Source organism: Carassius gibelio, chromosome A18, assembly GCF_023724105.1.
Source record: "Carassius gibelio isolate Cgi1373 ecotype wild population from Czech Republic chromosome A18, carGib1.2-hapl.c, whole genome shotgun sequence".
In the NCBI taxonomy this organism is placed as follows: Eukaryota; Metazoa; Chordata; class Actinopteri; order Cypriniformes; family Cyprinidae; genus Carassius; species Carassius gibelio.
In genome coordinates this window covers 16,293,524-16,365,612 of record NC_068388.1, presented here as the reverse complement: position 1 = coordinate 16,365,612, position 72,089 = coordinate 16,293,524, and the positions used below count along the sequence as shown (strand labels likewise).

Here is a 72,089-nt window from a genome sequence, read left to right as displayed (position 1 = left end):
AGGAATTCGGATACATCAGGAAGATAACTTAAAAAGCAGTCTTTTGTGGTAGAAGTGATGGTTCTTCCATACTTGTAACAAGAAGTAGAATTTACAATTTTGGCTATATGAAGTTTACACAGAACTAAATAATGATCTGAGATATCATCACTTGGCTGAATAATTTCAACACTATCAACATCAATTCCATGTGACAGTATTAAATCTAGAGTATGATTTTGACAATGAGTAGGTCCTGAAACGTGTTGTCTAACACCAATAGAGTTCAGAATGTCTATAAATGCTGTTCCCAATACATCTTTTTCATTATCGACATGGATATTAAAATCACCAACTATTAAGACTTTATCTGCAGCCAGAACTAACTCGGATGTAAAATCACCAAACTCTTTATAATAATAACTCAATAATAATATAATATAGTAATAACTCAGTACTTTACTGAATAAAACTGCCAGAGAACAGCCGCATCAGAACACATACAGCTCAGCAGCTCACTTCCGAGCTTCCCGCTTTCACTGAGTCACGTGACCTTAAGAACCAATCACATCACAGCATTTAACAACATGAGAATCCCAACCATGAGAAACCCAGTCTACTACATTCCTCCCCCTTAATATTAAACCCAGTTACCAAAATATAAACAACCTTAACTCACTAGATCTTCTTGAACCAGGAACAGTACTACAAATGTTTTTTTTTTTTTTTTTTTTTTTTTTTTTTTTACATCTTACAAGTCCAGTCTCTTGGGAGCATTCCTGAGTCTCTCTGGATTTCTCCTTGGCTCCACTCCGGAAGATACAGCAGCGGTACTGCTATGGCTGCCCGGAGTAGATGTCACATTGCCTGACAATGCTGGACCCAGGCAGACACCCTTCTCTGAGGAGTCGGAGTCAGGCAGTTTCACTCCACAGGCCGATACTGGGTCAGGCTCTGGTGAAGCCTCTGAAGTAAAGTCTCGGCCCTCAACAAGTGCACATGACTCCCATTCCTTGAGGTCTCCTTTTCTTCCCAACATGTGGTCCACATGAACTGACCGCTGTCTGTTTCCTTCCCAGACACGGTATGTCACAGGACCTAAGCGCTTTATGACAGTCGTGGCAGTCCATTTCTCTTCTCCTCCCCTGAAATTTTTCACTCGAACTTGGTCGTTTTCCTGAAACTCTCTCAATTTCAGTCTCTCTTTGTCATGATACAGCTTTTGTTTTGCCTGCTGATGCTCCATAGTGCTCTACAGATCTGGTCTCAAAAGACTGAACCGGGTGCGAATCTCTCTCTTTAAAAACAGCTCAGCTGGAGAGCGACCTGTGACTGAGTGCGGTGTAGCCCTATACATGAGCAGAAAGTTTGACAGCCTGTGCTGCAGCGAGATGCTGGGCTGTCCACTGGCGTCTAGAACCTGCTTCACAAGAGCCCGCTTCAATATTTGCACCGATCTCTCAGCTGCTCCATTCGATGATGGGTGGTATGGTGGTACCAAAGTTTGTTTTACCCCATTTTTGTCAAGGAACTGTTTGAATTCTGCGGAGGCAAACTGGGGTCCATTATCCGACACGACCTCTTCCGGAAGACCATATGCAGCAAATAGGTTGCGCAACACCTCTATGGTTCGGCTTGACGTTGTGGAGGTCATGTGGAAAACCTCCAACCATTTAGAATGACTGTCCACTATCACCAGGTAGTACTGTCTATCCTTCTCCGCGAAGTCCAGATGGATTCTCTGCCACACTCTGGCAGGCCACCGCCAGGGATGGAGCGGTGCCACTGCAGGTACATTCTGCACGGCCTGACACACAGCACAGTTTTGGACCAAGTTCTCAATCTCGCCATCCAACCCTGGCCACCATACATAGCTGCGAGCTAGGGCCTTCATCTTACAGATGCCGGGGTGTTCATGGTGCAGATCTTTGAGAATCTGCAGCCGGTGCCTTTGAGGAACAATGACTCTGAGACCCCACAAAACACAACCTTGATCGGCTGACAGCTTATGCCTCCTGATAAAGTACGGTTTCAGGCTTTCATCATTCAGGTAGTTAGGCCATCCATTCATGGTGAAGCTCCAAACCTTGCTCAGCAACGGATCTCTACTGGTGCCTACTTTTATGTCCTGAGCTGTTACTGGCAACTCTTCCACGTGTGAGAAGTAGAAAATGTTGGATTCTTGTGCTGTGTTGTCCAACCCGGTCATGGGAAGTCTGGACATCGCATCAGCATTAAGGTGGTCCGATGACTTTTTGTATTCTAGCTCATAACTCTAAGCCATGAGAATCAACGCCCAGCGCTGCATGCGCAAAGCTGCCAATGTAGGCACAGCTGATTTTGGCCCCAAAATAGCCAGCAACGGTTTGTGATCAGTGATGAGAGTAAATTTGCGCCCATATAGATACTTGTGAAATTTCTTCACTCCATAAATGATTGCCAGCGCCTCTTTTTCTATTTGCGCATACTTTTGCTCAGCCTCCGTAAGAGTACGCGAGGCGAACGCAACTGGTCTCTCATCCGCATTGTCCATCACATGAGAAATGACTGCCCCCACCCCGTACGGGGATGCGTCACATGCCAATCTCAATGGCTTCTCTGTGTCATAATGTACCAGAACCGTGCTGCTCAGCAACATCTCTTTACCTTTCTTGAAGGCTTCCTCACATGCAGGTGTCCAGCTCCATTTTTCCTCTTTTTTTAGCAGAGTGTGCAATGGCTGTAGCACACTAGACAAGTTTCTCAGAAAACGGCCATAATAGTTCAACAGCCCCAAATAAGCACGCAACTCAGACACATTTGTGGGCTTTGGGGCATTTACAATAGCCTCCACTTTGTGCTGCGTGGGGTGCAGGCCTTCCTGATCTATCCGATGCCCCAAATACTCTACACTTGACTGTAGAAATCTGCACTTGGCCAACTTTGCTCTCAAACCATAGCGTGCAAGAGCGCTCAGCACTGCATCCAGCCTTTTTAAGTGCAAGGCTTTTGTGTCGGCTGTGATCAAGATGTCATCTAGAAAACAAGTCACACCTTCTTGTCCTTGTAGAATCTGGTCCATCACTGATTGAAAAATTGACGGTGCGCTGTCAACCCCATAGCTGAGACGATGGTAGCGGTACAGTCCTCTGTGAGTATTAATGGTTAAATACTCTTCAGAGTCTTTGTCCAATCTCAACTGCTGGTAAGCATGAGAAAGATCTAACTTTGAGAAACACTTTCCTCCTGCTAGAGTCGCAAATAAATCCTCATTATTGGGCAGGGGATAAGTCTCTACTTCCAGCTGGTTATTTATCGTGACCTTGTAATCCCCACAGATGCGGATGGATTTATCGGCCTTCGGTACCACTACGATCGGGGCCCCCCATTTGCTACGATCCACTTTGGAAACTATTCCCTCTTTTTCTAACCTATCCAGCTCTTTTTCCACCGCCTCTTTCAATGAATACGGCACCGGCCGGGCTTTGCAAAAGACTGGCTGCGCATCCGGCTGCATTCTTATTGTTGCTCTGAACTCCTCTATGGCACTGACCTTCTCCGAAAACACCACAGAGTGGCGCTGCAGTACTGCTTGTAAGTCCGGGTCAGCGTGTTTCATTTCTTTTTCGACTGTAAAAATATTCTTCCAGTCCAGCTTCAGCTTCTCCAACCAATTTCGGCCAAACAGAGCCGGCCTATTTCCTTTCACTATGATGAGAGGCAATGTAGCTTTCTGGTCCCCGTACTGTACTGGTGCCTGAACACAGCCAAGAAGGGGAATTATTTCTCCTGAGTACGCTTTTAATCTGATGTTGGACTTTTCAATGGGTAAATGTGGAAACTTATTTTGGTGCAACACTTCAGATGCAAGAGACACTGCCGCACCAGTATCCAACTGCATACTAATGTCCTGTTCACACACTTTCACATTAACTTTAATGCCTCCATCCCCACTGGATGCCATGTAAACTGTAAAAACCCCTAACGAGTCATCTTCACTGTCTACATTGTGATCCTCCCTTTCCACGTACTGGGCCTTGGCAGTCTGTCGTCTATTCCGACATGCTCTGGAAATATGCCCTGTCTTGGAGCACGCATGACATTTCTCATTTTTAAACCGGCATTCCTGAGGTGAGTGTCCCCCTCCCCCACAACGGTAGCATCTCTGTTCGCTGTCCCCTTCCTGATAATTTTTCAGTTTTGGATTCTCATTTCCATGTCTAAACTGGCGTTGTCCTTTGCTTCCAGGATATGATTTAAAAACTTGATTTACAGCTGCAGCCTGTACTTTTCCCAAGATTTCAAGATAATTCTTTGACGCCATCTCCATTGTCAACGCTATCTCACATGCACGGGCAAACGTCAGCTCTCTTTCCGCCAGTAATTTTCTCTGAATCGATTCAGCAGACAGTCCACTCACAAGGCGATCTCTCAATGCGTCATCTAAGTGAGTCCCATATTCACAATCCTTCGACAATTGTCTTATTGCCACTATGTACTCCGTCACTGACTCTCCTTCTTTTTGATCACGTTTTTGAAAACGGAATCTCTCCGCTATGACCAAAGGCTTCGGCTGATAATGTGATTTCAATGTGTCCGTTAACTCTTTATAAGTCATTTCGGCGGGCTTCTGCGGTATTACCAAGTTCTTCAGCAGTCCATAAGTTTCTGGTCCAATGCACGCTAAGAATACACTGACCTGTTTTTCTGTTTTTATTTTGTTTGCCAGTAGCCATAGTTCAAATCTCTCCAGGTAGGAAGCGAAATCCTCCCGCGACTCCTTGAACTCTTCCACTCGTCCTATTAGCGCCATCCTCGTCGCCAATGTAGTATCTTGGGGTCCGAGTAAAACACTGAAGACGGTGGTTGTAATAACTCAGTACTTTACTGAATAAAACTGCCAGAGAACAGCCGCATCAGAACACACACAGCTCAGCAGCTCACTTCCGAGCTTCCCGTTTTCACTGAGTCACGTGACCTTAAGAACCAATCACATCACAGCATTTAACAACATGAGAATCCCAACCATGAGAAACCCAGTCTACTACACCTTACACATTGAACTTGCAACACACAAGCATACAAAAATGGCCACTACCCTTACTTCACTTTCGACATCTGTGGAAACTTTGATGGATTTCATTAAAAAACAAGAGAACGCAATTTATGAACTTACCCAGGAGGTGAAAGCGACTTCTTCCAAGCACTGTCACCAAGTTTCCCACCTTGCTACCAACCTAAAGGCCAACCAGCAGCATGTTCTCACACTTTTGGCAACAAACAAAAAGCAACATGAGGCTGAAACGGATCAACTCACCAAAGCCATCAAACTCATGATTTCAAGTGAACTTCAAAGAGTGGAATCCACCTTTGTTGCTGAGGTGCGTTTCATGGTGGATCAGCTACAGCCAGAGTTGGGTATAACGCGTTACAAAGTACTTACTTTTCGTGATAACGCAGTAATGTAACTCATTTAAAATAAATGTAATTTGATTACAGTTACTGATGTCAATAAAATTAAGTTACTTGCGTCACAAATGTATTGGTAAGAAAAAATATTAAAGTAGGCTAAATAAATCAAAATGCATTTCTAATCACGTTTTGTGGTGCCTGCGTCAGTTATTGAGCATGCGCTTTAATGAATTACTGGAGAACTCGTGCTGTTAAAATGGACGGAGATTTTTGTTCAAGATTGGGAGCGAAGGTAACTTCTGGACAGGTGAAGAGCTAGCAGCGTATGTGGTGGAGGAAATGCGGTCCTTGTCGACTGTGGAATCTCAGTCATTTAAAGACAGGTTTCGGCCCGAGCCCGAGAAGTACATTTTGATTGACAGCTTTTTAAAAGCCCGAACCCGTTTGCAGCCCGAGATTCAGATGTGCGCATACACACACAGCTCTTTTGCATTTTGTCAACAATGAGTCATTTATACATGTTTTAACAATTTATTCATAACTAACGTAGACTAGGACACTTGGAAGTAGGAATAAAGAAATAAAATAAGTCCTCTGTAACATCGTAACATCTCAGCACTCTAGACATAGACTCATTTAGCCTATAAATAAACCAACTCATCAATAAAAACGATCTTTTTTAACAGATTAAATTAAGATTATTTTAAATTAAGATGGGTATTTGGCAATAACGAAATTAATATAAAAGCTCCGCCGGATTTGCTTCTCCACATATCAGCTGACATTTAATAAAAGAATAATGCAAACATTAGCGTAAATACTCAGTCCACATTATGCATTTCAGCCTTAATGGATATATAGTTATCATTTGAAAAATCTTTACTCACAGAGATTAGGCTAGGTCTACATGTTTTTGTGGAGGAAAATGAATGAATCCACTGTAGATGTCTTCAGTGCGTTCCTGCTCTCACTGATGGTGATTATTCACTCATTATTCTCATTATAAACACGGTCAAAACTTTTCCACACCTCAGAACTTTGCTTTAGCTGCTGGTGCAACCAAAACGTATTTTCGCCAGAGGCAAGCCTCCGTTGCATCTACTCAGCATCCATTTCTCATCTTTCTCGCGCTAATCGAAACACATCACATGACCGCTCATTTACCTCACAAACCGGAGCGCAAGCCCGAGCCCGCTAAAGATGATATAAATTAAGCCCCAACACGAGTTTTTTTACATCTGTATTTTTTTAATTGTTTAATTATTTTAAAATTAATAGTTTGGTCAAAACCGATTCCCTATTTTCATTTTTGAAACTTTTTTTGGTTGGTCCGATCGATTGTGCAATCGATTTTCGAACGAAAAGTGACAGCCCTATGCGGATATGGAGTATGAACTTAAAAACACATTCGAGCGTTTGGAATATGTCTCCACAACCGCAGACATCTGGAATAGAAGCTTCCATGGAATGACAGCCCATATGTAGTTAAGACATAATGTAGATACATTTAAAAAGACTACAGTTTTCATAGGCAAGTTTATGTTAAGAATGTTAAGTTATAGAAATGCATTGGATTTTTAATTCAAGTTGCTGTTTTCATATTTCTGTAATATTTTTCAGTCAATATTAAATTACAGAAAGAACTGAGTTTCACTTTGTTTGTAGTTTTTTTCCTTGTAGGTTTAATAGGTTTTCAAAGTAACTTGAAAGTAAAGTAATTAGTAATCTGATTACTTTTTACATGCAGTAATCAGTAATGTAATCAAATTACAATTTTAGAGCAGTAATTAGTAATTTGTAGTGGATTACTTTTTTTGAGTAACTTACACAACACTGGCTACAGCTGACCTTAAAATCATACAACAGAACTTTGAAAAAAGCCATGATCAGCTAACAAAAGAACTCCATCAATGTTATGTCCAAATGGCCAGTCTTTGCACAGACTTTAAAAAGTTCCAAACTGATATGTTGGACCAATGTAAAGTCCAAGAATTTAAATTAGTGGATCTGCTTGAGAAAAATGCCTCATCTGACACTACCTCCCTCTCCTTATTACTTCCCACTGCTTCAGTGACCATACCTGTCCTCTTCCTGCTACTGCAGTAGTAAAAAGTGACCATCTGAAGTTAACATTTCCCACCTTTGGACGTCCATCAAATGAGCCTTACCCTTTGTTATATTTGACCCGTTGTCAAGAATTTTTTTAGCATTACATCCACTGGTTGATACAGACCTGCTGGCCACTTTCCGAACTGTACTTTACGGAACAGACCGTGACTGGTGGAAGGTTGACAGATCTTCTATTTCCACATGGGAGGAGTTTGAATCTGCTTTTCTTTCTGCCTTCCTTTATGAAGATTATGAGGATGAGCTGGCTGATCGAGTCAGAACTGGAATTCAGGGAGAGAAAGAATCCATTAGGGATTTTGCGTACCACCTGCAAGAGGTGGAAGCCTGCCCTAACAGAAAATGTGACATGGTAAAAATGATTCTTAAAAAACATTAAACCATACCTTGCCAGCCAGCTACGTGTTCAAGTAAGTACTGTTGAGGAGTTGGTAAAGCTGGGTCATCAGCTGGAGAAAGATTACGCACAACAACTACAATATGAGGGACGTAAAGGTATTAAACCACCTGCCATGCAACCAAGACCTAACTCTGGCCAATTTGTAGAAATGCCTCAAGAACAATGCTGGCGGTGCAAAGGTTATCCCTCCCTTGGGAATTGTCCTCACTTTAGTCCTGCTCCTTCTAACCAGCCTTCTGTAACGCATCGACTCCCTAGTAACTAGCGGCCTTTCCAACCTTTGAAATCTGGTGGTCCACCACACACATCAACCACACCTTCCAGCAACACTGTGTCTGCAACAGGATCAGATTTGATCTTGGAAGAGAACACCACTACTGGTTCCTGTACCCCAAATCAGCTAACTGCTGTACCTCAACGATTGGTGGTACCCATTAGTATCGGAACCTGGAGAAGGAAGGCCATTATTGATACAGGCGCAAGTTACACCCTTCTCCATGAGAACCTATTGACAGAACTAAAACCGCAAGACAACCTTCAACCATGAACCCTTGGTCCTCTTTATTTAGCTAATGGTGAAGCAGAAGTACCATTATGATGGATAAATCTTCAGATTGTTCTCCACAGTAAGACTTTCACAGTACGAGTTGCTGTCCTTACTTCCAAAGCTCTTGCCTATGCACTGATTCTGGGTTTAGACTTCATCTTCCTCAGTGGACTGCAGATTAACGTGATGGACAGGAAGTATTCCTTCAAGGCTGCCCCTGATGAAGCCTACCCTTTCCAACCAGACCAGGCAAGTGTACCTGTTAAGTCACCACACCTGAAAAAGAGACCACATTTGAAGAGTGCTAATCAGAGCCTTTCTCTAATCAGTTCCATTCCTCCACCACAACTCCCCTTGCTATTACAACCTCTAGACAGTCTTGATAAACAAGAATAAATTTATATTGCTGTGGATGATGCTCACTTACCACTAGATGGAAAACAGCAACTAAGGCAGATCTTGGAGTCCCACTCTCAAGTGTGTGCTCTCCGTCCTGGATGGACTGATGTTCTCCAACACCGTCTTTATATAACACATCCAGTTCCCATTAAACAGCAACCTTATCATATGAGTCCTTCTAAACAAACTGTTGTGAGAGAACAGCTAGAAGAAATGTTAAAGGCAGGTATCGTGGAACCATCTCATTCGGCCTGGTCATCACCTGCTGTTCTAGTACCAAAAAAAGATGGTAAAATACGATTCTGTGTTGATAATTGGAAAATTAATGCTATAACAGAAAGTAATGCATACCCTCTCTCTAACATTCCCGAAATTTTTGAATCCCTCTCTGGTGCAGCTATCTTTTTTACCATCGAACTTAACAGTGGCTACCTATGACCGCCTTTATCACTCCATCAGGAGGACTATATCAGATTAAAGTCATGCCATTATGGTTAAAAAATGTCCCAGCAACTTTCCAAAGACTGATGGAGACTGTTTTAGGAGAACTACGAGGTACTACATTCTCCATCATTTGCAAACTGCAGGCTTGACTATCATCCTGAAAAAGAGCAAGTTTTGTCTTCAAGAGTGTAGTGAACATTCATAGAATTTCAGCAGACTCCAGAAAGGTTAAAGCTGTACTGGAATACCCTGTAGCTCGTAACCTCAAAGAGGTTCAGCGCTTCCTTGGAATCGCCGGATGCTACCACCGGTTTGTACCAAACTTCTCAAGGATCGCAGAGACCTTAAATTCCTTGAAGAAAAGTCGTGTATTTCATTGGTCTTCTCAATGTCAACATTCTTTTGAACAACTAAAAGCATGCCTCACCTTACCTCCCATTCTCGGACAACCCAACATTGACCTTCCATTTATTGTATATACGGCTGCAAGCAACACTGGACTAGGTGCTGTGTTGACTCAACAGAGGGACCAGGGGTCTGAGCAGGTGATTGCCTATGCTAGCCGAACCTTAACCCTCTGGAGTCGATTAACGCAGATACGAATTATGAGTCATTTTCTCCTGGTAACCCCGAAAAGAATTTAAATTACATTTTCAGTTTTAATCGTACAGATAAGAGCAATACATCAATTAAATCTGTAAAGGGTCTACTTTTTTGGATACAGACATAATAACAACAAAACTTTGTGCACTTATAAAATAAAGATAACAAACAAGGTGTGCTGTCTGCAGCCTTTGTCTGCAATGATCTTCATTTACAAACACGTCATTAAAATGAACTGTAACTCCGTGAATACTCAACAAAGAGACATGAGAGAGATATCTATAAAAAGCCTGATATGTCTACTTTTAAACGAAGTGCCGCCGAAAACAGATATTCTGTGATAAAGTAATCCATATGAAAACAGCGCAATGTCCGTTTTTCACGTCTCCCTTCATTATATCTAATGTTACCACGCCCCCGTGCTGAACTGAAGCGTGCTGCTTAAAATATGCCCACACAGAAGACAATGCAGCGAGACTGTTCTTCAAGTTCTTTAATTTTACTGTTTGCCATGCGATGAAAGGAATAAGACATAAATCACCCCAAAAAGATGTGATGTGGTTGAGGATTTGAGAGATGGATTTCCTCAGAAAAAAAAGAATGAAGCACTTTATTCAGCAGAGATCATAAACCTGAGTACGTCTCTTTTTATTTATTTATATACTTGTACTAGTTTTCTGTCACGGACGAGACAGGAGGCAGACAGGATGGTCAGTTTGAGAGTTTTATTTGCAGAATGCTCCGAACCAGACGGGAATATCAGAATGAGAGCGAGTATGGACCAATATCGATTTACTGAACGATCTCTAATCACAGGAAGTGGAAGTGGGATCACCGAAGGAGGACTGAAGGCAGAAGAAGACGGACCAATCTTTGAGGGTTCTCAGAAGATTCGCGGATTCTCAGGTGAGTGTTGAGACAGAGTCTGTAAGCCATGTAATGACGAGATCAGACGGAGACTGAAGGTTGAGGCGGGTATATAAGGGTGAGCAGTGATGAAGGATAGCAGGTGACGGTGATGAGGATGAAGAGATGCAGGTGATGACAATTAATATTCAGGGGATGACGAGCGAGTGGGTGGAGGGAGTGATGATGATGGTGGAATGTTGCGGACACGGTAGATAGGCTCCTCTTCTACTGGAACGGGAGGAGGAGGTAAGTCCCTAGGTCCTGGATCTGAGGGAGGAGAAGTGACAGGGTCAATGAAAGGCTTTAACAAGGAGACGTGGAATGAAGGTGAAAACTTGTAATGAGGTGGAAGGTTGAGCCTGTAAGTGACTTCATTCAGCTGCCTCTGCACGGTAAATGGTCCGATGTATCGGGGACTCAGCTTACGGCAGGGCAGGCGAAGGCGGATGTCACGGGTTGAAAGCCACACCTTCTGACCCGGTTGGTACTGGGGAGGGTCTGTCCGTTGACGATCGGCTTGGGTTTTGTGCCTTCGCACTGCCTGTTGGAGGTGAACGTGAGCTGAGTCCCATACCCTCTCGCTCTGATGGAACCAATAGTCAACGGCTGGAACCTCCGAGGGCTCCCCAGACCAAGGGAATAGAGGAGGTTGAAAACCCAGGATACATTGAAAAGGAGTGAGCCCGGTGGTGGATTGCCTGAGAGAATTCTGGGCGTATTCAGCCCAGGGGAGGTAGCGACTCCAGCTGTCCTGGTACTGGTGGCAATATGACCTGAGGTACCGTCCTATCTCCTGGATCTTCCGCTCAGTCTGGCCGTTCGTCTGAGGGTGGTATCCTGAGGAGAGACTAACAGTCACCCCAAGTAGTCGGAAGAAGGCTTGCCATACTCGAGATATGAACTGCGGACCCCTATCCGATACTATATCTTCGGGAATTCCAAAATTTCTGAAAACATGATGGAACAAAGCCTCCGCGGTCTCAAAGGCGGTAGGGAGTCTAGGTAAGGGGATCAGCTTGCAAGCCTTCGAGAACCGATCCACTGCAACTAGAATACAGGTGAAGTTGTTAGATTTAGGAAGGTCAGTCATGAAGTCTACACCAAGGTGAGACCATGGACGACGGGGAATAGGAAGAGGTACGAGTTTACCCTCCGGGAGTTTTCTGGGCGTGTTAGAGATGGCGCAGACTGAGCACCCTTGGACAAACCGGGAGACATCTTTGGAGATAGATGGCCACCAGTACCGTTGACTGACGAGCGAGAGGGTACGCCTGCTACCTGGATGTCCAGAGCCCGGAGCTGTATGAGCAGAGTCCAGAAGGGCGGTGCGGAATTGTTGAGGTACAAAGGTGAGCCCCTCTGGACCTCCCGGCGGAGCGGGATGGAGACGGTTTTCCTGGGATATTTGATCGTCTATGTCCCAGAGGATTGGACAGGCGAACACAGCTGGAGGGAGAATGGGTTCGGGGCGGTACTCCTCAGACGAGGAATGATGGAGGCGTGAGAGAGCGTCAGCTTTTCCATTCTTACAGCCGGGTCGGTAGGTAACAACGAAATCAAAACGGGTGAAGAAGAGAGCCCAGCGGGCCTGACGAGGATTGAGCCTCTTGGCTTCTTTGAGGTATTCCAGATTACGATGATCGGTGATTACTTGAAATTGGTGATTGGCTCCCTCCAGCCAATGCCTCCACTCTTCCAAGGCAAGCTTGATTGCAAGCAGTTCCCGATTTCCGATGTCATAGTTTCGCTCCGCCGGGGACAGCTTCTTGGAGAAGAAGGCACATGGATGGAGTCTGGAAGGTTCACCCTGCCGCTGGGAGAGGACTGCTCCTACTCCAGTAGAAGACGCATCAACCTCGACGACGAATGGCAGATCTGGGTTAGGATGGGCGAGGACGGGAGCGGTTGAAAAGGCGTCTTTTAGTTGTTGGAAGGCTTGGATGGCTTCGGAGGAGAAGGATAGAGACTTGGTCTGGCCCTTCAAAGAGGAGGTCAGAGGAGCACTGATAATGCTGTAGTTATGGATGAATCTTCTATAAAAGTTGGCAAATCCGAGGAATCTTTGAAGCTCTTTCCCAGTAGTGGGCTGCGGCCAGTTCCGGATGGTATCCACCTTCCTCTGGTCCATTTGCACTCCATGCCGATTTATGATATAGCCCAAAAACTGTACCGACGTGGTGTGAAATTCACATTTCTCCAATTTCAGGAACAACTGATGGGCTCTCAATTTCTGCAGGACCAGAGTGACATGGCGTCTGTGTTCAGGAAGTGATGATGAGTAGATGAGGATATCATCCAAGTAAACTACAACAAATCTATTGAGGTACTCTCGGAACACTTCATTCATGTAATTTTGAAAGATTGCAGGGGCGTTGGATAGGCCGAAAGGCATTACCCTGTATTCATAGTGGCCGGAAGGGGTGACGAAAGCAGTCTTCCACTCGTCACCCCGACGGATACGGATTAAGTTGTATGCACTGCGCAGATCCAACTTGGAGAATATACGGGCCCCACGTAGTTGTTCCAGGGCTGCTGGGACCAGAGGAAGGGGGTAACGAAATTTGACCGTTTGGGAGTTCAGATGGCGGTAATCAATACATGGTCTCAAGCCTCCATCCTTCTTAGCCACGAAAAAGAAGCTGGAAGCGGCGGGTGAAACCGATGGACGGATGAACTGCTGCTGAAGGGCTTCTTTCACATACTCCTCCATGGCCTTCTGTTCCGGGATGGAGAGAGGGTAGATACGGCCTTTAGGTAGAGTGGCTCCAGGTAGCAGGTCGACGGCGCAGTCCCATGGCCGATGAGGTGGTAACTTGGTCGCCAACTGCTTGCTGAACACATCCTGGAACCCCCTGTATTCAGCAGGAATCTCTACTTGATGCTGGACCTCTGGACTCTCAACTGAAGTCGAACAAACTGGAAGTTTGGGTTTGAGCACGGAGGACGAAGAAGAGGGGGAAGATAGGGCTTTCGGGTTCCTCTTGACTGGAGCTTACCGCAGAACGTTGAGGTCGAACAGGACAGGAGCAGATGAGATGATTGTCGCTCCCGCAGTACAGACAGAGGTGAAGCTGGATGCGACGCTGGCGCTCAGAAGGAGTGAGATGGGTGGAGTCCACTTGCATAGGTTCAGGTGCTGGAGGAGAAGCAATGGGAATTGAGGACGGAGGACTGACAGCGGTAGATGGATTGTCACAGGCAGATAAACGTTGAGAAACTCGAATGGTCTTTTGAATGAGGTTCTCAATCCCCATGGAGTCATCATAAACAACCAATAGCTGACGGATGTTCGGATTCAGGCCGTGGCGGAAAGCGGTAATCAGGGCCGACTCGTTCCAGCCACAGGATGCCGCCAGGGTGCGAAACTGGAGGGCATACGTGCTGACAGAGGAGTTTCCTTGACGGAGATTGTAAAGCTGATCATGGACTGAGAGATCTGAAACTGCCTGGCCAAAGACTTCCTTAAAATGAGATATGAAACCTGACAGGGACTTTAACACTGGGGAATCTGAATTCCAAAGGGATTGTGCCCACTGGAGAGCTCTGCCAGAGAGTAGGGAAATAATAAAGGCCACCCGGGCGGAATCGTCGGTAAACTGATGTGCTTGCATTTGGAAATATAGTGAAACCTGAAGCAAAAAACCACTGCAATCCTCCGCCTCACCACTGAACGGCGCTGGTCGGGCCATGGGACTCGCAGAGGCAGCCGGCGAAGTAGCGGGTGTTTGCGGAAGTTGGTGTCGGCGTGCAGAGTGAAGGATGGCTTCGGGGATGGCGGAAGGGTTGTCCGGTAAAGATGAGCGGATTGACTGGCACACTGCTCGCACTAGTTCGGCAAACGGGTCTTGAGATGGATTCCCTCCAGGCTCCGTAGGATTCTGCATCTTCGGTCTGATCTTCTGTCACGGACGAGACAGGAGGCAGACAGGATGGTCAGTTTGAGAGTTTTATTTGCAGAATGCTCCGAACCAGACGGGAATATCAGAATGAGAGCGAGTATGGACCAATATCGATTTACTGAACGATCTCTAATCACAGGAAGTGGAAGTGGGATCACCGAAGGAGGACTGAAGGCAGAAGAAGACGGACCAATCTTTGAGGGTTCTCAGAAGATTCGCGGATTCTCAGGTGAGTGTTGAGACAGAGTCTGTAAGCCATGTAATGACGAGATCAGACGGAGACTGAAGGTTGAGGCGGGTATATAAGGGTGAGCAGTGATGAAGGATAGCAGGTGACGGTGATGAGGATGAAGAGATGCAGGTGATGACAATTAATATTCAGGGGATGACGAGCGAGTGGGTGGAGGGAGTGATGATGATGGTGGAATCCTGACATTTTCACATAACGTGTAAACATTTTACTAGTTAGACTTTTTCCAAAGACTTTTTCCTAACTATAATTCCTGACTAAATGTATAATCAAGTGAAACATTATGAAGTTTCAATAACAATATACAATACTATACCATTCAAAAGCTTGATGTAAATAATATAAATGTAACAAATAGATAACTGTAACAAATTTAAAAACAATGCTGTTCTTTCAATTTATTCCCCTTAAAAATCCTGAAAAATATTTTCAGCTCTTTTCAACATTAATAATAATGATAATAATAATAACAATAAATGCTTTTTTAGTAGAAAATAAGATAGTGAAAATTATTTCTGAAGGATTATGTGACTTGAGTAAGGATGCCAAAAAATTTGTTTGAAAGTCAGCTTTGATTGTTCTAATAAACTGTTTAACTGCTCCCCCAAGTGAATATTAAATTACAGTCAGGTCCATAAATATTGGGACATCGACACAATTCTAATCTTTTTGGCTCTATACACCACCACAATGGATTTGAAATGAAACGAACAAGATGTGCTTTAACTGCAGACTTTCAGCTTTAATTTGAGGGTATTTACATCTAAATCAGGTGAACGGTGTAGAAATTACAACAGTTTGTAAATGTACATCCCACTTTTTAAGGGACCAAAAGTAATGGGACAGATTAACAATCATAAATCAAACTTTCATTTTTTAATACTTGGTTGCAAATCCTTTGCAGTCAATTACAGCCTGAAGTCTGGAGATCAATTAGACATCAGCGTACGCTGGGTTTCATCCCTAGTGATGCTTTGCCAGGCCTCTACTGCAACTGTCTTCAGTTCCTGCTTGTTCTTGGGGCATTTTCCCTTCAGTTTTGTCTTCAGCAAGTGAAATGTATGCTCAATCGGATTTAGGTCAGGTGATTGACTTGGCCATTGCATAACATTCCACTTCTTTCCCTTAAAAATCTCTTTGGTTGCTTTCGCAGTATGCTTCGGGTCATTGTCCATCTGCACTGTGAAGCGCTGACCAATGATTTCTGAAGCATTTGGCTGAATATGAGCAGATAATATTGCCCGAAACACTTCAGAATTCATCCTAATGCTTTTGTCAGCAGCCACATCATCAATAAATACAAGATAACCAGTTCCATTGACAGCCATACATGCCCACGCCATGACACTACCACCACCATGCTTCACTGATGAGGTGATCATGAGCAGTTCCTTTCCTTCTCCATACTCTTCTCTTTCCATCACTCTGGTACAAGTTGATCTTTGTCTCATCTGTCCATAGGATGTTGTTCCAGAACTGTGAAGGCTTATTTAGATGTTGTTTGGCAAACTCTAATCTGGCCTTCCTGTTTTAGAGACTCACCAATGGTTTACATCTTGTGGTGAACCCTCTGTATTCACATGGTGAAGTCTTCTCTTGATTGTTGACTTTGACACACACATACACCTACCTCTTGGAGAGTGTTCTTGATCTGGCCAACTGTTGTGAAGGGTTACTTCACCAGGGAAAGAGTTCTTCGATCATCCACCACAGTTGTTTTCCATGGTCTTCCGGGTAGTTTGGTGTTTGGAAAGCAACCAAAGAGATTTTTAAGGGAAAGAAGTGGAATGTTATGCAATGGCCAAGTCAATCACCTGACCTAAATCCGATTGAGCATGCATTTCACTTGCTGAAGACAAAACTGAAGGGAAAATGCCCCAAGAACAAGCAGGAACTGAAGACAGTTGCAGTAGAGGCCTGGCAAAGCATCACCAGGGATGAAACCCAGCGTACGCTGATGTCTAATTGATCTCCAGACTTCAGGCTGTAATTGACTGCAAAGGATTTGCAACCAAGTATTAAAAAATGAAAGTTTGATTTATGATTGTTAATCTGTCCCATTACTTTTGGTCCCTTAAAAAGTGGGATGTACATATACAAACTGTTGTAATTCCTACACCGTTCACCTGATTTAGATGTAAATACCCTCAAATTAAAGCTGAAAGTCTGCAGTTAAAGCACATCTTGTTCGTTTCATTTCAAATCCATTGTGGTGGTGTATAGAGCCAAAAAGATTAGAATTGTGTCGATGTCCCAATATTTATGGACCTGACTGTATGTTGTGGGATAATTAAATATATTCTTAATAAACTACAAACATAAAATTATATACATTTATTTTGTTCTCACATTTTTTCTTGTAAATCTTCGCTCTCAGTGACACAGATGACTGAAAGGCTCATTATGCAGCTCATTATACAGGCCTTTGTCTTCTCAGGTGTAAATCACAATGATATTCATGATAGTTGATGCCTACTCGCATATGACTTTTACCAACAAAAAGTGTCTTAGAAAATTTAAATCAATATTTTTTTCTGTAAGTGAGTAAACAAGATGGTTTTCACATAATTTAGAAAGAAAAATTCTAGGCTACAAGCTCCAGTTCTCAAAAATCCCGGAAACCATTGTTGTGTATGTGTTTTATAGCCTTATTAAAGTGTTTTAACATTTTTAGTTTTTCACTAACCACGCATAATATTTTTTTCTCAAAAATACAATCATGTACATACATGCTACTCACATATTATTATAGCCCAGTTTGTGCTGATTACAGTGAGATTAGACTTTACCCATTTAGATCTTTATAAGAAACTGAGAAAAGCACAAATGTCAGGGCATGACAAAACTTCTCCAGGCCCCAAAAATACCCTTAGACTCCAGAGGGTTAAACAAGGCCGAAGCAAATTACTCGGCGACTGAGAAGGAATGCCTTGCTGTCGTGTGGGCTCTGAAAAGTTGGCAGCATTATTTAGAGCCCAAATTGTTCACTGTTGTGACCGATCACTCAGCTCTGCAGTGGGTAATGACCTCTACAAGAACCACCAGCCGTCTCATTAGATGGGTGCTTCGGTTGCAAAAGTTTGATTTTGTAATTGAATATTGTAAAGATAAGTTGAATGTCGCACCTGATGCACTCTCTCGGATCCATGCCCAGCCCAGTTGCAATGTATATGCCAGTTGCACAGAGGAATCAGACCTTCCAATCACTGCTGCTGCTATATGGGAGGGACAACACAAGAACCCTGCAGTCATAAAGATATTCCAAACATTGGCAAAAATGAAGATCAACTAAGGAATCAGTATGAGATCGTTGATGATAAATTGTACCTGCGTGCTGAAGATTGGCCACCGCCATTATCGGGTATACATTCCCAGCACTGTGGTTTTGCCCCTCCTCCAACACTATAATTCAAATCCTTTGAGTGGTCACATGGATATTGTGAGAAGAGGAGCCAACGACAGACACAGTGGGCGTGGCGTCATGCCTCTGAGAGGCTTTTATTAACAGAAAATCAAATAGCAGGATAAAGGTGGCCAAAGGGGAATGAGTGTCCAAAATAAACAGGGGATCTGGTGTCCTCGTTGTGCTGCGGGGTTTGTGTAGGTCGGGCAATGTTCATGGAGGTAGAGTCCAGGAAGGGGCGTAGTCCTGCAGCCCCATCACTCTCGTTGGCCGCGGCGCTGGCAGGGGATGGACGGCCCGGCGGCCGTGTAAATGGGTGCGGTTCTCATCCGGATCGCGGGTCTGGCAGTTCACGTCTCTGGTGCCGCGGGAGTTCTTCAATGCACCCCTTCGTGGACCCACGAGGACACCAGTGCACATGCACGGGGAAGAGACCGGTCTCCAGAGGAGAGGCACGTTGGGCTTTTGAATAGCGGCGGTGATGAGGCTCCATTTCCTTCAGGTGTGCCCCATCACACGCCGACAGCCCTGACTTGTCCAGCACCCCTCTCACACACCCACTCCAGTCGGGAGCCTGGTGAAGGGCGGCGATTTAGGACGGGGTGCCGGTGACAATCAGGGAGGAGGCAGCTGACTCATCACAATATTTACAAAACTTACCAGAGGCTGCATGATGTTGCATTTTGGCCTGGGATGTGGACAGATGTGAAAAATCATGTTAAAATGTGTATCAAATGTCAAACGCTCAAAGGAGAAAATCGGAAACCTGCTGGAAAAATACAACAAGATAGTACATCACGTCCCAACGAAATACTAGGTGTTGATATCATGGGACCAATGTCCCGAAGTACCCACCAGAATGAGTACCTGCTTGTCTTTGAGGACTATTTTTCTTGCTGTGTGTAGCTATTTCCCATGCGGAATGCCAGTGCACAAACCATTGCAGCGATATTCCAGAGAGAGATTCTGACACAATGGGGTGTCCCTGACTTTATCCTGTCCGAATTAAGGAGGTGTGTGGTAAATGGTGTGTCACACAAAAACTGACGACTGCTTACCATCCACAAACAAATATGACTGAAAGAGTGAATCATACTCTAAAATGCAAGATCGCTGCTTACATAGAAGACAATCACAAAAAATGGGATCACTACTTACCTGAACTAAGATTTGCAGTCAATTCAGCGGCCCAGGAAACCATTGGCATGACACCAGTGGAACTCCACCTAGGAAGGAAATTGCAAGGTCCAATGGACAAACTGTTGCGAGGCAAAGAGCTCACTCCTGATTTACCTCCTTATGATGTTGTAAATCATTTATCTCAACTTCAATCAAAAGCAAAGGAGTGCTGTAAAAAAAGCTCAGAAAAGACAACTTCGGAGCTACAATAAAAACCGTTCTGAAGCTTCATTTAAAGGGGGGGTGAAATGCTCGTTTTCACTCAATATCCTTTTAATCTTGAGTACCTATAGAGTAGTACTGCATCCTTCATAACTCCAAAAAGTCTTTATTTTTATTATATTTATAAGAGAAAGATAGTCTGTACCGATTTTTCCCGGAAAAACACGACCTGCTGGAGGCGTGACGTGTGGGCGGAGCTAAAGAATCACGAGCGCCAGTAGGCTTTTGCGTTGAGCGCGTTTGGAAGCTGTGACACAGATCCAGAGGCTGAAATTTAACAAGAGCAGCATCAGCAAAGGCGTACATGTGGAAAGTACAGTTTGATGACAACATCGCATGTTGTTTACTTGATGTGCTTACTCGCTGATAGCTAAGTTAACAACACAGAGATATTTGAAGCAGTTTTACTCACCGCATGTGGTTCTAACACACGATCGTGACCCTTTTTCGTTGGGACTGCATTATCCTTAAGAAATAAACGATGTGCAATCCGAAATGCAGGGAACAAACAAAAACACTTGCACAACTCCGTTGATGCTCTGTAAAAATAAACTCCATCCACTGGTCCCTTAATGCTGTTTCTCTTTTGGTAATCTGTGCAGGGTTGTCTTGCCCTGGCAACCAAAAACACACTTCTTTTGTGACTTTTCGCAACGCTCTCGCTCTGATCAGGCTGTGCTCAGTCTCTCAGTGCTCTGCTATACGGGAGCGCGCACTCTTCCGGCAGAAGTGCCTTAGGACCCATATAAGGAAATTCCGCTCCATCTAACGTCACACAGAGCCATACTCGAAAAAAACTTTCCGAAACTTGTGACAAAACGGAAGAGGTTTTTTTGGAACAAAAATACTCCTTCAAACGTACAACTTAATTTTTGAAACTTTGTCCATGTTTAGCATGGGAATCCAACTCTTTAACAGTGTAAAAAACTCAGTATGCATGAAATAGCATTTCACCCCCCCTTTAATGAAAAAGACAGTGTCTGGCTAAAGAACTTTCCCCAATCCAGGACCCAATACCACTTCAGTGCAAAACTTGCACCAAGATGTAAAGGTCCTTACCGTATAATAAAGCAAGTGGGACCACTAAATAATCAGGTGGCGTTGGAGTCCAATGGGGAAGATGTTCGCACTGTACATGTCAGTATTCTGAAACCATGTTATCCCACCGCCGAAGAGTTGGAGATCCAGGAGAAGAAACAACTTCTAGAAATATTCCAAGATTTCTGTGAAGAGGATGAAGAATTCTTGGGATTTTAATAATTCAGTACAAAACCGTTTTACAACCTTGGGTTGTTTACTCAAGGCGGGGAGAGTGTGGCAGTATGAAAAAACAAACAGGGAATTTTAATGTGTTCTGGCCGAGCGATGGAGGGAAATCAATTATCTGGAATTAGGGAAATGTAATTAATTAGTATTTAAGTTGGAGCTGCAGGAGCGCGCAGCAGTAATTAGCAGATATATGCAGGTCACCTGAATCGAGTCTGAGGCTGTTGCTGCATTGTGGAGACCTCACTGTGTTTGGGCAGGGTGGATCATTGCAGGTTGCCGGGCGATTGTTTGAGTGTGCGTGCTGCACCTCTGAACACCAGCTGCAGAGTGAAGCAAGTCTCTTATACTGACAAGTACGAGCAGGATTTTAACCCTTTCGAGTCGATTAACGCATATATGCGTTTTGAGTCATTTTCACCTGATAACCCCGAAAAGAACTTAAATTACACTCTCAGTTTTAATCGTACAGATAAGAGCAATACATCAATCGAATCTGTAAAGGGTCTAGTTGATAGTTTTCTTGAATACGCCCACACAGAAGAAAAAGCAGCCAGACTATTCTTCAAGTTTTTATTTTATTTTACTGTTTGCTTCGCGATGAGAGGACTAAGACATAATTCACCCCAAAAAGATGTGATGTGGTTGAGGATTTGAGAAATGGATTTCCTCAGAAAAAAGAATGAAGCACTTTATTCAGCAGAGATCATAAACAGAGTAAGTCTCTCTTTATTTATTTGTACTAGTTTTCACATAACGTGTAAACATTTTACTAGTTAGACTTTTTCCAAATACTTTTTCCAAACTATAATTCCTGACTAAATGTATAATCAAGTGAAACATTATGAAGTTTCAATAACAATATACAATACTATACCATTCAAAAGCTTGATGTAAATAATATAAATGTGACAAATAGAGATAACTCTAACAAATGTAAAAACAATGCAGTTCTTTCGATTTATTCCCCCTAAAAAAAACCTGAAAAATATTATCAGCTCTTTTCAACATTAATAATAATAATAATAATAATAATAATGATGATGATAATAAATGGGGTTTATTTGGTAGAAAATAAGATTGTTAAAAGGATTTCTGAAGGAAATTGTGTGACTAGAGAAAGGATGCCAAAAAATTTGAAAGTCAGCTTTGATTGTTCCTAATAAACTGTTTAACTGCTCCCCCAAGTGGATATTAAATTATGTTGTGGGATAATTAAATATATTCTTAATAAACTACAAACATAAAATTATATACTTTTATTTTGTTCTCTTTCTTGTAAGTCCTCACTCACAGTAGCACAGTTGAATGAGAGGCTCATTATGCAGCTCATTATGCAGGCCTTTGTCTTCTCAGGTGTAAATCACAATGATATTCATGATAGTTGACGCCTACTCGCATATGACTTTTACCAACAAAAAGTGTTTTAGAAAATTTAAATCAATATATTGTTTTCTGTGAGTGAGTAAACAAGATGATTTTCACATCATTCAGAAAGAAAAATTCTAGGCTACAAGCTCCAGTTCTCAACTTTTCCGGCAACCAATTTTATGTATGTGTTTTATTCCCTTATTCAAGTGATTTAACATTTTTAGTTTTTCACTAACCATGCATAACATTTTTTTTCTCAAAAATACAATCATGTACATGCATGGGTTTCACATATTATTATAGCCCAGTTTGTGCTGATTACAGTGATATTAGACTTTACCCATTTAGATATTTATAAGAAACTGAAAAAAGCACAAATGTCAGAGCATGACAAAACTTCTCAAGGCCCCAAAAATACCCTTAGACTCCAGAGGGTTAAGGTGAATTGCTGTCGTTCATCTCTTAAATCCAAAGTAGTTTGAGTTCTGCAAAGAGGGACATCAGTGGTATCAAAAGCTCTTCTGTCCCTCTCTTCAGAAGAAGCTGAGAACACCGCCTCCTTCTCACACAGTCTGTCACACAAACAGCTTCTGTGTCTTTAAATCTCGACGCGGAAACGATGAAGACACGAGCACAACGAGTCTGAAATATTACATGCAAAACTTACTTTTAACAATTACCACTTCAACAGCCTCAAAATACTTATGTTATTCTTTACTACACAATGCCATTTCCTTTAGGAGACTAAAGTACATTCAGTTTAATTGCGAAAAATAAGTTTAAACATAAACATTACCATAACTGTCTATTAACACAAAAGTTCAGATATTGTAAAATATTATGTAAATACGACATAAGACATTCATGGACATTAAATTAAAAGTACCTCTTCCATTCAGTAACGTTAAAGGGGGCCGTTAAGACCATGTCCATGTCCATATTTCCATGTATTTTTCTATATAACGTTAACCTCTTTTGTTTCCGCCTTTCATACAACAGGGTAAACAATAATCGATAACTTTACATTTTTAATCTTTACATACCATAATGTCTTTCACTCGCTTCTCGCTTCTTTCACTCTGAAAAAATGGTGGCTGCTTGCACTGGAGACGTACGATCTTAACGTGACGTGTGCTCTCCTTCACGTCCGCATTCCCAACCCAGCGTCCTGCGTTATAATCCAGACCAATTTTCAACCCAAACTTGGGTTAAAACAACCCAATCAATGTCCCACGGAGCGGTCTCAACCCAACATTTGGGTTGACAAAACAACCCACCATTTTTTAGAGTGTACAAAAACAAAACAAAAAGTGTAGCAGTGGCGGAGCTAAGAATTTTTTCTATCAGATTAAGGAGATTAATGTTAAATCAGAAAAAAAAATCAATAATCTGATTGGATTAGTTTGGGCACCAGACAAGATCTGTCTTGCCAAATATAACACTTTTACCCAGAATAGCCCTTTAAGCCACCTGATACAAATTTAATTTAAATGAAATGTCCACACACAATAAATTCAGATTCATGGTGTCAAAGTTGTATTGAAGGAAAAATATACAATTAAACAAAATTTCCAGTTCAAATGTAACTTTAGTTTCACAGAGATACTTTTAACAATCAATATTAAATAAAAAAACAAACTTAATACTAATATTTTAACAATCCACCAACGTTCAAAAAAAAAAAAAAAAAAAAAAAAAAGCTTTGTAGTTAAGTTCCAATATAGTCTTTACATCGATTTTTGTAGTCCAATAATGACAAAAAAATACAAATTGAAAGAAAAAATGGAAGATGCCTCTAAGGTAGCAGCTTCACTGATGCATGTAAACCTCTGCAGATTCAACCCTCCTTGAGATACAATGTGTAAAATGTAGTAATGAGATAAAATATATATATATATATATATATATATATATATATATATATATATATATATATATATATATATATATAAAGAATTTAGATTACCTTAGACATTAGTAAACTCTTGATTATATTTTTGGATAATATAAATACCAAACAGAAGGGATTACTAATGTTAAGTGTTATGTGAAAGTGCTTACATTAATGTTTGCGATGTGTGTGGGTGACAAAAGAGTGTGTGTATTTGAGATATGAGTGAAGTGCTGGCCGCTAATGGGTGGGGGGGGGGGGGTATTCTTATACTTAAAAAACATTTGTCACTCAAATGACGAGAACACACAAACATACTTGAATACACTCTACTGCTGCCCCGGAAAAACAAACTGCATCCACTGTTCATGTAATAATTTCATGTTATCAGTTGCTGTTTTTTTCACTAAGAGTAAAATAATTTTGTTTTTTGTTTTTGTAGATGTTAAAAGCCAGAGGCATGGGAGAGCATCATTCTTTTGGGATTTATGTATGTTTTTATTAGAAAAATCAACATTTCTGTTGTCTCCTCCCTGTTTACTTTACATTTTGATGCAACAACAGTATGGTTACGTGCTCATTTTATTAAAACCATTGATGTCTGTGTTTTTCATTGCAGAACTCAAACCCACTTTGGAGTTGTCTTGTCTGATTTGGAGAGTCATCATTCTTGGTCTTTGCTCTTAAAGAATAGTTCACACAAAAAAGCATTTACTTTCCCTCATGTCATTCCAAACACTTTACAACACAAATGAATATATTTTTAATTTTCTCATAATATTTGTTCCATTTAGTCTAGATAATCAGTAGTTTCAAGCCTCATAAATACAAAGTTATTGTAGAAGTAATCCATTCCTATATATATATATATATATATATATATATATATATATATATATATACACTGTAAACCCTAATAAGTTCACAGAACTCAAAAAATATTTTGTAACAGATTACACAAAAACATTTAAGTGATGTTTTTAAATGTTTTAGGTTTACATAAAATAAAAATTACATTTCCAGTTGCCTTAAATTCTCTCAGTGTTTACTTATAAATATTTATATTTCTCAACTTATAATTAGGGAGTAATTCACTCAAATTTTTCAATATTTTTCAACTCATATAATGTGTGAAATACACTCAAATTTTTCAATATTTTTCAACTCATATAATGTGTGAAATACACTCAAATTTTTCAATATTTTTCAACTCATATAATGTGGGAAATACACTCAAATTTTTCAATATTTTTCAACTCATATAATGTGTGAAATACACTCAAATTTTTCAATATTTTTCAACTCATATAATGTGTGAAATACACTCAAATTTTTCGACTCATATAATGTGGGAAATACACTCAATTTTCAATATTTTCCAACTCATATAATTTGGGAAATACATTCAAAATTTTCAATAAATTTTAACTCTTAATGTGGGTGATGCACTCAAAATTAATTCTAAACTGAAATACTGATGTCGGCCCACTACACAATCAGCTAATAATGTTAGAAACCATGAAAGTGACACCACAGTGGCAATTTAACAACTTTTTTTATTTAATACAATGCACTTTTTAAAAAGCATAATTCAAAGGTGCAGGAGTCAAAAAGTGCTTGTGAAAAAAAAAAAAAATGACCGCATAAAAACAAAATGTTTTTTAAAGTACAATATGTGTCAATAATAAAACATTCAAATAAAGTACTGGTTGTACTTCAACTGGCAACATCAAGTTCAATGTCCTAATCAATGTATTAAATCTGAGGTAGAACAGGCAAACAGTGTCAGATCTTAAATCTGAGGTAGAACAGGCAAACAGTGTCAGATCTTAAATCTGAGGTAGAAGAGGCAAACTGTCAGATCTTAAATCTGAGGTAGAAGAGGCAAACTGTCAGATCTTAAATCTGAGGTAGAAGAGGCAAACTGTCAGATCTTAAATCTGAGGTAGAACTGGCAAATTATTTACATTTGTAAAAAGACTTTCTCAATACTCAACTCAAATAATCCATCCTGAGTGATTCACTCATTAAACAAATCATTCTTCAGCGTCAGTAGACGCCCTTTCAGTGGTTTGTTGTCCTCAAGACACATCACAACTTTTTGGATAAATGTGAATGTAAGTTCAAGATTCTTTGGGTACTGTAGGTCTAGTGCATAGACATACCCAAAGAGCAGGAGAAATGAGTCAGCCAGAGTCGTGGGACCACTCACAAGCATTTCATCCTCCACGACGATACAGATGCTCTCAGGGCTGAAGAGGGCCGCATCAATAGTGTCATCCGTGACGACTGTCAGGAGAGCCACCGGAGTGTCAGTGAGGTCTGGACAATCTGCTGACTATAAAACACAAATAATACATGAATGAGTTCAGCTCCTCAAGGATACAAATCATGGTAATGATGTCTAGACATTACTGTCACTTTGCACTTAGACTGCAACTAAGCTACATGTTTAAACTATTTTCTTTACATAGGCTTATATCTTATGTTAGTTTCACACCTATCTGTTAGCATACTTTTTGTTTAGTGGAATGATTTACACTTACCTTTTCATTTACGTAATTTCTACACATCAGTTTGCAGAATAACAACTCAAGTAAAACAGGTCCTGGGGGATATTCCAGAAAGGACGTTCAACAAACTGAGCCTAACCCTGAACTCTTGACTCATCATCAATGGAGCTCCCGTACGGTGACATTTTCTGACTGCGGCCATAATAAAAATCACTGACAGAGTTTTAGATGCGCTCTTCTTTATATTTTGAATTTAACATCACTTAATTTTATATTAGCCTTTGAGGAAGTGGTTGAATGTTGTTCAATGTTTTATTTAAGGCTATTTTATTTAATTCAAATCAGTTGAAAATGAAATATAAAAACAGTCTCACAATGGCTCCTCACTTTGTTTTTATTTCACATATTAAAGTAAAAGTTTATTTAGTGGATAATTTAACTTGTAGCTTTTACCACCAACAGATGCTGTTTAACACATCTGTGTCCTAACATCCTCCTGAGTAGATGAACATGAAGTGGTGCTCACCTCCACCACATGGAACAGAGGCAGAGCAGCTGTTCCTGGGTTAGGGTTTCTCTCTGGAATGGATAACTCTGTTTCCCTCATCTCAGAGTTCACTCTGAGTTTTCACTTGCTTTCTGGAATACCCCCCTGGTACCCTGGAATACCCTCCTAGAGTTCTTTGAGTGATGTCATGTGTTTAAGCTTCAATATGTATATATGTTTAGTGCTTCAGTTCAAGCTGATTGAATAGCTAAGCAAAGGGATTGATAGTTAAGCCATTACACTTACATTACAGGTCCTGAAGAACTTGAAGGCATCTTCACGCAGGTACACAGGAAGAGCACGGAGGACGAGTGCCCGTCTTATATTTACATTACGTTGTTCCTAGATGTACAAAAAATATCCATTACAATAGTAATTACACAAATGCAGAGCAAACACTTTATCAAAGTGTTAAATAGCTCCATATTCTGGTGGTGGTCATTGTTATAGATGGTAGATTTAGTATTTGAGTCATCATTTCTTCAGTAAAACATTTTTAAAATTAAAACTTTATATTGTAAATACTTAAACTCAAAGGAAAAAACGTCAAATTGTAAATCAAATTTCACATAAACAGTAGTTATTTGGACTTCTTCAAATTGAAGCTGAAAAGGTATCTTTTTAAGGTTCCTCTTTCTGATAGAAAACATCTTGTCAAGACGTCTATCTCCTATGAGATGACAATGTTGTGTTCATGGCATAATCACTTAACCTCACAATTCGAGTCGGGGCAATTAACACGATGGCTTCTTACAGTTGTCTGCAAACAATCTGTTAATAATCTGTTTCTGAATCATGCAAAGTTAAAAATTCACCTGAAGGTCATAAATCATCATGAGCCTGGCTAGCTCCTCCGCTATCTTGCCAGTCTTGGTGGCCTTGTCTCTGAACAAGGTAATGAGTTTAGGCGTGTGTCTGTCCAGCTCCTTGTAGAATTGATTGCACAGGTTAACATTGTTGATTCGGTGGAACTCTGCAAACACCTGTACACGGACAGAATTACACAGAAATGCACAAAGATAAATTAGGAACAGAATTGTGAATGTATTTTAAAGAAGTTTTCTGTTGACAGGTAGCAAAACCAAGGGCAATTCTATTAGAGATGAGTCAGAACCAAGGTCAAAATAGAAAGTTAACTGTCATTCATTTAAAACAGGCTGTACAATGTTATCTAAAGGAAATTAATCTAATAAACCTCTGTATACTTGGTTTACTGTGAATGGCAAAAATTTGTCACAGCGTGATGTGTTGTCAACTTTTACATCTGCCATTTGCTTTTTGGGGAATTTATTGAAAATTTAGATTTTTAAAAACAGTCATTTAAATATTGGAAAAATCAATCATGTTCAAAGTGGACATGCTAAAGAGTCATGTTGATTAATTGCTCTCAACAGGGAGAACCGTAAAATGATGTAGAAAGAATCTTTTTTTTTTTTTTTTACCTGTGACTCCATAAGTAGGGCTGGCCATCTATCCACGACGTCTCTCACCCGTGGAGCTACAAGAGCTCCAACGATTTCTTGGCGACGAAGGGCATAGGTTGTGTTCATGAGCTTGCCTATGACTAAATGGTTTCTCTCAGTCTTTTCGACTTCATGTATGATTTCTTCTCTCATTGTTTCCAGAGTGGCTGGGGTTTGATCCTTTGGTAGGTTGATGATGTAGTTGACCTCAGCTTTTCGAGCTTTCTTTATATTTTGATGGGGGTGATCATTGTTGGGGTTGTTTCGGCTCCGCCTCCCTGTGTTGATGGCTACTTCTGCAACCCCAACTTTGGCCAGATTGTTACGGTAAGACGCAACCTTGTACCCTATGTGACGTTTCCATCCCAACTCTGCGTCTTCACCAGCCGTCATTCTGAGACATGGATGAGCTGTAATCAAAGCTTTAGCAGCAATTGCCAATTCCTTTTCATGTGGGTATGGTTTAAAACTGTAGATCATTTCTGCCATTCTTTTAAGGATTTCACTCTTCTGTGACCTCTTTAACTTCAGCAATTTTCCTGATTCTTCATAAACACGATTTCCTTCTTCTAGTATATGCTCCATTCCATAATCAAAACCAGGAACAACAAAGTGATCAGGCCAACTCTTTTGGCGCTGTAACGCAGATACACATGGGAGTAAGTCTGTGTCAGAAGATGCAGTAGATGAGGTGTCACCTTCAGGCCTGATGACTCTCAATGTGCCCTTCTCTGGTAACTCCTGGATGTCCACAAGAAGACAAAGATCACCATCAAAGTCCGGATCCTCATAGTGCAGGCTAAAGTCCCCATCCAGTCTCGGCTTGAACCTCTCTTGCATTATTTCTTTCAGCTCCTCCACTGACTTTGGTCGCTCGAGTAGAGTAAGCTTCAGGGCGGTGTCTCGTGCAACATACACACGCAGCACATGCTTCTGGGCAGCAGCCATCTTTTGGTTCCTAAGACAAAAACACTGAAATTTTCATGGAGAGTGAAGGTGACATACACATGTCCACATACTCATCTGGTCAACACAAATACAGGGACACCACTTGAACGAAGGGATGTATGGAAGCCCAGCTGCTGTAGTGGGGCAGTTAATACATGGAGCCACTGGTCCGCACAGCTCCAAGAGAATGTTGTAGTTTACCTGCTTCAACCAATCTTCAGTTCAATAATATGAAACGTTTGGGTGTCAGGAGCAATCGTCCATCAATGTTGTAAGCACAGAGAGGTGTTTTGTCATTTAGCTCTGATGGGGAGTGAACAGCCATATTGTTTGGGAAAAGTTCATAAGATCTCAGGTGTTCAATGTAGTGTGATGTGTGCTCTTGGCAAAGAAAGACAACACTACTATTAACCAGGAGAACCTGTTCAATTCTACAGTAATTAGGCAGTCCTCCCTCTTGTCCCACAGACAAAAACATTCCTACACCATAATCAGTTCCATCAATGCAGACCTTTGATGTGCTGTAAATAACATTGCTTGCTGTTATTTGTTCAATGTATGTCTTGGCATAATTTGGAAGAATTGATACCAGTACAGAAGAGACATTTGATGTCTGCTGGTGAGGTTTGAAGAATCCTGAGGCACTGAGATGGTATGCAACCATGTATTGATGCCTGTCTGCAAGTGTTTTCAACACATTTTTAAAGTTTTGTGTGTCGTGTACAACTCTCTTGAAAAAACGGTGTTTACCCTCAAACCTCATTTTCCACAGGTTTACAAGGGGCCCAAAATGGCGTATAAGGTCAGGATAGTGTTCAATGTAGTGATGCTTAGGACGGAGTTTGAAATCAGGAAAGGCTTCTTTCAGCATCTCTCTATGATCCTGTATCTTGGACTGTAAATACTGGATGGACTCCTCTGTGAATTCTGAGCACAGCAATAACTCTACTACCTCTTTTAAGTCCATTAGCACAGTCCATGCTCCATCCTCTTAAGGAACTGCATTCCCAATAATCAAAGGGAGCAGTCTAAGCAATGTCGCATTTTCATGGCTATTACCACCTATGCTTTTCTTTACAGAGAAGTTCTGTGGTATTTTATGAGGTTTGTCAAGCTTGTCTGTGTGCTGGTATGGAAACGATAGAATTCTCTCATTCAAATATTCAAGGGTAAAGTATTTACGATGGATCATCTCACCGATACACAGGGCGAGCTCTACGGGCACAATGCCCTCAAAAAGATCGTGGAGGACATCAGGTGGAAAGCCAGTGACAGTATGAAAATGCTCAAGATACTGGCTCAGGACACAATCTGCCTGAACACCATTCTGACTCTGACTATCCCCATGCATTACAGCATGCACATCACTATTATGGCTGTCTTTTGTCCTAAGACTGAACTCGCCACTTGCAACTTCATGAGTCTGAAGTTTAGCTTGTGTTGCTGTGCAGAATCTGCAAAAATATTCTGCTCTAAAAGACTTTGAAAAGCCTGCCAAATCATGGGCTGCAAGATTGTCAGACACCACACACATGACTGTTCCTTGAAGTACCTTACCAATAGACTCAATGAATACCCCATCTTGTTCAAGGGTACGGAGGTCTCTCAACAAAGGACCATGTGCTTTTTCATAGCCAAATTTCTTTATGTCATCCACTTTACATAAAGCTGCAAGCTGTATTACATGCATGGCTGATCGGTATTTTATGGGAAGATCAGCAAGCGTCCAGTATACTGAACAGATTTTGTGTATTTTGCGTGATGTTCCAAGTGGATTGGCGATTTCCAAATCATCAATGTACAAAATGAGTGTTATCTTTAACTCATCTGAAGACAAGAATGTGTTCTCTTTGAAGTACAAACCATCTTGGTGGCTTTCATAATGACTGTTTAGTGCCACTTTTGTTTCTTTAATTTTGTCCAGAATATCTGTATGATTGAAGATTTTTTGTATCATCTCAAGAATGGGAACATACACTGCGGTGTGTCCTGGCTGTAGCAGATACTGTACAGGCTTTACCACAGGGTAATTATGTTCGATGAAGGTTTTCCTTCTCTTAGTTGAGGATAACTGCTTCCCCTTAGCTGTGGCACTGACAATAACATTACTGTCCATAACAGTACTGACAACCTCATTTAGAAGTGTTTCACTGACAGTGATGTCATGATTCTGTAAGACCTCTCTAATGTCATGTTTGAGTATCGGTTGGGACAAGGAAAATATTTGAGTCAATTGTTCCACTATTTCCTGAGATGCCATGTCAGACACATGAAGAATAGATTGCATCTTCAAGAATAATGATGCCAAATTATGGTTCAACTGAGCTCTTAAAGTGTCTGTGTCACACTGACTGTTTACCTCATCGAGATCAAATGTGTCCACAGACCCTGCACTGTGACTTTCAGCAGGTTCCCCAAGACTTTCTGCTGCAACTACAACTAAGGCACTAGCACTGTCTGCCAATACAACACATTCACCAAAGTCTGAATCACCACCATGTTTTCTACTTTTGTGTGCATTAAACGCCGAGTAACTATTCGTTCTGTAATTACAGTTCTTGAATGGGCATGCTACCATCTCATGACTTCGTAAATGACTTCTCAAGTGACCAAATAGAATTTCCTCAATAAAGGGCTGCTTGAAGTTACACAAAGGACACGTAAAAAAACCACACACTCCTTCAGTTGCATCTACTCTACATGAATCCTTATGAGATCTTGACAGATGAGCTTTCATCGCTTCAAATGATGGAAAAGTACAAATGCAACTGTCATAGAGACATGGCAGGGGGGACACTCTTGAATATTGGCTATGCAGTAAAGTATAGTGCCAAAATAATTGTCCCCGGGTATTTGCAGTTGCAGAACACAACTTGCACTTCCACTCCATTGGGCCAACTTCAGCCTGCAATTTCAATATTTTCAATTAAAGTCCAAACCATTTCAGCCCTGGTTTGCACTTTTGGCTATTCCATTTTTTTTAAGTTAAAATGTGTGTAAAATTGTGAACAAGGGGGGAAATGATTATGCCAACCAGCCGACAACACATCAGTAATTAAATTCTGTTCTGCTGAAAAAAATCTAAACCTTGCGAATAATTTAAAATTTAAAATTAGTACACAATTTACAAAACTCACCTATTGGCACCTGTCTGATAGTGAAACACTGACTCTCTGTAGCACTCTTTGTAGTCCGATATCTGTACACAACATGCGCACAAAGATGATTTGTTAATGTTCAAAAACTTTTTTTTAAATAATACATAATGATAAATGAAATTTAAAAAAGTGAATATACAGATAAAAAAGTCTCCAAATCTATCAAATACATTTATTGTACACTAATTATAGTAAAAATGAAAATGTTAAAAGATGAGCAAGTTAGTTATTAACAAAAAAATAAAGTTGCTTATAGATCTGCTATTTATGTTGTTGTTTTTAACAAAGTATTGATAAAGGGTTCAAGTGATCAAATAAAAAGATTGAAATAAATAGCAAAATAATAACTGTGGAAACACAAAATAAACCAATTGTTAATAACACTCTTTGATAATGCATCCTACCTGAACTGTTAAAATTATTTCGAGAAGATCTCACAACCACACACTTGAGCCTACGAAATACAAACACAGGGCTGGTTAGCATCATGATAACACACTCACATTATGTTGTTTAGTTACACGCGATCACACACAGCTCGACCTAACCCAACGTTAAATATTTACTGCATAACGCAGACATTTATTTAAATATGTATACTCAAAGTACGCACATGCATTAACGACGAACAGCGAAAACGGCGGGAATCAGGGATAACGTTATGCTTTCGGACTCCGCCAGAGAATTCAAAACTCATGGACCTTCCTCAACCGTCAATGTCCCGGGCAAACATGCATTATGGGTAATGTAGTTCATCCAGGAAACCCGCTGATAACGTTACACTGCTGTAAGATGAACTAAGTAATGTGTTTGCTGTTACAAGCTTTCGGAATCTATAATGTTTATTTCCACTAGATGGCACTTGTGTACTTCAACACTCATTTATTTATAACTTTTTGATCAGTCTAATCTGTATATTTTTATATTTCGACTATTTTATAATGCTTATTGTGATTTATATACTCAACTGTTGTATATTTGAGGAATATTTATTCTTTCTAAGAGTTTTCTTTGGTTATATTTTATTTTGCTCCCATCGTGCCTTTGTATGTCACTTCCTGTTTTGTCACGGAGAACGAGTCAGAACTGCGGTCCGAGTTTCACAGAGCAATTCTGCTGATCATATGGAATGATGTAATCATTGCAAAGTTTAAAGTATTTCTATTTAGAAGTCATCCGATAAAGAAGCTTCAAGATAACCCCCTCTCTTAGCTCATAAGCAGGCAAAAGTGGTATGTGGATGTATTTTCTGTTTATGTACGAGTTTAAAGTCATGTGTGTTTTACATGTAACTGAATGTATGACATGTTTGTTGTATATTCACCCTTTTTTACTCAGTTCTACGGTGTTGATGTTGGAGTCTAAGTCCAGAACACATTAAACATCAGTTAAAGAACCTCAGCCTTCGCGTCATGACTAAGGGCGGGCATAGTAGAACACTTTCTGCGTCGGTGAAGGCCAACTGCATCAGATCGTAAAGCTGCACGAGGAAATCGGCCATCAAGAGGCGCCACATGTTGAATGAGGGGAGTACAATATGAAAAGATTGCAATTGACTTGACTGAAGCAAGCAAAGGCTGAACAAGCAAGCACTTTTGAAGTTAGTGACTTGGAAGCAGCGCAAGGTCTTGTGAACTGTCACTGAAGTTTCAATTGCTCTGGTATTTCCATCATTCCCATTCTAAGATAAAGTTGGACATTTTTCTATTATCATTTGACTTATTAAGAAACTAAAAGGGACTAAACAGATAAACAATTTTGCTACTATTAAATAAGACTAAAGTTTGAATTTTCTGTTGTATTCAAGTATTTGTGTATACTTCATCATTTAAGCGTGTTGATATTCACATTTTTTCTTTACAAGTTGAATTCATAGACTACTTCTTGACAGTTCTGTAGCTTGTTATCATTTACATGATTGGATCACATAAGTGTAGCTGAGATAACCGCTTTACACTCAACTTTAGATTGCTCTTTGAATATTCACATTATAGTGCAACACAGGTTTAGCATGTCAAACACAAGTGAAAATACATTGCTGGCTACTAAAGAAGTTAGCTATACAACCCCTACTGCACAAGACGTAGACAATGCAGAGCAGGTCATTCCATCAGAGCAGGCTGATATAACTGAACAAGTTGAAGTGGCTGCACAAGTACAACAACCTCAGGTGGACATAGATAATACACAGCTCTCAGATATTAGAAGAAGCCAGCGAGCACGCACGCTTACCGAGAAGGGTAAAACGCTGCAAGACGCTAGACTAAATGATCTGAAAAGAAGCTTTGAGCAGAAGTATAGAAGGTGGAAGTATCACATCAATGGTTTGAAAAGAGCCATTAAGAACAATGATGATGCAGAATTGATTTGTGAAGTTGTGAGCACCATTAATGCCACTCAGTCTGAGGTCGACCATATTTATGGTGATATAAGAAGCATCACAAGCCCTGAACCTGAAATTCGGAGGAAAAATGACACTTGCCTTGCCATTACTAGCACTGCAAATGAGAAGTCTCAAAGATTCCTCAACGGTGATCCTAAGGACATTCCCTGGCCTGATTCAGATTCAGTGTTTGAAGCCACTGTGTCCAGCATCATCTCAGCAACCTCCAGTAAGTCAAAGTCTGTTTCCAAGATGTCCAGTCAATCTTACAGTGATTCTCTGCAGAAAAGACAAGAAGCAGCGGCTGAAGTAGCGGCTACACAAGAAGTGATTAAAATAATGAAGACACAACATCAGCATGAAGAGGAAATTAGGAAACTGGAGGCAGAGGATGAAAGGTTAGCAGCAGAAAGAGAAGCTCAAGAAAGGGAAACCGAAGCGGAGAATGCAAGGAAAAGGGCTCAATTTATTTCAGAAAGCACTGTTAGAAAAATAAAGCTGGAAGAAAAGAAAAAAGAAGTGGAACGGTTGGAGGAACTAAAAAGACATAACGCAGCACAAGCAAGGCTGCAAGTTTATGCTGAAAGCATCAAAGGTGATGAGGGAGAACAGCGTTCTGCTCCTCTTCTTCAACAAAGGCAAGAACATTATGTTTTTCAACCAAGCGTTCCTTTTTCTCTCTCTCAGCCATTTACGCTCGCTCAAGACACTGCTCCTTTCAACCAACCCTCTTGTTCTTCTCAAAGGTTACCCCAAGCTCATATCTCTCAGTCACCTACATGGCCTGCTCCCAACGAAGCTTCTAATGATCTTGTGAAGGCACTGGCTGAAGCGATTACAGCCAATAGGATTCCAATTACAGAACCTGTTGTTTTTTCTGGAGATCCCCTGAAGTATAATGACTGGAAGCTGTCCTTCCAGACGTTAATTGATCGCAAGAACTTGCCATCACAAGAAAAGCTATTCTTTCTACGCAAGTATGTAGGTGGTCCGGCCAAGAGAGCGATTGAAGGACATTTTGTGGCTGGAACAGAAATGGCTTACACGGCAGCCTGGAACATCCTTGATGACCGGTTCGGCAATCCGTTCGTAGTTGGCAAATCTTACCGTGACAAAATACAGTCTTGGCACAAGATTGCTGCCAAAGACAGCAAAGACCTCCAGGAATTTGTAGATTTCCTAAGCAGTGTTGAATCAGCAATGCCTTATGTACAAGGTTTACAAGCTCTGAATGACTGTGTTGAAAATCAAAGAATATTAGCCAAATTGCCAGACTGGTTGAGTTCACGTTGGAATAGAGCAGTCACCAAGTTTCAAGACGAATACAAAGGATTCCCAGATTTCAAATACTTTGTTGAATTTCTTAACAAGGAAGCTAGAATCGCATGCAATCCTATCACCTCACTGCAAGCGATAAAGCCAGCAGAGCAAGAAAGGTTCAAGCAATCAGATCAAGATCATTATAAGTTTCAGAGGAATCGCAACTCAAGTGCAAAGACATTCACCACTAGTTCCAGTGAAAGGACTAGCCTTATGTGTGTCTTTTGTAAGAGATTAGGCCACACTCTTCATAAGTGTCGCAAAATTATGGAAAGACCAATTGAGGAAAGATTGAAGTTTGTACAGTCTGAGAAGTTGTGCTTTGGCTGTCTTAAGACTGGTCATAACTCCAGAAGCTGCACCTCTAGGAGTGTGTGTGAAAAATGTGAGAAGTGTCACCCAACAAGCCTACACCAGGACCGTGTAAATAAATACCCAGGACAAAGCTCTAGAACCAGTCAAGATCAGTTCAAGGTCAATCACGGATCTGCAGATAGAACAGCCGAATCACAGAAGGTACAAGAGTCTAAGCCTGTGACTTCAAACAGAGTAGTTCAAGAAAGGAACGGCACTCATACGTCATCAATCATTCCAGTATATGTCTCAACAACAGATGAACCAAGGAAGGAGATTTTAGTGTATGCCTTGCTTGATACTCAGAGCGACACTACTTTCATTTTAAAGGACACAGCTGAGACACTTGATATCAAGAAAGAGCCTGTCAAACTCAAGATTTCCACCATAACATCCAAAACGAAGGTTGTGTCCAGTCACAAATTGAATGGTCTACAAGTAAGAGGCATTCAGTCTGAAGTTAAAATCAAACTTCCAACAACTTATACTAGAGACTACATACCTGCAAATAGATCTCATATACCCACATGTGAAACCGCAAAGAATTGGCCTCATCTAGAACATCTGGCAGATGAAATGGCTCCTGCACTTGACTGTGAAGTAGGTTTGTTAATAGGCTACAACTGCCCTCAAGCCTTACTTCCCAGGGATGTTCTCAGTGGCAATGAAGATCAGCCATTTGCACAAAGATCCGTGTTGGGTTGGAGTATCGTTGGATACAACCATGACGACAGTTATTATGAAGATGAAATCGGTGTGAGTCACAGGATTATCATGAAGCAAGTTCTACCAGCTCGTGATCCATCTCACAAACTCAAGTCTGAAGTCTGCTTTGTACAGAGGAACAAGGTTAAATAGATGATCACTCCGGCAGAGATATTGAAGGTTTTTGAGTCAGACTTTGTAGAACGGGATAATGAGGAAGTCTCAACGTCGCAAGAAGACTTAAGGTTTTTGGCAAAATTGAATGAAGGCATTAAGCAAGTGCAAGATGGACACTATGAGATGCCATTGCCTTTTAAGGGTGAGAGGCCAGATTTGCCAAACAACAAAGCGTGTGCAGAGCATCGACTCAAATCCCTAGAGAAGCGTTTAAAGAGAGATGAACAGTACCAAAAGGACTACATGGCTTTCATGAAGGACATAATAGCAAGAGGCGATGCTGAAAGGGTCCCAGAGATGGAGTTAAGTAGTCAACCAGCATGGTATATACCTCACCATGGAGTATATAACCCACAGAAGCCAGGCAAGATTCGTATCGTCTTTGATTGCTCTGCAAGATTTCAGAATACTTCTCTGAATGAGCATCTACTGACTGGGCCTGACCTCACAAATACCCTTGTTGGAGTCTTGTGTCGTTTCCGGAAAGGGCAAGTAGCCATCATGTGTGATGTGGAGCGTATGTTCCACCAGTTCCACGTTGCTCCAAAGGATCGGGACTACCTCAGGTTCCTATGGTGGGAAGATGGAAACATGGAAGCCTCACCTTCAGTTTTTCGAATGAAGGTCCATTTGTTCGGAGCGGCCTCCTCGCCTGGATGTGCAAACTTCGGCCTCAAATACCTTGCCGTACAAGGTCAAGGCAAGTTTAATCAAGCCACAGTGAAGTTCATACAACGTAATTTTTATGTTGACGATGGCTTAGCGAGTGTGGACACTGAAGCAGAGGCAATCCAGCTTGTAAAGGAAGCCAGGGGTCTCTGCAATACCGGAAAGCTTCGCTTGCATAAATTCATCACCAACAGCAAGACGGTGATTGCCACAATTCCAAAGGAGGAATGTACTGAAGGGGCAACTGACTTTGACTTGACCCTAGGAGAACCTAAAGTAGAGAGGGCGCTCGGCATCCAATGGTGCGTGGATTCAGACAAGTTCCATTTCAGAGTGTTAGTAAAGGAAAATCCTTTTACTAGAAGAGGTGTGCTGTCTACAGTTGCTTCCATTTTTGATCCTCTTGGATTTGTCGCTCCCTTCATTTTAGTTGGGAAAAGGACTCTACAAAAGATGTGTCAAGACAAGTTAGGCTGGGACGAACCACTTCCTGATGACCTCAAGCCGCATTGGGAAGCTTGGTTGCGAGACCTCCATAACCTGTCTTTGGTGAAGATACCACGTTGTTATGTGCCATCAACATTCAAGGATGTTCAACAATATGAGCTACACCATTTCTCAGACGCCAGTGTGTCAGGCTATGGAGTATGTTCATACCTCAGAGCTGTAACCAAGTCTGGAGAAGTCTACTGCACTCTTGTTATGAGTAAAGCTAGGGTTGCTCCAACAAAGGTAACAACAATTCCCAGACTGGAGCTCTCAGCTGCAGTGGTTGCCACAAGAACTGGTGATCTGCTCAAAAGAGAACTAGAATTGGATGGCATTCGTGAATACTACTGGACCGACTCCAAAGTTGTCCTTGGCTATATTAACAACGATGCACGACGTTTCCATGTATTTGTAGCCAACCGAGTTCAGCAGATCAGAACAAGCACTGAGACTAGTCAATGGAGATATGTGGCTTCAGAACAAAATCCAGCTGACCATGCCTCTCGTGGGCTCACCGTAAAGGAACTCATGGGATCGAACTGGTTTACTGGTCCAAGTTTCCTATGGCAAAGTGAACTCCCTAAGGATGACATTAAGGTGGGAGAAGTTAATGATGGAGACCCGGAACTCAAAAGGGCACAGGTTCTAATGACCAAGGCAAGGGAAGAGTGGTGTCTGTCAGATCGCTTGCAAAGGTTTTCAGATTGGAAGAGGGCAGTGAAAGCCATAGCAAGGCTCAAACGTTGTGCAAGGAGTGCGAAAGGTTTGGTAGAAAGATCCAACAATTCCACAACACTTGAAGAAAGGAAGGATGCTGAACAATTCATAATTCACATTGTTCAAGAAGAAGTGTTCAGTGACGAGATCAAGCATCTAAGACAAGGCAAGGAAGTTAATTCAAGTCTTTTCAACAAGCTGTACAAGTTAAGTCCGTTTATCGATGACCATGATGTCTTACGAGTGGGAGGACGATTGACACAGGCAGAGCTTCACTCTCATGTCAAGCATCCAGCCATTCTTCCTAAAGGACATCATATATCTCGTTTACTCATAAAACACTTCCATGAAAAGGTGCAACATCAAGGTCGTGGCATGACCATCAATGAAATCCGCTCCAATGGTATTTGGATTCTGGGATGCAGTAGCGAAGTTTCATCTCTCATCTACAAATGCATTAAGTGTAGGAAGCTGAGGAAATGCAATCAGGAGCAAAGGATGGCTGACCTGCCACCAGAAAGGATGGAAGCTACCCCTCCGTTCACCTATAGTGGCATGGACTGCTTCGGTCCGTTCTATGTTAAAGAGGGAAGGAAAGAGTTGAAGAGATACGGACTACTTTTCACCTGCATGTGTTCGCGAGCTGTTCATCTTGAGGTGCTGGATGATCTTAGTACTGATGCCTTTCTTAATGCACTGCGTTGTCTTATTGCTATACGTGGCAATGTAAGTCAGCTTTATAGTGATCAAGGTACCAACTTCGTGGGTGCAAAGGGAGAGTTCCTGAAGTTGATGAAGGGAATGGATCAAGAACGTGTGAAAGAGTTAGGCTGTACCTTTATCATGAACCCGCCTGCTTCCAGTCACATGGGTGGTGTCTGGGAGAGACAGATCCGGACTGTAAGGAGTGTACTAACGTCCATCCTAGACAAGTCTGCAGCAAGACTGGACAGTTCTTCCTTAAGAACATTCATGTATGAAGTAATGGCGATCGTAAATAGTCGACCATTGACCTCAGAGCACCTCAATGATCCTGTGGGACCAGAACCATTGACGCCGAATCATATACTAACAATGAAGTCCACCATCATTGCACCACCTCCTGGAGAGTTTGTGAGGGAAGATCTTTATCTTCAGAAAAGATGGAAAAGAGTTCAGTTTCTGGCAAATGAGTTTTGGACCAGGTGGAGGAAGGAATATCTGTTGAATCTGCAGCAGAGAAGTAAGTGGAATAAGAGCAGGAGAAACACCAAAATAAATGATATCGTTCTGCTTCAAGATGATTTGGCATCACGAAATCAGTGGAAGCTAGCTAAAGTGGTAGAAGTTTTCCCAGGATCTGATGGAATGGTGAGAAGACTTAAACTTCTTGTTAGTGATGCAACACTAGATAGCAAGGGTGCATGCACAAATAAGTCAGTCTACTTAGAAAGACCCATACACAAAACAGTGTTACTACTTGAAGCTGATTAAAAGGGTTAAGTTTGAAAGGTGTTTAACTGTGTATGTTAAACGTGTACAAATACTTATCCACTGAATGTTTATTAGTTCATGTTGAGTTACTGAGTATTTATAAAGTAAATTCTTTTAAGAATCACACATTGCGTGATGGTGGGAGTGTGTTTGCTGTTACAAGCTTTCGGAATCTATAATGTTTATTTCCACTAGATGGCACTTGTGTACTTCAACACTCATTTATTTATAACTTTTTGATCAGTCTAATCTGTATATTTTTATATTTCGACTATTTTATAATGCTTATTGTGATTTATATACTCAACTGTTGTATATTTGAGGAATATTTATTCTTTCTAAGAGTTTTCTTTGGTTATATTTTATTTTGCTCCCATCGTGCCTTTGTATGTCACTTCCTGTTTTGTCACGGAGAACGAGTCAGAACTGCGGTCCGAGTTTCACAGAGCAATTCTGCTGATCATATGGAATGATGTAATCATTGCAAAGTTTAAAGTATTTCTATTTAGAAGTCATCCGATAAAGAAGCTTCAAGATAACCCCCTCTCTTAGCTCATAAGCAGGCAAAAGTGGTATGTGGATGTATTTTCTGTTTATGTACGAGTTTAAAGTCATGTGTGTTTTACATGTAACTGAATGTATGACATGTTTGTTGTATATTCACCCTTTTTTACTCAGTTCTACGGTGTTGATGTTGGAGTCTAAGTCCAGAACACATTAAACATCAGTTAAAGAACCTCAGCCTTCGCGTCATGACTAAGGGCGGGCATAAAGTAAGGTAACTTAACGTTAACGCGTTTGTCACATTCAACAACTTCTAAAATTACAATTACTTGGATTTGTAATTATTTTATATATAATATATATGAAAAAAAAAGTTAGAGTTACTTACCAAATCAGGGCTGATGATAAGACAGCGCTTAAGAAAATGAGAGCAATAAGACTAATGAAAATAACTGAGGTGGTGGTGGTTTGAAGCGGGGGGATAAAAGTACGCATTCCAAACAGATATAAACAATTAAAAACAAATTAAAATGTGTTCCACATCCACATGGGCTTGCCAAAACTTCACCCGCATCAAGGCAAATTCAAGATGGCTGACTCAGCTTTCCTGAGGGAGCGATAAGACCCACCCACCAATACGTCATGACGTCGATAACGTCATGACGCTACTACATGGTTCCTAAACTTTTTGAGCGTTCCACACAAATTAACTCTAAAATACTGAGCCCTATTCAATTAAAGTGACACAAATCTCAACAGAGCTCAAAACTTTATAGTTTGGTCAACTGCATAACGACATTTGACTGTTATGACCTTATTAGTTATGAGCTAGTACAACTGTTTGGGATTACAGTGTATATATATATATATATATATATATATATATATATATATATATATATATATATATATATATATTAGTGGTGGGCTGTTATCTGCATTAACGTGCGTTAACATGAGACTCTTATCGGGCGATAAAAAAAATATCGCAGTTAATCTATTATCAAAGTTGGGTTGGGAGCTGGGTCTATACTATGCAAGCTATGATGACTTTCATCTTGATATTTTATATAACCGACTGGCTGAGGCCAGCCTAAAAAGATGCTCAAGAAAGCTTATCTTTTTCATGTGTTTTTAAGCCTTACCGCTTGTCGATTTAAACATTAAAGCATCCAAACACAAGACGCACAAAAGCTGAACAGAGTAGCTGGTTACTCGTGCGCTGTTCGGTGCGCACAAGAGAGAAAGCTGCATATTACGGACAGCGTTACTGAACCGAGCTCTCTTCTGCGAAGTTCTCCTCAAAGTCCCTCCTGCACCTGAACGAACAAATACAAATCGCAGTTTGGACAAACAAAAACATGTGAAAGAGCCCAATTCAGTACTCGCAGTGTTCTGGTGTTCAGGGCTCATGCAGAGAGAGGCGTCTAAAAACGCTTGAACACTGAATTTGCTTATTTTTGCTCTTGTGCCGACAAATACAAACAAAATGTCAAAATATCCACCTTGGATATTATTTTCAAAAAAACTGTCAGTTATTTTTTTAAGTGAAAGTAAACAGTTGAGGAAAAAATGGAATGTGTATTATATTGGATGCGTTCATCCTCTCTTAAAGTGACCGCACCTAATTTAGCTACTGGCTGCTGTAATGTTAATCCAAGGAAATGAAAATGAAAATCACTCACTGCTCTTGACTGAATTACTCTGTAGTTTTAACAGTCAAACCAAAAATTATTCAGACACCAGATATAATTTTTGATATATATAGCAAAACTGTAATAATGTGAGAAATGTTGAAGGTGTCTGAATAAATGTAGGTTTGATTGTATATTTCATTTTTACATTGAAGAACATCCAGTGCTATTTTACATATAATTATTTGGTTTCTTTACCTTGATCTACAAACTTGAAAAAAACGTAAACATTGTGTAAATAGCACAAATAAATAAAAATAAACGAACATACAAATTAAACAATTTCAAACAGGGTCCACTGGTACAACCTAACCGGGTCCCCGCTGACCCCAGCTACGGCCCTGCTTATGCCTGTTTCACACATACTCCGTCTGCAGTCCGTGTGCGTTAAGTATGTGGTGCAACACAGACTTGATGTCCTTTCACACAGGACACGTTTGCAGTTCACTACTTTGTACATAAACGATCGCTGCACTGCTGCAGACGCAATGCTCCTGGAACGCAACTGGAATCCGTTAACATGGGTGCATAAAAAAATATGCAATGCAATACGCACTGCAGACGGAGTATGTGTGAAACAGGCATAAGTTTGTTTGCACCTTGTGCAATGTGGAATTAGTTTACAGCTTTTTCAAGCACTTTGTGATGCATTTTGGAAACAGTAGATGAGCCCCTTTTCTAATGCTCCACCTATCTTGATAAACCCATTCTCAAAGAATTAATGTTTGTCAATTTTATTAGGTTAACACACATATTCTGAATGCCGTTGGCAGAATTCGTATGAGCCATTTTAATCTAGATTAATCTAGATTAATTTCAAGATCACAGTGAGATTAATCTAGATTAAAAAAATAATTTATGCCCACCACTAATATATATATATATATATATATATATATATATATATATACACACACACACACACACAGGCCCTTCTAAAAAAATTAGCATATTGTGATAAAAGTTCATTATTTTCCATAATGTAAATGTAATGGTGAGACAGAGACGTTCAGATCCAAGTGCAGAACTTTAATGATGAGAATGGTCAGACAGGCAACGATCAGAGACGGCGTCAGGTATGTAGGGATAACCAGAATCGATTACAGGAACAAGCAGATGTTGGGGGCAGGCAGCAGAGAATCATAGTCGGTATAAACAATCCAAAAGTTCAGGTACAGGAGAAACAAACACAAGGAAAAGCTCGGAAATGTCAGACTGGCTAAACAAGACTTCGCAGAGAGTGGGAGTGAGTGTGCTGCTTTTATGTGTGTGTAAATGAGGTGCAGGTGTGGCAAGGAAATTGGCTGAGGAATGATGTGCAGGTGTGGCAGGGTGATTGTGATGCAGTGACTCATGGGGAATGTAGTTCGGGTGTGGTGCAACAGATGAGAGGTGCTAGAGTCCGAGCGACATCTGGTGGTTGATGTGGAATAGTCCTGATTGGAGTGCCCTCTACTGAAGTTCATGGACACTCAATCTAATGATCGTGACATAGCCCCCCCAACCCCCCACCCCCACCCCCCAAAGGAGTGGCTTCCAGGCTTGCAGTGGTCGAGGACCGGGGCAGAGCAGGCAGAACTGGGCATAACATGGAGATCAGGAGCCTCGCCTGGACCTGGCATGGGAAACAAGGACCCTTCCTGGGCCTGACAGGGGAAACAGAAACCTGCCATGGGCTTAACTCGGGAACAGGGGCCAGGGGCCCGCCATGGGCCTAACTCGGGAACAGGGGTCCACCAAGGCAGAGCAGGTGGCGTGGGAGCCCACCAGGGTGGATCAGACGACCACCACAGCTGCGAAGAGGGAACAAAAGCCCTCCAGGGCGGAGCAGACGACCACCACAGCTGAGAAGAGGGGACAGAAGCCCACCAGGGCGGAGCGTAAGACCACCACAGCCGAGATGATGGGACAGAAGCCCACCAGGGCAGAGCAGAAGACCACCACAGCCGAGATGATGGGACAGAAGCCCACCAGGGCGGACCAGACGACCACCATAGTTGAGCAGACATGACAGAGGCCCACCAGGGTGGAGCAGAGGACCACCACAGTGGAGTTGATGGCACAGGAAAGCAAGTCTGGTCAGGTGGGACTGAAACAGGGAACATAAACAGGTTAATAGCGGCCTCCATGGCCGTGATGAGATGGTAGCTGGCCTCCATGGCCGTGAGTTCATGGAGGACCTCCTTAGCCGTGACCGGAACGAATGAGAGCTCATAGACGGCCTCCATGGCCGTGACAGAATAGGACGAGAGCTCTGGAAGTTCGGCTGAGATGTGACGAGGCTCTGGTAGATCCGTGGTGATTTGACTGGATTCATGAAGATCGACTGTGACTTGACTTGGTTCCTGAAGATCGACTGTGACTTGACTTGGTTCATGAAGATCAACTGTGATTTGACTTGGTTCTTGAAGATCACCGGTGACTTGACTCTGTCCTTGAAGATCACCGGTGACGTGACTCTGTCCTTGAAAATCACCAGTGACTTGACTCTGTCCTTGAGGATCACCGGTGACGTGACTCTGTCCTTGAGGATCACCGGTGACGTGACTCTGTCCTTGAAGATCACCGGTGACTTGACTCTGTCCTTGAAGATCACCGGTGACTTGACTTGTCTCTGAAAGGTCATCGGTGACTAGCCCTGACTCTGGAGGGTCATCGGTGACTAGCCCTGACTCTGAAGGGTCCATGAACACCTGACTCGACTCTGGAGAATTCACTGGAACCTGACTCGACTCTGGGGGGTCAACAGGAACCTGACTCGACTCTGGGGGGTCAACAGGAACCTGACTCGACTCTGGAGAGTTCACTGGAACCTGACTCGACTCTGGAGAGTTCACTGGAACCTGACTCGACTCTGGAGGGTCCACTGGAACCTGACTCGAATCTGGAGGGTCCACTGGAACCTGACTCGACTCTGGAGGGTCCACTGTAACCTGACTCGACTCTGGAGGGTCCACTGGAACTTGATCAATGGTGACCTGACTAGATTCTGGGAAATAAACAGGGACCTGATCAACGGTGACCTGACTAGAATCAAGAAGTGTAACTGTTGTTTCACTTGACTCTTGGGTGTTAGTGGGGACCTGACTTGACTCTGGAAAGTCGACTGAGGCTGCCATCTTGTGCTGCGGCGCTGGACTGGCGGCCATCTTGTGCAGCGGCCATCTTGTGCAGCGGCTCAGGTACAGGGACCACCGAACAGATAGGAGCTGGATACCTTGGAGAAGTGACCTCCTCAACTGTAAAGGGAGAGCCACAAAACTGCAATACAAAGTCAATTAACTGTCCCAGGGTCCAGCTAGGCTCTTCCTCTGGTAAACTCAAGCTTATCTTAGTATCAAGACCACTCCAGAAACAGTCCTTTACCAGATTCTCATCCCCAGGCAAAAGGTGACTATACTGAAGGAATTCCTCCACAAAGAGCTCAATTGGTCTGCCATCTTGAAAAATGGAGCATAGCACATCTACAGGGTTGCATGAACTTTTAGTTGGCTCCGTACCTGGTCTGGGGTTCAATAAAGCTGCTGGATCCTGGTTTGGCGAAGTCTTCTGTAATGGTGAGACAGAGACGTTCAGATCCAAGTGCAGAACTTTAATGATGAGAATGGTCAGGCAACGATCAGTGATGGCGTCAGGTATGTAGGGATAATCAGAATTGATTACAGGAACAAGCAGATGTCTGGGGCAGGCAGCAGAGAATCAGAGTCGGTATAAACAATCCAAAGGTCCGGGGGCAGGCAGCAGAGAATCAGAGTCGGTATAAACAATCCAAAGGTCCGGGGGCAGGCAGCAGAGAATCAGAGTCGGTATAAACAATCCAAAGGTCAGGTACAGGAGAAACAAACACAAGGAAAACGCTCGGAAATGTCAGACTGGCTAAATAAGACTTCGCAGAGAGTGGGAGTGAGTGTGCTGCTTTTATGTGTGTGTAAATGAGGTGCAGGTGTGGCAAGGAAATTGGCTGAGGAATGATGTGCAGGTGTGGCAGGGTGATTGTGATGCAGTGACTCATGGGGAATGTAGTTCGGGTGTGGTGCAACAGATGAGAGGTGCTAGAGTCCGAGTGACTAGCTGCATTGACCCTGCCCTTGATAAAACACAGTGGACCAACACCAGCAGCTGACATGGCACCCCAGACCATCACTGACTGTAGGTACTTGAAACTGGACTTCAGGCATTTTGGCATTTCCTTCTCCCCAGTCTTCCTGCAGACTCTGGCACCTTGATTTCCGAATGACATGCAAAATTTGCTATCCGAAAAAAAGTACTTTGGACCACTGAGCAACAGTCCAGTGCTGCTTCTCTGTAGCCCATTTCCTGCACACGCCTGTGCACGGTGGCTCTGGATGTTTCTACTCCAGACACAGTCCACTGCTTCCGCAGGTCCCCCAAGGTCTGGAATCGGTCCTTCTCCACAATCTTCCTCAGGGTCCGGTCACCTCTTCTTGTTGTGCAGCATTTTTTGACACACTTTTTCCTTTCCACAGACTTCCCACTGAGGTGCCTTGATACAGCACTCTGGGAACAGCCTATTCGTTCAGAAATTTATTTCTGTGTTTTACCCTCTCACTTGAGGGTGTCAATGATGGCCTTCTGGACAGCAGTCAGGTCGGCAGTCTTACCCATGATTGCGGTTTTGAGTAATGAAAGAGGCTGGGAGTTTTAAAAAGCCTCAGGAATCTTTTGCAGGTGTTTAGAGTTAATTAGTTGATTCAGATGAATAGGTTAATAGCTCGTTTAGAGAACCTTTTCATGATATGCTATTTTTTTGAGATAGGAATTTTCTGTATGCCAAAATCATCAGTATTAAAACAATCAAAGACCTGCAATATTTCAGTTGGTGTGCAATGAATCTAAAATATATGAAAGTTAAGTTTTTATCATTACATTATGGAAAATAATGAACTTTTATCACAATATGCTAATTTTTTGAGAAGGACCTATATATATATATATATATATATATATATATATATATATATATATATATATATATATATTAGGGGTGTAACGATACGCGTATTCGTATTGAACCGTTCGGTACGACGCTTTCGGTTCGGTACGCGGTACGCATTATGTATACCGAACGGTTCGTTGGAGTAATTAATTATATTTGAAAAAAAAAAAAAAAGAGAGAGAAAGAAATATAATGATATGCGTTCAACAAGGTAGCCCAATAACCCAAACAACGTAACAGGCAACGCCCCTGACACTCCCGAAGAAGAAAAAAACACCATCTTATATGTTTATGTTAGGCTACTCAGCAGGCGCTCGCTCACTCAGTACGCGCTGAAGGCTCGTTGCAAAATAGCCAATGCGTTTAACAGACTAGAAATGAGAAGATCCTCCAATAACCAACAGGTCTGGTGTTTGGGTGCACTTTGGATTCCCTTTAAGCTATAATGGTGATGGCAAGAGAGTGGTGGATAAAAAAACAACGGTATGTCGCATCTGCAACATGACAGGGTACACCAGCGGGATTACAAAAAAAAAAAAAAAAAAAAAAAAAACAGCGGGAATATCTGGGATATATGCGTCAGTACTATCTGGGAAAAGACGAAAAAAAGGAGAAACATGCACGCAGCAAACTATCCCTGCAGCATTTAGACACTATAGCTTACAGGGAATCCAACCCAAACACCAGACCTGTTGGTTATTTTAGGATCTTATATTTCTGGTCTGTTAAATGCATTAGACATTTTGCAACGAGCCTTCAGCGCGTGCTGAGTGAGCGAGCGCCTTAGGGGCCGTTCACATATCGTGCCTAAAAACGCATGGAAAACGCTAAGCGCGTCTTTCTCCTGAGGCGTCTGTCTTTGCTAAGCAACAATGACGTGCTCTCTCCATGAGACGCGGAAATTTCAGCGAAGGATAAATGGATTTGCAGCTCTAAAAATCGCTTGCAGTAGCTCTGCTACTGAATTTATTTCAAAATTGCAATCCATATACAACTATGATCAGCTGTTCCTTCATCTTGGCTGAGCTCTCAACGTTGTTACGGGAAAGGATGAAGCTGATTGGTTGGTTCTTGTCACATGACCCGCGGTGCGCTTGCGGCATTCTGAAAAGTTGAGATGTTTTTACATTTTGCTGTATCTAAAACGTATCGAACCGAACCGTGACATCAGTGTATCGTATCGAACCGAACCGTGAATTTTGTGAACCGTTACACCCCTAATATATATATATATATATATATATATATATATAGAATAAAGCTTAAGTTATTTGATAGCAAACAAGCATGCTCAAAATAAAATATTGGTAAAATATTTACCTTTTATCACAGTCTTGGGCATGTCAAAGATTAGTAGCAAAATTGACTTTGATGCATTGTTCGTTTTTGTGCAGCATTAGATTTTAATTTTTTCCCCCTCATTTGTATTTGGTGGCTGTTTTTGCCCCATTGACTTCCATTATAACGACATTTTTTGATTGCAAAGCCATGACACCATATAATCATGCATCATGTACTTTGCATAAAATTTATGAACATAATATATTATGAACCAAAATGCAATACCAACTTCAAATAAGTTGCAGCTCGTTGGAGGGTTCAAGCTGCATAATCATTTCCAAAACTTCAGTACAAGTCAAGCCCTTTCTGGTTTTGCTTGCTGCTCTTCTCACCATTAAATGACCAGCACGATGGCATGCAAGTGTTTAAATCCCTATACTTTGCTTTTATTTAGTCTATACTTATCACCACCATCAAAAGGCAGCAGGTGCATAAATACATAAATCTGTTTACTCCATGTAGTTCTGAGAGCTGAGGTGTACATTTTGATTTTCTCAAATACATCAAGGTAAGTGCGCAAAGGTCTCTCTCACACACTCTCTCTCTTTCTCTTTCTCTCTCTCTCACACACACACACAATATAATATGCTGTTATACTGTATATAGCTTCATATACATGTCAGAAACTAAGCTTTTTTTGCACAGGCCTATCTAAAGGGTTAATGGACCCACTAGTGATCAACTGTAAAAATAACAAATGTTACCTCTTCCCAACAGGGAAAACGTTCAACAATCAAGAATGTAAAAAAACGTTGAAAAAAGTGCCTACTGCGCCTGCCTGGAGTTGAGTCTTTTGGCAGTTCTAATATATTCCAAGTTCTTGGGATCGGTCCAGATAATGAATGGTACCCCCGACCCCTCCAACCAGTGACACCACTCCTCCAATGCTAATTTGCGGCCAACAACTCTCTGTTACCAATGTCATAATTACATTCGGCAGGAAAAGAAAAGAACACGCATGGATGCACCTTGTTGTCTGAGGCAGCGCGTTGGGAAAGAACTGCACCTACTCCCACCTCTTATGTGTCGACCTCCACCATGAACTGATTTGTGGGATCAGAGGCTACTAAGATGGGAGATGAAACAAAGCGGCTATTGAGGTTGGAAAATACAGTTTTGGCTGTATTAGACCACCTGAACATAGTACTGGGGAGGTCAAGGCGGTCAGAGGCGAGACTAGTTGGCTGAAATTGCGAATAAACCACCAATAAAAATTGGCAAACCCCAGAAACCGCTGTAGGGCCTTACAGGAATCTGGACTTGGCCAATCTATCACAGCCTTAACCTTGTCAGGATCCATACATATTCCCTCAGACGAGACGATGTAACCTAGGAAGAGAACTGACTGTGCATGAAGTACGCATTTCTCCACTTGGACAAAAAGCCCATTTTCTAGTAATCTCTGGAGCACTTGTCTGACGTGTTGTACGTGCTCCTGGAGAGAAAAAATCATTATGTCATCCAGGTAAACGTATGAACTGATCTACCATGTCTCTCAACACGTCATTAACGAGTGCTCGGAAAACCCCTGGCCAGTTGGAGAGCCCAAACGGCATCACCAAGTATTCAAAGTGACCTCTAGGGGTGTTAAAAGCGTAAATCCAGTTTTGTGAAGATGGATGCCCCCTGTAACTTCTCGAATGCTGAGGACATCAATGGCAAAGGATAAGTATTGTTTACCGTGATGTTGTTCAGCTCTCGGAAATCAATACAAGGTCGCAGAGAACCATCCTTCTTACCAACAAAAAAGAATCCTGTTCCCGCTGGAGAAGAGAAAGGGCAGATGAACCACGATGCTAGAGAATCAGAAATATATTTCTTCATGGCCTCCCTCTCCGGAATGGAAAGAGAGTAAAGCTTGCCTTTAGGCGGGGACTTACATGGAACTAACTCTATGGCACAGTCATAGGGACGATGTGGAGGGAGAGAAGCAGCGCAGGACTTACTGAACACTTCCTTCAGGTCCAGGCACTCCGCGGGCACTTTAGACAGAACCGTAGCCTCCTCCTGAAAAACAGAAACAGACACAGCAGGATAAGCAGAAACCAGACAAGACTCATGACAAAATTCACTCCACAAGGTGATGGTGTTGGAACCCCAATCCACTCATGGGTTGTGTTTGACTATTCACGATGGTTGCCACAGGAGAGTCCATGAGGAGGAAGGGAAGGGTTTCAGTGTGGTTGATGGAGGTGAGGAGAGTTATGGGTCCTGTGGTGTGGGTGATGTAGGGCAATGACGGTGATCTGGTGTGAAAGGGGAGTGATATGGAGTCAGGTGTTGTGCAAGGGGGGTGTCCATGAAGTTACCCTCTGCTCCAGAGTCCAGAAGGGCGTGACAGGTGTGCGTGTTTGTTGGCCCATCTCAGTTTCATTGGAAGGAGGGTGGATGATGTTGAGGATCCCACCTGATAGTAGCCTCGAGTTTACTACTGGGCTGGCTCCTCTTACCGGACAGGAGAGTAAGATGACCGCCAGCTCAGCGACAACGCCCAAGATGGCCACTGAGACGTTTTTGGATTATTTCTCCATGCTGTCAAAGATCCTAGAGATTCCCAGGAGTGTTTACGTCACATCTGTCGATCCAGAGACTGTTCACGTCATGTCTGCTGAGCCAGCACCACAGTACAAGATGGCCACCAACCCAGCACCACTGCACAAGGCGGCCGCCAGCCCGAAGCCACTGCAGAGGATGGCAGCTACAGAGGGTTTTCTGGAGTTGAGTCAGGTTCCGGTTGACCCCCAAGAGTTGAGTCATATTCCTGTTGACCCTCCAGAGTTGAATCAGGTTCCTGTTGACCCTCCAGAGTTGAGTCAGGTTCCGGTTGACCTTCCAGAGTCAAGTCATATTCCCGTTGACCCTCCAGAGTTGAGTCAGATTCCTGTTGACCTTCCAGAGTCGAGTCAGGTGTTCATGGACCCTCCAGAGTCAGGGTTAGTCACCGTCGACCTTCCAGAGTCAGGGTTAGTCACCGTCGACCTTCCAGAGTCATGGTTAGTCACTGTTGACCTTCCAGAGTCAGGGCTAGTTCCTGTTGACCTTCCAGAGTTGAGTCAGGTGCCCGTTGAATTTTCAGAGTTGAGTCAGGTTCTGGTTGACCCTCCAGAGTCGAGTCAGGTGCTCACGGACCCTCCAGAGTCGAGTCAGGTGCTCATGGACCCTCCAGAGTCGAGTCAGGTGCTCATGGACCCTCCAGAGTCAGGGTTAGTCACCGTTGACCTTCCAAAATCAGGGCTAGTCACCGTTGACCTTCCAGAGTCAGGGCTAGTCACTGTTGACCTTCCAGAGTCAGGACTAGTCACTGTTGACATTCCAGAGTCAAGGCTAGTTACCATGGACTTTCCAGAGTCAAGGCTAGTCACTGTTGACCTTCCAGAGTCAAGTCAAGTCACTGGTGATCTTCAAGGACAGACTCAAGTCACTGGTGATCTTCAAGGACAGACTCAAGTCACTGGTGATCTTCCAGGACAGAGTCAAGTCACTGGTGATCTTCAAGGACAGAGTCAAGTCACTGGTGATCTTCAAGGACAGAGTCAAGTCACCGGTGATCTTCATGAACAAAGGCAAGTCACCAATGATCTTCATGAACAAAGGCAAGTCACCATTGATCTTCATGAACAAATGCAAGTAACCAATAAACTTCATGAGCAGACTCAAGTCAGCACCGATCTTCTGGAATTCAGTATAAACACCATGGGATTACCCTGGTGGGCGTCACGTGATGTCCTTAATGGACTTAAGTTTTAGTGGGGTTTTTTGTTTGTTTGTTTTTTCTGTCTGTTTCCTCCTATGGACCTGGCCTTCCATCCCTCCCCCTGATCCTCCGCCGGTCCACCTCTCTCCTGAGTTTCTTGTCTGTGTCTTTCGTTCTGTTTCCCTCTAAGGACCTGGCCCTCTGTCTCTCCCCCTGATCCTCCGCCGGTCCACCACCCTCCTGGACTCCTTGTTTTGTGTTGCACTTCTCTTGTCTCTGTTTCCCCATTTTACCTGGTTGTCTTGTCTCTGTTTCTCCATTTTACCTGGTTGTCTTGTCTCTGTTTCCCCATTTTCCCCCTGTCTTCTTGTCCATGTTTTCCCCATTTTACCTGGCCCTTCCGTCCCTCCCCCTAGTCCTCCGCCGCTCCACCTCCCTCCTGGTCTCTTTGTCTGTTTGGGTTTCCCTTGATTTTGGGTGGAGCATCTGGCAGTTGCTCCGTGGGGTGGGGGGGTAATGTCACGCTGTCTAGTCTCGGTTTCCCTGGGTGTCCACTAGTGGGCTCACTACTCCTAAGGCACTTCATCATAGGCACTAGAATTCATCTAGTCCTGGTCCTGTCTTCACAGTAATTGGACTCCAGTTAATTGCACCAGGTGCAGGAAATCTATTGTCACTAGCCTCCTTATAAATACCTGTCTTTCCCTGTTGTTTGTGTGACCGGGGAATTTAATTTACCACCAGAAACACTTTTAGCGGGTTCACTTACTTTGTAGTGTATTCATGAAGTATTTTCAAAAGAATGATATGTTCTGAAATGTTCAACAAGAGTGTACAAGAAACCGTTCCGGCTCACCGCTTTCACAAAATAGACCGGAAACAAAGAAAAATAGTTAAATATTTATTTTTGAAAATAGACGGAACAAAAACAGAGAAGGATACAAAGAGCTGGTAATACAATTCAAATCTCACAGCTCTATATTTCTCAGTGCATAATTATTCCTGATGTTCTACAGCTTGTTTCACAGTCCAACTGCTATAAGCAGAAACCAACTCTTAACCATCGCAAACACGGCCCAACAAAAATACAGCCGCCACACAAAAATACAAAAGGGAAATAATGAAATACAAAAGGAATTCCACAACAACAAAATGTTGTGAGACGCTACAGAGAAACTACCACACTAAAATCACATGCGGTATTACACGGTACAATACGGCAGTGGGAATACTATACAAAAGAAACAAAGCATAATAAGAACATGGAAATATTACCCACTTACATATCATTTGTGAAAAATAAAAAGATAACACTCACAACATGATGAGCTCCTATTTTACCCCTCACATTCACTTTATGAGGGCTGCAATCCTCAACAAAATGCTGTACCGCAATAAGGAACTCACTGAATCATTGATTCAACTGGTGGCAGTCAGGCCCTAAAAAAAGTGAACAATTTGTTTACTTTTTGTGAAACTAAAGTATCAGAACAATTTGAGAATTAAACTAGCATTAAAAAGCATGCATGTGAAAAACACCATCAACACCAATAATGAAATGATGACAGAATTTACAAGCCTTCCACTTGAGGGAGAAAAGGTTAATCCCACATACACTGAACATGATTCCGGCAGCCTCGATAATTAACGTTAAACTTCATACAGCGGTTTATATAAGTTCACAACATGGCTAGCATGAGCATAATTAAGCTCGAGTGGCAGGCATTCAAACAAACAAACTAATTAACGTTACTACGGTTAAAAATTTAAGAATTAGAAAGTGAATACTGTATAGTTTATCATGTTAAATTTCAAATAAGTTTAAACAGGTAAGGCTATATTAGATTTTAACAGTTAATGTTACCCTAGACCACCTCTGACACTGCTTTTGAGCTAATTAACCAAACAGAGCATTTATTTATTAAAGGGAATGAGAAAACCTACAAAAATACAAAACACTACACCTCTATGATGGCATTTAATGTTATATCATTTAAAATCTATTAATAAAAGTAGATTTATAGCGTTTACCTTCTCGTCCGTGTCCGTCCGCTGGAAGTTGACCATTACAAAATAACAGGCTATCTTTTAACAGGCTATCCCATGCTATCTTTTAACATGCTTGATGACTTTTTTTATATTATAAAAAAAATAGGCTGTTCAAATGGTGTCTTAATTATAATAATACATGTAGTGCAATAATATTAAAAAGTTATCTGAAGACCAACTGACCATGTTCCTACAACGTCCCCAATGGGACTAACTAGCGACGTCTTTTGAGGACGTGCCCACGATGTCACGGAAAAGAAGACTGGATGCAAATGTAAGTTAATATCTCTTTAATGAGAGCTTTCCACAGATAATCAGATGTTCAGGGATAGACAAGACAAACAAGCAGCAGGAGAGATGGCAACACAGGGACCTTGATGGGCGTTGGTGTTCGTGGTGAGTGGAGTCCGTGAAGTGACTGTGGCTGAAGTGATGAACGAGGTAATCCAGAACGAATATCCACAGGAAACAGCGACGAGAAATCCAGAGCAGGAACACTACACGAGAGACACAACAACACAAGGACTCCAAACAACGATCTGACAAACATGAGACAAGGCGTTAATATAGGGAAGATGTAATAAGCCGCAGCTGATCAGCGGCGACGCCCACACAGAACAATCAGGTGATACACCCCGCAACCTACACACAGACAACAAGATGACACTATGTATCAATGAACCGTGACACATGACGTTTTTGGGAAGTTAGCCAAGATTAAAAAAAAATAATTTTAACCACGAGGCCCTCACAACGTCGCCATAAAGTAATGTCGCGCTGACCAAATGACGACGAACTGGCGACGTCCTCACAAATGTACTGTGTTGGCTAGGTTATTATTACAGTCTCAAATAAGGGTGCTTATGCTTTCATTTCATCTACCACTACCATAGAACCTGTCTGACCCACCGAGCACTGTGTCTCGGTGAGTACTTTAACACTATCTGCTCAGCTTAACAAAAGATGACAATCTCAGTAATAACATGCAGTCCAGACAAAACACAGGTGGCAGTGGATTTCACTAATGTTCTCAAAATAAAATAAAAAAAAATTATACAACAGAAAACCCATAAAACCATTAACAAAAATCTACCACACACTCCTTTGAAACCGCACTCAGACACCAACTTTGCCCATCCACTCCCATCATGCACTCAAGGGAGAGAGAGCACAAGAGAGTGACTCTATCATGTCATTTGTTATGTTCTCAATCAAACACACATATTAAGTCAGTCTATAAAAGTGCAGATATGGTGTCAGGTCAGTTGCATTTTGGAGCCAGATTTGAGCTCAATATTCAGGATGCTTCTCTTTCTTTATACACTCCTTTTCCATCACCTTCAGACAAAGGTGGAAAACAAACTTTGCCGAATGATGGGAGAACCTAAGTACCCACTGCTTTCCAAGGAAGGAGATGTAACTATTGGAGGAATGTTTGCAATCCACAGTAAAGAGACATTACCTTCTTTTGAGTTTAAACAAAAACCTCAGCCTCTATCATGCTCCAGGTTTGTTAAACTGTAAACTTTCAGAAATATTAGATCAGAGAAGATGTTGTAAATTAAAACATAATGCATCTTTTTTTAAAGTAAGTTTTATTAAAGTGGATTACAAACAGATCTGGAATATCATGATCTTTATATATGTATAATGTCCTTTACTTTTTCATGTTATTTATGTTTATTTAATAGTAATTTATCATTTTTTTTTTTTTTTTTGTAGTGTGAATCTAAGAGATTTCCGGCTGGCTCAAATAATGATCTTTGCCATTGAAGAGATTAACAAAAGTGAAAGTTTGCTCCCAAATGTTTCCATTGGTTACCAAATTTATGATACATGTGGTTCAAGACTGTCCTCTATGAGTGCAACTATGGGACTGATGAATGGACCAGAATTTGCTGCAGGGGAGACATGCAATGGTCAGTCGTCTATACATTCAATCATAGGAGAAACAGAATCTTCTGCCACAGTGATTCTGTCCAGAACTACAGGACCTTTTAAAATTCCAGTGGTAAGCAGCAATAACACCTTTTTTTCTTTCTTTTTTTCTGGAAGGGGTGGGGGGGGCAATCACTGTTTCATTGTTTGCTCGCTTTCTATCTCTCTCTCAGATAAGTCACTCAGCCTCATGTGAATGTCTCAGCAACAGAAAAGACTACCCCTCATTCTTCAGGACTATTTCTAGTGATTACCACCAAGGCAGAGCTCTTGCATACATTGTCAAGCACTTAGGCTGGACTTGGGTGGGAGCTGTGAACAGTGACAATGATTATGGAAACTATGGAATGGCCATATTTCTGAATACAGCACAGAAGGAGGGTATTTGTGTAGAGTACTCTGAGAAATTCTACCGAACAGAGCCAGATAAACTTAAAAAAGTGGTAGATAAGATAAAACAAAGCACTGCAAAAGTGATTGTTGCATTTGTTTCATTTATTGAGATGGGCTTATTAATTGAGCAGCTGACTATTCAGAATATTACAGGCTTACAAATAATCGGAGTAGAGGGTTGGATAACCTCAAAGAATTATATCACTTCAAACAGTTTTCGTGTGATGGGAGGGTCACTGGGGTTTGCATTGAGAAAAATTAATTTTGATGGTTTTTCAGATTATGTTATAAATGCATTCTGGGAAACGGCTTTCCCATGCTCACATATTGAGGGAAATTTGTCTCAATATGCAGTAAGCTGCAGAAGATATCAGGATTTACTTGCTCTGAAAAACTACAATGAAGATGTGCCTGAACACAGATATTCAAGCCATGTCTATAAAGCAGTTTATGCTGTGGCTCATTCATTGCAGAACCTACTCAAATGCAAAGAAAATGAAAGCTGTGATAAAAGCCTGGCGATACAACCACAGCAGGTAAAAGATAAAGTCCGTTAAGAGAAAGGGAGAAAAAAAGGAACAATATTTTTTGTTGAAAAATTTGTTAAAATACATAAGAACTGTTATTTCATTTATTATTTTGCTCATTCGTTTATTCATTAGGTGGTTGAAGCTCTAAAAAAAATCAATTTCACAGTAAAGTTTGGAGATCATGTGTGGTTTGACCGCACTGGTGCTACAGTAGCCCATTATGAAGTTGTGAACTGGCAGCAGGACTCAGATAAATCATTCCAGTTTAAACCAGTGGGATACTATGATGCCTCACTGCCTCCTGACCAGCGCTTTGTGCTCAACACTGAAAACATAATTTGGGCTGGAGGACACCTGAAGGTAAATTAACTGTTTTAATGATGTTTAACTGATGGAACATTAGATAGATAGATAGATAGATAGATAGATAGATAGATAGATAGATAGATAGATAGATAGATAGATAGATAGATAGATAGATAGATAAAAACTCTAATCCCATTCTCCTATTCAAATGTGCAAAAAATTGTGGTCCACCATACAAAATCAACTCTGTGAATAGTTTAGAGAGTGAGAGAGAGATAGAGAGATAAACCCCATGGTGGGCAGGTATACAATTATGACTAAAATTATACATTTTCAGCTAAATTTATTTAAAATCAGAACAGAAAATGGACATTAAGGACATAAGGACTAACTGTTTGTTTGTTTGTTTACTTGATTACGTAGAAGCCAAGCTCTGTCTGCAGTGAGAGCTGTCCTCCAGGCACTAGGAAGGCTGCACAGAGAGGAAGACCTGTCTGCTGTTATGACTGTATTCCATGCGCAGAAGGAGAAATCAGTAATGAGACAGGTAATCTTTTGCCCATTTCACTGTTCCAAACAAAACTGGTTAGTTTTTTTTTTCTCTTTTTTTTTTTTGGATGCAGTTAATTTGTCAAATGAGTTAATAAAGGACATAAACCTCCCTTTGTCTCAAACTGCAGCAATTATCACTTTCTTTCCAGATTCAAATAACTGCAATTCGTGTCCAGAGGAATACTGGTCTAATGCTGAGAAAAATAAATGTGATTTAAAGGCTGTAGAGTTTTTGTCATTCACAGAAACTATGGGTATAGTGCTAGTCTTTTTCTCACTGTCTGGAGTAGGATTAACTGCGCTGGTGGCCATTCTGTTTTACAGTAAGAAGGACACCCCCATAGTAAAAGCCAACAATTCAGATTTGAGCTTCCTGCTGCTCTTCTCACTGTCTCTTTGTTTCCTTTGTTCACTTACTTTCATTGGTCAACCCACAGAGTGGTCTTGTATGTTGCGTCACACAGCATTTGGGATCACTTTTGTCCTCTGTATCTCATGTGTTCTGGGGAAAACAATAGTGGTATTAATGGCCTTCAAGGCTGCACTTCCAGGAAGTAATTTAATGAAATGGTTTGGACCTGCACAACAACGACTCAATGTTCTTGCCTTCACACTAATACAGGTTCTTATCTGTGTGCTATGGCTAACAATATCTCCTCCATTTCCCTTAAAAAATATGAAATATTACAAGGAAAGGGTCATTATTGAGTGCAGTCTGGGTTCTACTATAGGTTTCTGGGCTGTTCTGGGTTATATTGGCCTACTGGCTGTTTTGTGCTTCATTCTTGCTTTTATGGCTCGCACACTGCCTGATAACTTCAATGAAGCCAAATTCATCACATTCAGTATGTTGATATTCTGTGCTGTATGGATCACTTTTATACCAGCTTATGTCAGCTCTCCTGGAAAATTGACTGTAGCTGTGGAGATTTTTGCCATTTTAGCCTCAAGCTTTGGTTTACTATTCTGCATATTTGCACCTAAATGTTATATTATTTTGTTTAAGCCTGGTCAAAATACAAAGCAACATGTGATGGGCAAAACATCTACAAAGACTCATTAGTCATGTTTTCACTGTTAGGCCAAATGTGCGTCCTAATGCATGCAGGGCCAACCCACTCTCATTTCCAGGGCTTGAGCATGCCTTGGATTTTCGGCTCGCCGAATACCTTTTTCCAAAGCAGGCTAGGTGGGACGCCACTCATTTCCCATATTTTCACAACAGGCTACCTTTTTAATACAAGATTACCCAAAACCAAAGTTATGGAACCTTTTAGTCTTATTTAATAATGCTTAAACACAGCATGTCAGATATGAAGACCTACTGTTCCAAACCTTAAATATAGTATAAAACTTATACTTCTACTGCAACAACAACAGCTCAGAAGTATTGAATTTTATATATATATATATATATATATATATATATATATATATATATATATATATATATATATATATATATATATATATATATATATATATATTGTAACAACAGGTAAGCATTTTTTGTGTAACAGATCACTGAAGTATTTATAAATTCCAGACTCTGAGGAATAATTAGGTGCTGACACTCTTTCTATTACATCGACATAGATTAAAAAATAAATATTTGAATTGTTTTTTGTGGATGCAGAACAGCACAAAGAATTAATATTAATTCCTGGTAGAAGGAGAAGAATATATTTAAGAGGGAGAGGAGTAGTTGGTTTAGGAAAAGGTAGAAGAACAGGTAGGGGAGAGGATTTTTGGGGCCTTTTTATCTTACAATTCTGACTTTTTTTTTGCAATTGTGAATTTATCTCACAATTGTGATAAAGTCTGAATTTCAAGATGTAAAATCCAAAAGTCCAAATTGTGAGATAAAAATATCACAGTTGTGTGTTTTTATTTATTTATTTTTTTACTTTATTATTCTGTGCCTGAAAGAGGCTTGCATAGTAACCAAAGGCCAACCATATATGATTTATTTTTTGTTGATCACTGACATTAGCTGCCATGGGAGTAACATACACATCCATCTCCACCCACTGGAAGAAAATTTTCTAATGAAGATTCCAATTGAATTTCTGCATAGATAACCATTTTTATTTATTTATTTTATTGTACATTCTATAAAGTAATGACAGTTTAAGGCAGTATGTTACCAAGAAAGAATTAACACATTCAACACTTAAAATGTATAATGGGTTTCAGTTGAAGGTAACTTAAAAAACAAAATAAAATAAAATAAATAAATAAATACATGACAATTAATACAGTTTTTGTAAAGCCATCAACTGTTAGTATTTCGACAGTCACCATGCTATGATTGACTATATGTTCCTGTTGGACAGAAAACTAGTGCTAATGTTTTGACCAAATGATTTGATTTTTAATCTGTTTTGCTGTGTTTTGATAGAGTTAGTATATGTGTAAAAAGGTATTCAGCATTTTGAAATGCTGAGTTTGTATTCATTTAGTAAAATGTGGTTTTGGCCAGAAATTTACCCATTTGGCTATTTGGGTGATGTAGGTGTGTTACTGTGTTAATAGTTTAGAAATATGTCTTTTAAGTATTGGAAAATACTTTTTTAGCAATTGGAAAATATTCTACGACACACAAAACTATTTTAATGGCAGAACTCACTTTCAGACACTAGTTAGTATCTGAAATAACTTACTATTATGATCAGATGGGAATTCTGATCACTGTATAAGGCAGAAATGTGTTTACAGGGCTAAAGGCCATGTAATGATTGACATCTGACACATGCACATATAGACATCAGAGGGGACTTGAGCACCTGTCCAACCTTTTTATTCCTCGTGATAAAATGCCCCTTTTTCTGGCCTGTTTTATTTAATTTTTATAAATGTATACATACATGTATGTGTGTGTGTGTGTGTGTTTCTGTTTGTGCACAACTTTCCCTGTCAAAAAAATAAAAAAATCTAAATATCAGGTCGGGTCAAGAAATGTTGAGACAACTCATAATGTAATAATTGCACATAATGTAATAAGTATTACATTATTATTGTAATAAAATGTTTATAATGTAATAATTTTCTCAAAATGTGATAAAATATTTAGCTTATGGTGTTTGTTTATATATATATATATATATATATATATATATATATATATATATATAAATGATAAATGTGATAATAATAATAATAATAATAATAATAATAATAATAATAATAATAATATAAAGTATAAGCAGCCCAGTATAAGGGACAGTCAAAATATATGGTAAATGGATTGCATTTATATAGCGCTTTCAACAGACCCCATGGTCATCCAAAGCGCTTTACAAATTGCCTCACATTCACCCATCCACTCACTCATTCACACACAGACGGCGATGTCAGCCATGCAAGGTGCCATCCAGCTCGTCGGGAGCAGCTGGGGTTAGATGTCTTGCTCAAGGACACCTCAACACTTGGTCAGGTGGAGCTGGGGATTGAACTACCATTGATTGACCTACATGAACCCCTGGGCCACTGCCGCCCCAAATATATGTGCTGTTATTTAGACTATGTATATATATATAGAGAGAGAATGTAAAATATAAATTATTGTGCTGTTATAATCCCAGAGGTAGACATATTTGCTTTGCTTCATCTTTTCATATACAAAATTAATTTATTTTTAGAATTAATTAGTATATGAATGAAAATATGTTCACTTCGGAGATTAATTTTAGAATTTGTAACTTCATGTGCGGTCAACCTGTGGGGTCCATGCTGGGTGCCAGTACCTGTCAAGTAATTCAAAGATGTTCCCTTGAGTTAATAAAAATCTTAAGCCATCCAATTGGGGCAATCTATGAAGATAAAATGATGTCATAAAGATTTGCATATGCAGGGTAGGAGTTGTGGAAGTGTACATAAAACTGTAAGCGTAAATTAAATTTGAATGCACAAGATAAGCTTTTTAAAGGTGTAAATCGCATTTCAAGTGTAAGAAAAAAACTTGTTTGCAGCATTTTACTGTTAGTCATAAGTGTAATTCAAGTATTATGAAACTGCAGCTTCATGTTAAAGCAAAATAAATATTATCTGCATTCTTCTGAATTTTGGTACGTTGTTTTCACTAAAAAAGGGTCAAAAGTACTGCAAGCCTGTGAACAGTGATTTGCAAGCGAATGTTACATGTTTTAATCTGGTTAATTTAACTGATTTTAATGTGTTATTTAATCCTACTTATTTTTTATTATTAATTTTCAAATTCAATGCCCTTGTTTAAAACAAGTTAATTTCATTCAATTAAAAGTAATTAGAAAAAAAAATGTTTCATTTAATTTCCATATACTGTCCGGTCTGCACAGGTGCAGACATTTTTTTTCTGAAGGCGCCAAGGCGGGATTTGATTTGATTTGATTTGATTTGATTTGCCTTTATTGTCTCCTGATGGAGAAATTTGTTTTGGACATTCGGGATAACAGATACACACAATATACATATAACACAACATACTTCCCCTACACATAATTTACCACCAACCCACACCCCTTATTTGTTCTTATTCAATATTTTAATAGAAAGTGGTACAAATGAAAATTTAAACCTATTCAGTCTACAGTTTGGTAATGTCAGACACAGACGAGGACACAGAGGATTCAGTGATAAGGTAGTTTAATGTGAATCAGAGGTTTCAGACACAGGTGAATCTTGACACGTGGATAGAACGGTGACAACACAACTTCCCTTATGGTGAACGGTGATCCAGATGGTGCTCAGATGAAGACGATAGGGACAGGAAGACTGACGAGGATGAAGAGGGTTCAAGAGTTCAGGTAGGTGGGATCTTGTGCGACGACGGGGTCTACCTCGGCCACGGGGAGCGGGGCGGTCTGGATGGTCTTTATGAAAGTCAGTGAGAAGGCTGGGGTCCAGGATGTCGTTACGATTAACCCAGCAACGCTCCTCCGGGCCGTAGTTTTCCCAGTCCACAAGGTACTCCAGTTGAGGACCCCGTCGTCAAGAGTCGAGGATAGCTCTCACCCAGAAGATGTCGTTGTCGTCTTCGATGGCCGGAGGAGGAGGTACGGCATCATCACCAGGTTCTGTGGATGGAGGAGACAAAGGTTCAGTGAAGGGTTTGAGGAGTGAGACATGGAATGAAGGTGAGATACGGTACTGTGCAGGGAGTTGGAGTCTATAGGTCACTTCGTTCAGTTGCCGTTCAATAGTGAATGGTCCGATGTATCGGGGACTCAGCTTACGGCAGGGCAGTCGGAGGCGGATGTCCCTCGTTGAGAGCCAGACTTGTTGTCCAGGTTGGTATTGCGGCGTGGGTCCTCGACGAGCGTCCGCTTGCTCCTTATGCCTCCGCACTGCCCGCTGGAGATGCACGTGAGCCGAGTCCCAGACCCTCTCGCTCTGTCGGAACCAGTGATCTGCCACTGGGACCTGCGAGGGCTCACCTGACCATGGGAAGGCCGGAGGTTGGTATCCAAGGACACATTGGAAGGGGGTGAGCCCGGTGGTAGATTGCTGGAGGGAGTTCTGAGCGTATTCGGCCCAGGGTAGGTACTGGCTCCAACAGTCCTGGTTACGGTGGCAGTAAATCCTCAGGAACCTCCCCAGCTCCTGAATCTTACGCTCCGTCTGGCCGTTGGTCTGAGGATGGTATCCCGAGGAGAGACTGACGGACACCCCTAAAAGACGGAAGAAAGCTGACCAGACTCTAGAGATGAATTGGGGGCCTCTGTCGGAGACGATATCTTCTGGGATGCCAAAGTGACGGAAGACGTTGTGGAATAGTGCCTCTGCCGCTTCGAACGCAGTGGGGAGTCCTTTGAGAGGGATGAGTTTACATGATTTTGAAAACCTGTCGACCACTACCAGTACACAGGTGTAGCCTTGAGAGAGAGGGAGGTCAGTCATGAAATCAATGCCGATATGGGTCCATGGACGTTCAGGAATGGGCAGAGGCACCAGTTTACCTTCCGGGAGTCTTCTAGGGGTGTCTGCTATGGCGCAGACGGAGCATCCTTTGAGGTAGTGGACCGTATCCAGAGCCATCGATTGCCACCAGTAATGCTGTTGTAGGAGCGAGAGGGTCTGCCTCCTGCCTGGGTGTCCAGAGCCCGGAGAGGTGTGAGCTAAGTCCAGGAGGGTAATCCGATGTTGAGGGGGGACGAAGAGTTTCCCTTCTGGACCTCCCGGCGGAGCAGGGTGTTGAAGGTTTTCCTGTGCAATCAGATGATCAATACTCCACTGGATAGGACTAACTATCATGGCTGGAGGGAGGATTGGTTCTGGAGATTCGGGTTCGGGATCTGCTTGATGAAGACGGGAGAGGGGGTCGGCTCTATTGTTCTGGGAGCCAGGGCGATAGGTGACCTTGAAGTTGAATCTCGTGAAGAACAAGGCCCATCTAGCTTGGCGATGATTCAGTCTTTTGGCTTCACGGAGGTATTCCAGGTTCCGGTGGTCGGTTACCACCTCGAAAGGGAACTGGGCTCCCTCCAGCCAGTGACGCCATTCTTCCAGAGCCAGCTTAATGGCCAGTAGTTCACGGTTAACGATGTCATAATTCTGCTCCGCCGGGGATAGCTTCTTCGAGAAGAAGGCACATGGATGGAGTCGTGGTGGATTCCCCTGCCGCTGGGAGAGGACTGCTCCGACCCCGGTGGATGAGGCGTCCACTTCCACGATGAACTGGTGGCTGGGATCAGGGTGGATGAGGATTGGAGCGGTCTTGAAGGCTTGTTTGAGCAGGTGGTAAGCTTCAGTGGCCTCGGGGTTCCAGGACAGAGACTTGGGCCGGTTTCGGAGGAGAGAAGTTAGAGGGGAGCTGAGTAAACTGTAGTCCTTGATGAATCTTCGATAAAAGTTGGCAAAGCCCAGGAAGCGTTGAAGTTCTTTTATGGAGCCGGGTTGAGGCCAGTGTGTGATGGCGTCCACCTTCCCCTGGTCCATCTTCACGCCACATGGGTCGATGATGTAACCTAGGAACTGGACTGAGGGCGTATGGAACTCACATTTTTCGGATTTGAGGTAAAGGTGGTGTTCCCGGAGTTTTCGGAGTACGAGGATGACATGATGGATATGTTCTTGCTTGGATGTGGAGTAGATGAGGATGTCGTCGATGTAGACAATTACGAACTTGTTAAGGTAATCTCTGAAGACTTCATTCATGTAGTTTTGGAAGACGGATGGACTGTTGGATAACCCATACGGCATGACCCGGTATTCATAGTGCCCGGAAGGAGTGATGAAAGCGGTCTTCCATTCGTCCCCCTTCCGGATGCGGATTAGGTTGTAGGCGCTCCTCAAGTCCAGTTTCGTGAAGATCCTGGCTCCGCGTAGTTGTTCCAACGCTGCTGGGACCAGGGGAAGAGGATAACTGAATTTGACGGTTTGTGAATTGAGGTGGCGATAATCGATGCACGGCCTCAAGCCTCCGTCCTTCTTGGCCACGAAGAAGAAGCTGGAAGCGGCAGGGGAAGTAGATGGTCGGATGAACTCCTGAGCGAGGGCTTCCTGTATATACTCCTCCATGGCCTTCTGCTCCGGGATGGACAGGGGATAGATTCGTCCTTTAGGAAGGGTTGCTCCAGGCAGGAGGTCAATGGCGCAGTCCCATGGCCTATGAGGTGGTAGCTTCGTTGCCAACCGCTTACTGAACACATCCTGGAACGCCCGATATTCAGGAGGGATGATATGATCCATCTTCGTGTCGGGGCTCTCCACTGATGTGGACTGGACCGGTAGGGAAGACTTCCTTAAGGGAGGACTGACCTTGGGGATTTTAGCTGGAGGAGTGATGCAGGTATGATGGCAGGACATTCCCCATTTCAGGATCTCGCCAGTGGGCCAATGGATGTGAGGTTGGTGGAGGTTAAGCCAGGGGCATCCCAGGATGATGTCTGCGGTGGATTCCTCCAGCACCATGAACGTGATGTCTTCTTCGTGCAGGAGTCCCACACGGAGGATGATTGTGGGGGAGAAATAGTGGACACGACCCTTGGCCAGTGGCTTTCCCTGTATGGTGGTTACTTTGAGTTCGACAGGGCTTCGGTGATGTTTGGCGTTGAGACGAGTTAAGGTTTGCCGGTTGATGAAGTTCCCCGCCGAACCGGAGTCGATGAGGGCTTGTACTGAAACACAAGAGCAAAGGTGTCTTAGAGTAACCCAGGTCTTAGTTAGATGAGCAGTTTGAGGAGGTATATGGATGGTACTCACCGCTGGGCGTGGAGGTCGAACTGGACAGGATGGTAAGAGGTGTCCATCTCCCCCACAATAGAGACATAGCCCGGCGTTGATCCTCCGCTGACGTTCCGATGCGGACAGATGGTGAGAGTCCACTTGCATGGGTTCAGGTGCTGGAGGAGCGACAGATGGTATAGCGGGCGGAGGAAGTACAGCGGGAGTGAGCGGATGACAGGCAGTGAGTCTCTGGGCAACTCGAATGGATTTCTGAATGAGATTCTCTAGTCCTAGTGAGTCTTCGTACACAACTATCAAACTTTGTATCTTGTCATTCAATCCGTGGCGATATGCTGTAATTAAGGCAGTTTCATTCCAGCCGCTTATGTAAGCGAGAGTACGGAAGCGTATGGCATAATCACTCACAGATTCATCTCTCTGTTGGTGAATGGTAAATAATTGGTCATGGACAGACAATGCAGAAGTTTGATGGCCAAAGACGGATTTTAACTGGGAACAGAAGTTAGTGACGGATCCAAGGGCAGGGGAGTTCGAGTCCCAGAGAGATTCAGCCCATTGGAGGGCCTTACCTGAGAGTAGGTTGATGATGAAGGCTACTCGACTGCGTTCGGAGGTGAATAAATGAGAGTTGGATTCCATATAGAGGGAACATTGTAGCAGGAACCCGCTGCAATCCTCCGCTGTGCCGCTGTATGTCACTGGTTTGGCCATGGGACTCGCAGGGGCAACTGAAGAAGTGACCGGAGTTGTAGCGGTGTTTGAGTTGTTGACAACCGGTGAAGAAGGGGGAGTTTGTTGCATCAGTGAGGACCGTACAGCGTGAACCAGTTGCGTGAAGGGATCCGCGGTGCGGTCCTCGCCCGTGTCCGAAGAGCTCTGCATGCGGTCTGGTCTTCTGTCAGACACAGACGAGGACACAGAGGATTCAGTGATAAGGTAGTTTAATGTGAATCAGAGGTTTCAGACACAGGTGAATCTTGACACGTGGATAGAACGGTGACAACACAACTTCCCTTATGGTGAACGGTGATCCAGATGGTGCTCAGATGAAGACGATGGGGACAGGAAGACTGACGAGGATGAAGAGGGTTCAAGAGTTCAGGTAGGTTTAATAATGGCGTTCAGGCAAGTGAGGAGATCGGTGCAAGACCAGACGATGAGTGATGGTGACTGATGGCTTTATATGTGGTTCTGGTGATGATGCACAGGAGTTCAGAATTCGGGTGATTGGGGACGAGTGGGTGTGGCGTAAGTGTCCGATTCCGGGAGTGTAGAAGGTGTGGCTGTGACAGGTAACCTGTACCTTCTACCTGAAGGCATCATCTCATACTCACTGTAAAGGACATGATTCGGATCATTAGTAATTTTTAAACTTTGTTTCCTCACCGCCTCCTCAAAAAGCTCATTAAGAGTGGTCGGTGGCACTCGTCCAATTATTTTTCCCGCCCTTTTAATCAATGTTTGGAGCTGTGATTTTAATTTAACTGACAGGTTACCAAACCAAGCTACCATACCATATCGGACAATAGACTCAATTGCTGCCTTATACAATAGTAACATAATATCCTTGTCAACACCATGAACTCTTAGTTTTCCTCAAGAAATGTAGACGCTGACATATTCTTGAGGAAACATACTCCACTTGATTCGACCACTGTAACTGTTTGTCTAATTGAATCCCTAAATATTTATATGTTGTTACTTGTTCAATCGGTACTCCTTCAATTATAATAGGGCTTTGATCGCCTATAGACCTAGGGTCAAAAATCATTTCTTTGGTCTTATTAACATTAAGGAGCAAGTTATGCTTATTGCACCACTTAACCATCTCCTCTATCTCCTGTATGTAAACACCAATGTCTGATTTGTTGTAGAGTAAACTAAGTATGGCCGTATCATCTGAAAATTTAATAATAAAATTATTCCTACCGATAGTTCTGCATTCATTTGTATATAATATAAAAAGTAAGGGCGAACTTACACAGCCCTGAGGGGCACCTGTACTTAGACTAATCATATCAGAAAGAGTGGAGTTAACTCTCACCTGCTGCTTCCTTTCTGTCAAGAAAGAGCCATACCATTTAACAATAAAGGGGTTCACTTCCATCTGCTGTAGTCTACTTAACATTATCTGTGGAAGAATACAATTAAATGCAGAACTAAAATCCATAAATAATAAACGAACATAACCTGATGGATTTTCCAAGTGCTTTAAGATGGAATGTACAGTTGTAATTAAAGCATCATCAGTACCCCTGCCATTATTATAGGCAAATTGGTACGGGTCCAAAAGATGCTGTACCTCACTCCTTAACTTACAAACCATTATACGCTCTAATGACTTCATCACTATAGATGTCAACGCTACTGGTCTATAGTCATCATTTTGCTGTGGGCATGATTTTTTGGGCAACGGAATGACAATTGATGTTTTCCAAATAGTTGGAATATTACATGTATCCACAGACAATTGAAATAAGGGGCTCCAAGCCGGAGTTAGTTCATCCGAGAATGTTTTCAAAATAAACTTCGAAATAATATTTCATATTATTCATATCTTTCAATGTGTCCCACAATTTTTTTGGGTTATTCGTTGAAAGGGCTTCCCTAACTCGTTTACTGTGTTCCTCTCGTGCCCTCTTCAATTCCCTCCTCAGGACTTTTTGTATTGATCTCAGTTCCATCAAATCATTATTCCGAAATGCTTGCTTTTTCCTCTTGATCAGATGTTTAATTTCAGGTGTTATGAATGTGATTCAATCTTTTGAATGCTGCATTCGGCTCTGCACTTTCGGTAAGCAATTTATAATCATTGGTGTGTTATATTTGTTACTTAAACAGGGTTCTGTTCTGTACACTTTAAAACATTTGACAGAAAAAATGTGTTTAGCTAATGCAATGTTTGTTTTTTATATATATATAAATTACTAGCTTAACATGAGTTGTATAAGGTTAGTAAGTTAACTTGGCTTAAGTGAAAATGCGTGATGAATTCAGTTTCAGTGTCTTGACTTATTTATTAGTTTGTGGAAGCCGAATAAAAGCAAAACAGTTTTACGAATGTTAACGTTAATTGCTGCCTAACGTTACATAAACGTTAACGTTATTCCTGACTGGCTGTAAGCATGTTTTCTAAACTTGTCAATGTGTAAACTTAAAGGGCGGGTGAAATGCTATTTCATGCATACTGAGTTTTTTACACTGTTAAAGAGTTGGATTCCCATGCTAAACATGGACAAAGTTTCAAAAATTAAGTTGTACGTTTGAAGGAGTATTTTTGTTCCAAAAATACCTCTTCCGGTTTGTCACAAGTTTCGGAAAGTTTTTTTTTCGAGTATGGCTCTGTGTGACGTTAGATGAAGCGGAATTTCCTTATATGGATCCTAAGGGCACTTCTGCCGGAAGAGCGTGCGCTCCCGTAGAGCAGAGCACAGCAGAGACGTTCACTGATCAGAGCGAGTGCGTATTTTCACAAAAGAAGTGTGTTTTTGGTTGCCAGGGCAAGACAACCCTAAACAGATTACCAAAAAAAAAAAAAAACAGAATTAAGGGACCAGCGGATGGAGTTTATTTTTACAGAGCATCAACGGAGTTGTGCAAGTGTTTTTGTTTGTTCCCTGCATTTCGAAGATGCTTGTTTTACAAACAAGGCCCACTTTGACACCGGATTTGCTCATCGTTTATTTCTTAAGGATAATGCAGTCCCAACGAAAAAGGGTCACGATCGTGTGTTGGAGCCACATGCGATGAGTAAAACTGCTTCAAATATCTCTGTGTTGTTAACTTAGCTATCGGCGCGTAAGCACATCAAGTAAACAACATGCGATGTTGTCATCAAACTGCACTTTCCACATGTACAGCTTAAAAAAAAAAAAAAGACGACATAAAGTGTAACTTAGTCATTTTCCAAAACCGCTAAGCAAATATATACAGTTTCCGTACATACCACATAGAGACGTCGTTGCTGATGCTGCTCTTGTTAAATATCAGCCTCTGGATCTGATTCTGGATCATAAATATACGCTGAATCTGATTGTTAGCCATGGTTTGTTTTGGATGTTTTTTTACTCACGGTAATGTCACAGCTTCCAAACGCTCTCAACGCAAAAGCCTACTCGCGCTCATGATTCTTCCAGCCACTCGTGTTTTTCCGGGAAAAATCGGTACAGACTACCTTCTCTTATGAATATAATAAAACTAAAGACTTTTTGGAGTTATAAAGGATGCAGTACTACTCTATAGATACTCAAGATTAACAGGATATTGAGTGAAAACGAGCATTTCACCGCCCCTTTAACTTAACATTAGGACAAAATACACCTGTGAAATAATGTTGGTAAAAGGGGGTTAATCTGGACTGATGGCAAGAGTTTATGTTTCTACATAATGGCAGGGATAGGTAACGTAAGGTGCATGAATTTACAGTTTTTTTTAAAAAAAATTTGTATTTTTTTCATACCCGTAGACCCGCCCCTACTCTGCTGCTGACTGGCTCCGACCGACCATGACATTTTTCAAGGCATGTCACTCACTTGCACACCTAACCAATCAAACATCACAAAAGCAATGATTTTGAAATACATATTTTCCATGGTCATATCTATTAATTTATCTGGTTTGAGCTTGTGATACCGTTTTTCCTTTGCGCTTCATTTTTCTGCACGTTTCTCTTTGTGGCACTGTTTTTGCGTGGGGGTGGAGTCAAGGGACGGGGGCATGTACAACATGCCACCCTAGAAGTGACATCATCGCCCCGAGATGCAGCTCAC

General features: G+C 41.7%; 3 protein-coding genes across 9 annotated transcripts; 2 read left to right on the top strand and 1 right to left on the bottom strand.

The window, feature by feature from the left end:
- Positions 1–26,276: 26,276 nt before the first annotated feature.
- LOC127933946 (uncharacterized) lies at positions 26,277–42,563 on the bottom strand. Of its 6 annotated transcripts, none has more exons than XM_052531086.1 (7): positions 42,089–42,563; positions 33,314–33,363; positions 32,889–32,963; positions 28,783–29,024; positions 28,156–28,323; positions 27,587–27,682; positions 26,277–26,618 (listed from the first exon to the last, which is right to left on the bottom strand). In XM_052531086.1, exons 1-7 carry the CDS (start codon positions 42,193–42,195, stop codon positions 26,301–26,303), a joined length of 1,056 nt encoding a protein of 351 aa, XP_052387046.1. In that variant the 5' UTR covers positions 42,196–42,563; the 3' UTR covers positions 26,277–26,300. The 6 variants fall into 6 exon arrangements, with proteins under 6 accessions (XP_052387046.1, XP_052387049.1, XP_052387051.1 ...); XM_052531089.1 differs by having other exon boundaries at positions 28,783–29,028; positions 32,889–32,950; XM_052531091.1 differs by having other exon boundaries at positions 32,889–32,950.
- On the top strand, positions 33,772–41,932 carry LOC127933920 (uncharacterized). Of its 2 annotated transcripts, none has more exons than XR_008147607.1 (2): positions 33,772–34,141; positions 41,875–41,932. XR_008147607.1 is itself a non-coding variant. In XM_052531057.1 (2 exons), exon 1 carries the CDS (start codon positions 37,972–37,974, stop codon positions 41,194–41,196), a length of 3,225 nt encoding a protein of 1,074 aa, XP_052387017.1. In that variant the 5' UTR covers positions 37,829–37,971; the 3' UTR covers positions 41,197–41,768; positions 41,875–41,932. The 2 variants fall into 2 exon arrangements, 1 of the variants encoding a protein (XP_052387017.1); XM_052531057.1 differs by lacking the exon at positions 33,772–34,141 and adding an exon at positions 37,829–41,768.
- Positions 42,564–56,725: 14,162 nt separating the features above from the next.
- Positions 56,726–60,217, top strand: LOC127933940 (extracellular calcium-sensing receptor-like). The gene is made up of 6 exons (XM_052531078.1): positions 56,726–56,943; positions 57,158–57,446; positions 57,547–58,302; positions 58,429–58,656; positions 59,026–59,149; positions 59,304–60,217. The coding sequence occupies exons 1-6, from the start codon at positions 56,738–56,740 to the stop codon at positions 60,215–60,217; spliced, it is 2,517 nt and encodes an 838-aa protein (XP_052387038.1). The 5' UTR covers positions 56,726–56,737.
- The last annotated feature ends 11,872 nt before the right edge of the window (positions 60,218–72,089 follow it).

What these genes read in the sequence shown, in the direction of transcription:
- LOC127933920 (XM_052531057.1), top strand. Translation starts at nt 37,972, where the DNA reads ATGCCATTGCCTTTTAAGGGTGAGAGGCCAGATTTGCCAAACAACAAA.
- LOC127933946 (XM_052531086.1), bottom strand. Translation starts at nt 42,195, where the DNA reads ATGCGTACTTTTATCCCCCCGCTTCAAACCACCACCACCTCAGTTATT. An exon ending in AAATAATTTTAACAGTTCAG is followed by an intron (nt 32,964 to 33,313) that starts GTAGGATGCATT and finishes ATCTTTGTGCGC; the next exon opens with ATGTTGTGTACAGATATCGG. An exon ending in TATCAGACAGGTGCCAATAG is followed by an intron (nt 29,025 to 32,888) that starts GTGAGTTTTGTA and finishes ATATAAAGAAAG; the next exon opens with CTCGAAAAGCTGAGGTCAAC.
- LOC127933940 (XM_052531078.1), top strand. Translation starts at nt 56,738, where the DNA reads ATGCTTCTCTTTCTTTATACACTCCTTTTCCATCACCTTCAGACAAAG. An exon ending in CAGCCTCTATCATGCTCCAG is followed by an intron (nt 56,944 to 57,157) that starts GTTTGTTAAACT and finishes TTTTTTTTGTAG; the next exon opens with TGTGAATCTAAGAGATTTCC. An exon ending in GACCTTTTAAAATTCCAGTG is followed by an intron (nt 57,447 to 57,546) that starts GTAAGCAGCAAT and finishes TCTCTCTCTCAG; the next exon opens with ATAAGTCACTCAGCCTCATG.